General features: G+C 35.2%; 1 protein-coding gene across 3 annotated transcripts; it reads right to left on the bottom strand.

Moving 5' to 3' along the window:
- Positions 1–12,934: 12,934 nt before the first annotated feature.
- LOC101898190 (uncharacterized) lies at positions 12,935–45,068 on the bottom strand. 3 transcript variants are annotated; one of them, XM_011293566.3, is made up of 6 exons: positions 44,768–45,068; positions 24,708–25,118; positions 24,536–24,621; positions 19,556–19,642; positions 13,641–13,891; positions 12,935–13,551 (listed from the first exon to the last, which is right to left on the bottom strand). In XM_011293566.3, exons 2-6 carry the CDS (start codon positions 25,114–25,116, stop codon positions 13,425–13,427), a joined length of 960 nt encoding a protein of 319 aa, XP_011291868.1. In that variant the 5' UTR covers positions 25,117–25,118; positions 44,768–45,068; the 3' UTR covers positions 12,935–13,424. The 3 variants fall into 3 exon arrangements, with proteins under 3 accessions (XP_011291868.1, XP_011291869.1, XP_011291870.1); XM_011293567.3 differs by having other exon boundaries at positions 19,556–19,639; XM_011293568.3 differs by lacking the exon at positions 19,556–19,642.
- Positions 45,069–52,824: the final 7,756 nt, after the last annotated feature.

The following is a 52,824-nucleotide window of genomic DNA, read 5'->3' as shown; positions in this document are numbered from 1 at the left end:
CTACAATAATTGTCTCAGGGGCCAACTATCCCATTTTAGTAGCCTCTAGGATAAGATACTATATCGTAGTGGTCTCTTGGACCAGCGACTCAATTCAAGCAGTATTTAGGGCAAGCTAATCTATAGCAGTGGGCTAGATAGTTCACAGTAATGGACTCTAAGACCAGCTAGTCTAAGAAGTGGTCTCTAAGGCCAGCTAGTCTGCAGTAGAGAGCCCGATTGCAGCTAGTTTACAGCCCTCAAGACATGTCATTGGGATCAACTACCGTACAGAAGTGGCCTTTAAGTCCAGTTAGTCTACAGTAGAGAGCCAGCTAGTCAACTTGGATACTTTCTAGTCTAAACATAACGGCTGGACTCTTGGGCCAGCTTCTCTATAAAAGTTGAATAGGGGCGCAGCTCTGCAGTAGTGAGCTCTGGGGCCACCTATTCTGTAGCAATGACCTCTAGGGCCATCTATTCTATATTAACGGGTTCTGAGGGCAGTTAGGCCACATATGTGGACTTTAAGGCTGGTCTCTGGAACCAGCTACTCTTTAGAAGTGGCCCCTAGGTCCAGTTGGTATACAGTAAAAAGCTCTGAGGCCAGCTAGTCAACTTGAACCACTCCTATTCTAGACATGAAAGCATCACCCTTGGGCCAGCTTCTCTATGGAAATGGCGTCGGGGGGCAGCTCTGGGGCCAGCTACACTGAGATAGTGACCTCTAGGGCCAGATAGTCTACATTAACGGGCTCTGAAGCCAGCTAGTCCACATCAATGGACTTTAAGGCTGGTCTGTGAGGCCAGCTACTTGATAGAAGTGGTCTTTGGGGGCAGCATCTCTATTTTAGCTGCATCTGACGCCAGCTTGCCCAGAGTAGTAGGCTCAGAAGCTAGCTTCTCTGCAGTGGTCTCTGTGGCTATCTACTCTACGCTAGAGGCCTCTAAGGTCAGCTATTCTATAGTAGCGGCCTTTGAGGCCAGCAACTCTACAGTAGTTACCTCTGAGGCCAAGTACTCTATATTGGTGACCACTGAGACCAGCTACTTTCCAGAAGTGTCCACTCAAGCCAGCTACTATCCAGTAGTGCCTACTGAGGCCGGCTACTCTATTGAAGTGGCCTCTGGGTCCAGTATCTCTATTTCAGCTGCCTTTGAATCCAGCTTGTCTAGTGGTAGTGGGCTCTGAAGCCAGACACAGTCTAGTAATGACCTCTGTAACTAGCTACTCTATTTTAGCTACCTCTTCCTTATAGTACTGGCTTGCTGCACTAAAGTAGCGGCATCTAGTACAAGCTACGCTATAGATACTTGGCTATATTACAATAGCGGTCTCTGTGGTAAGCCATGATATAGTAGCGCCCTCTCGGATTATCTACGACATAGTAGAAGCCTCTGGGATCTGCTACGATATAATATGGACCTCTGGGACCAGCTGCGCTTTTGTAGGGCCTTTGGGTGCAGTTACTCTATTTAAGCGGCCTCTGACGCCAGGTAGTCAACAGTAATGCCCTCTGAAGTTTGCCTAAAGTAATGAGCTTTGGGACCAGAAATTCTATTATAGCGACCTCTGAGCCAGCCAGACCCACCAATCTACAGTAGTGAACTCTGGGACCAGCTACTCTATAGTGGTGGCCTCTGGGGACAGCTAGTCTACATCAATAGCAGTATCTATGATCCTCTACGATAAAGTAGCGGCCTCTGGGCCCAGATACGCTATTGTAGCAGACTCCGGGCCAGATTCTACGTTCTAACGACCTCTGTGAGCACTTACTATAGCGACCTCTGGTGTCAGCCACTTCTTATAAGTGGCCTCTGACAAAGATATAAAACTATAAAGACTGGACAAAATGCATATGAGCTTTAATTTTTCTATCAGGTAAAAGATGGCAGGCGACATAACAGAAATGCATTGGAAATTTTAGAAAAATATAATACTCCAAAATCGCCGAAAAATGGCGGAAAAATATCAGATATGATAGACATGGTCTCGAAAATCTATTCCAGAGCATTTCCTTGTACATTGAATCGATAAAATCAACAACAACCCTTAAAAAGTGTCAGCTCTGTTAAATTATAACATAATGCTATGTCACGATATCGTGACATAACATATTTTTCCATAACCAGCGCCATCTATTGAGGAAAAGTGAAAATGTAATGTCGCATCTTATTATATTATATTATATGTCTTTGCCTCTGAGGCCAGATACTCATCAGTAGCGGCTTCTGAGCCTGCTAACCTCTAGCAGTGGCTCCATTGTAGCCAAGTTTGGTGGCTCCTATTATATAATAGGCAGTTTATTTATGGAAGCGACACCTAGAGTCCCCTATTTAGTCATCTACTTAAAGAATCGATTGCGGTATTAAAAGCAAAAAACTTAAAGGCTTTTTTGTTGAAGACTTTGGAGGTTAATTCTGAATTATGTATGCCTTTTAAAATGAAAGCAAAAGGTCTTCATGCGAAATATAAGCTATAACCAACTTAAACCCCGTAGGTCTATTGGAAAAAGAACCAGATATCTTCTCTGGATATCTAGACTTTGAAATCCTCATCTGGAAAATCGTGGAGTCTTCACATCGAAAACCTAAAGGCCGTTGTAAAGTTTTTCACAAACAGATATTTTCTTACCTTTCTTTTAAGAGAGATCTTCTTGTAGAAAACCTGGAGGTCTTCTCATAGAAAACATAGGGCTCCTCTAAAAGCACACCCTGAGATCCGCATAAAAAACCCTATTCCGATGACATTGGAAGCGTCTTAGAGAATTTAGAATTTGTTCTCTACAAGACCCAGAGGCAATGTCTTGAAATGAATAACGGTCTTCTTTGGTAGAATTTAAAGGCCTTTATATAAATGCCTGCGATTTCTTCATCGACTTTCTTGGAGGTTTCCTTATACCATCTGGGTTTTTTTTATTTTCTTTATATGCCTGCGTTTCCCTTTGGAGAAGACAAAGAAGCTTACCTTTAAAAGGCCAATGGGACTCTTCATATCGGAAGATTCCTATTATTTTAAAGCATTTTTTAGAGCACCCTAAGATTTTTCTTGGAGAAGACAAACAAGCTTTCCTCAGAAAGTCCTATAGGTCTTCTTCTAAAGACCAAGTTTGCATCTAATAGGAAGATACCTATTCTTATATGGATATTTTTAGAAAAGACATAGAACCCCTTAGTCCCCTGGAGGCCTTTTTGTAAAGAGCCTAAATTTCGTCATTAAGAACACCGAGTTCTCTTTACAATACTGCAATTCCTCTAAATCTCATAAAATACCAATTGATTTCCTGATAAAAATGATCATGAAATATTATTAGTCTTCCCAGAGAAAGCCTATTTATTTTCTTTAAAAACAACAACATTATCATAATTTTCCCGCATTTCCTTTCCTATGGTTCCTTAAGCCATTTGTCTCCCTTTATTTTAAGGCTTACAACGCTCCCCCATCTTCACTGTTAATCAATGATAATGTCATTTCCTTTCGTTTTCATTTTCGTTCAAGTGTTGTGTTGTTCCATTTAAAAGTACATCAATGAATTAACCAGCTCTGACCTTCTTTGAATGAGCGAATGCTTGAATGCATGCATTAATGTATGTGTAATGCATCACACACATACACACACACGCAGGCACACTCTCGCACACATCATACACAGAACCCCAATTTCATGCTACGACTTCTACCACCATTATGTTGCTCTAACGAACACACAGCTACACACACAATGTTGTCATGAATCTTTGACATCCTGGTTTGCAATTTAATATACGGCCATTTCGTGTCTTCCTCTTCCTTCACTTCACTTCATCGTTGTCCGCATCAGCATCTTCGTTGCTTGTACATGCGGTATGTTTGTGTCTGTGCGCCTTCTGTTTACAAAAGCATTTGACCGTTAATAAGTCCTTTAAGGGATACGATAATCTCAGCATGTACCAAAAACTGAGAGTGAATATTCTGATTGTGTTTGAGTGGATGTGTGTGTGTGTATGTATGAGTATTCGTGTACGTGTATATGTGAGCATGTTGATAATTCTGTAAAATGCAATTTGTCTGCTCAACCAGTATTTGAAGTATACAAGCAAAAGGATTAAGCAGTGCATTTAATTTGCTTAGCAAAGATTTTCGAATGCAAGCCATTTTTGTCGAACTGTGAAGATGACAGGACGACACACACTATTTGCGATCAATGAGTTAGGGTTTTAGAAAACAAAAAAAAAGCATTTAAGTGATTTTGTGGAAGTATTTATATTGGAAATGAAATTAAGAACACTGATGTAGAGTATCAGAACTAAAAGCACATTGCTCTAGAGCAGTTTGTCTCAGAGGTATAACTGGCCCCATAGAACCAGAAAAAGCTAGCCTAAGACCCCATTGTTATCGATTATGTTGTCTATACTGTAGAATGCATAGCCTCAGAGATTTCTAGTGTAGAGTAGCTGGTCCTCTACTGAGATGTAGGTGGCCTCAGATGCTTCTAGTGTAGACCTCAGCTGACCTCAGAGGCCTCTACTGTAGAGTAGCTGACCTCGGAGGCCTCTACTGTAAAAAAAACTGTCCTTTGATGCCTCCATTGTGGAGAAGCTTGCCTTAGAGGCTGCTACTGTAAAGTATATTAGCTGCCATCAGATATAGATTAGCTGGTCTCAGAGATCTATTCTGTAGAATAGCAAGCCTGAGAAGCCACTGCTCTCGATTAGGTGGCCTCTAATGTGATGTAGCTGGATTCAGAGGACTCTACTGTGGAGTTGCCGGCCTCAACCTCTACTGAAGAGTAGCTGACCTCGGAGACATCTTCTGTAGAAAAGCTGGCCTTAGAGGCTGCTACTGTAAATTAGCTTGCGGCTGAGGCCACTTCTATAAAATAGGTGACCAATGCGCTCTCTGCTATAGATTAACTGACCTCAGAGATTTATGCTTTAGAGTAGCCAGCTTAAAAAGCCACTTCCCTGACCTCTACTGTAGAGTAGAGATTTCTACTGTGTAGTAGCTGGTTTCAGAGGCCTCCACTATAGAGTAGCTGGCCTTAGAGGCCTCTGCTGTTCAGTAGCGGTTCTCAGAGGCCTCTACTGCAGAGTAGCTGGCCTCAGAGACCTTTACTTTAGAGTAGCTGGCCTCAGAGACCTCTACTTTAGAGTAGCTGGCCTCAGAGACCTCTACTATAGAGTAACTGTCCTCAGAGGACTCTACTGCAGGATAGCTGGCCTCAGAGACCTCTACTATAAAGTTGCTTACCTAATTAAACTCAGAGAGAGAATAAGCTGGCCTCAAAGCCTTCTACTGTACAGTAGTTGGCCTCTAAAGGGTCTACTGTAGAGTATCTAGCCCCAGAGGCCTCTATTATAGAGTAGCTGGCCTCAGAGGCCTCTTTTATAGATTAGCTGGCCTCAGAAGTCGATGCTATAGAATAGCTGGTCTAAGAAGCCACTGATATCGATTAGTTAGTCCAACGGAACATTGCTGTAAAATAGCTGGTCTCAGATTCCTCTACTGTATAGTAGCTGACCTCAGTGACCTCTAGTGTAGAGTAAGACCTAAGAAGCTTTTACTATAGAGAAGCTGGCCTCAGAGGTCCCCATTGTAGAGTAGATGGCTTCTCAGGCCTCTACTCTATAGTAGCTTACCTCAGAAGCCTCTATTATAGATTAGCTGGCCTCAGAGATCTATGCTGTAGAATTGCTAGCTTAGGAAGCCACTGCTCTCGATTATGTGGCCTCTAATGTAGAGTAGCTGGCTTCAGAGGCCTCTACTGTGAAGTAGCTGGGTTCTCAGGCCTCTACTGTAGAGTAGATTGCCTTTCAAGGCTCTACTGTAGAGTAGCTAAACTCAGAAGCCTCTATTATAGATTAGCTGGACTCAGAGATCCAAGAAGCCACTGCTATCGATGGCGTTAGATTCCCCTTGTCTAGTGGCTGACCTCAGAGAACTCTAGTGTAAATTAGCTGAGCTTAGAGGCCAATGGTATAAACCAGTTGCTCTCAGAGGTCACTGCATATTTTCGTTGCAATAGTTTAGCTCGCCGTAAAGGTCGCTGCCATAATTTAGCTTGTCTCGGTGGCATCCGCTGTAAAGCAGCTGCCTTTAGAGACCGCTGCTTTAAAGTTTATGACCGCAGCGGCCATTGATGGATATAAGTTTGCCTCACAGACCGCTGGTATAGGGTAACTGGCCTCATTGAATAGCTATCCTCAGAGGTCCTTTCCTATAGAGTTAGCTGGTAGAGAGATGTTTTCAAAGGAAGATTATTGGCAAGGAAACACTTTTCTGAAAAAAAATGGAAAGGGTGCGTTTGGACATATTTTCTAAAATTTTTATTTTTTATACCCTCCACCATCCGTTTGTAACACCTCGAAATATACATTTTAGACCCTACAAAGTATATATATTCTTGATCAGCATAAAATCCCTTGTCGATTTATCAATGTCCGTCCGTCTGACCGTCTTTCCGTCTGTGGAAATCACTCTAGCTTCTGAACGAAATGAAGTAGGTTGATAAAATTTTACTCAAATGTATATTATGTCTGCAGGACTTTTGGTATTGGTAAAATGGGCCGTGTAGGTCCACGTCTTCGTATAGCGCCCATATAACGGTACCTCCCGATATTGGGTATTTTGATAATTTTAGCAACGTTGTATACCGGAATTATTTCAAATTTCGCATTTGAAGTTCGTAATGGATACTGCACCCTATGACAGAAAATTGTCTATGCAGGTCCACGTTTTATAACCCCCATGATACCTCCCTATGTTCGGTATTTTGATGATTTTAGCTACATTATAACAGATTGTTTTTTCGGCTCAGCCGAACTTACAGCTTTTTTACTTGTTTCAGTATGGTTTATGGATAATCTGTAGAGATACGGGGAATTGTATTCCATTCTTCGTAGTATAATGGAATATCCCCTGCAATTATCACATAGCGATAATTGCCGTAGTTAATATTTTTCTCCAAGTTTCAAGCCTTTCATGTCGTGTTTACTTAATTTTTTTTTCATCTTTTTGTAAAGTAAATGCTGCTATTGCCTTTGTGACGAACCTTTGAAATGCCAGACACCACCAGTTTATTTTTTCTTAATTAATTTGCAAACAGCCTCTTTGTCTGCCGAGCGTAATGTGCAATTAAAACGGTTAACATATAGCAAAAAAAATTTTAAAATGCAGTAATTAAGCATCATAATATATTATAATATACAAGGCTACCTATATATAGCTTCCCGTAAAAAAAAGAAAAAAAAACGTTTTAGAATCCGTCTTTAACGTCGCAGTAGCAGCTTCTCCGTCTTTTATTCTCGCCATTCTTTTTTCTCCTCGAATGAATTAAATTTTCCGCCTGAAGGCTTAGTTTTGCATGCATGCCGATGAATAAAATTGAAAGCTTGACTGTGGTGGCAGTTTGATAAATAGATTAAGTGGTGGAATAAGAAGAACTAAAAGAATGCAAGCAGATAAATGCGAATAGAATGAAAAGATAATGAATCCATTTGAAGTGTTCTCTAATATAAAAGTAATTGCTTATTACGGTTTCTCTTTCGTTTTTTCTTTTCTTTTTTTTGAAGTGCCATGAAAGTGGTGTTTAATTGAGGGTTTATTGCTATTCAATTTAATTAAGTTAACCAAAAACAATGATCATACGATTATAATGGAATATGTCAGAAAAGGGGAAAATGAATATTTGAGTGAGGTTTCACCATGTCGTATTTGATAACAAGTAAACAACATCGATATTCAAACAGGTGCGCAATATCCTAGATCGAAAGCTCCTCCTATCCCCTATTTCCATACTACACACGTAATTACAAAATATCCATCATATGACTACACCCTATTTTGTTAATTGTTAGAAAAATTATTTATAGTAAAGCTACTCTATCTTGCATATAAATCCGTATTCAACAATTACAAAAGCAACTAAGTTCGACCGGGCTGAACTTTTCGCACCCTTCACCACTTGGAAGAAACTTGAAAAAAATTTAAAACAAATCCGTTGGAAAATACCGCCTAAATAAAAACCATTATATGGGAGCTTTACAAAAACGTGGTCCTCCATAAGTAATTTGTGTCTTAGGCTGTAGTAACTGTTCCGAACTTTATATACGAAATTTGAAACAATTCCGGTGAATAATGTCTCAAAAATCATGAAAGTACCGAATATCTGGGGATACCGTTATATGGGCGCTATACTAAAACGTGGAACTAATTATATAATTCTCTTCGTGAGGGTTAAGTACTCAGATGGTACCCCCTGTGAAGAATTTCAGACAATTCCGTTTGAAAAATGTGGCTAAAATTATAAAAATACCGAATAACGGGAGGAGCCGTTATATGGGGGGATTTTGTGGACCTATATGACCAAATCTATGTCTGGGGGTAAAGTACTCACAAGGAACTCCTTGTGTGGATTTTCAGATAATTCCATTGGGAAATGTGGCTAAAATCATAAAAATCCCGAATATCGGGGGGTACCGTTAAATGGGCGCTATACGATATCGTGGACCGATATAGATAATTCTCTTCCAGTGGATAAAGTATTCATAAGGAACTCCTTGTGTGGATTTTCAGACAATTCCGATGAAAAATGTAACCAAAATCATCAAAATGACGAATATCGGGAGGTGCCGTTATATGGGGGATATACGATATCGTGGACGATATAGCTCATCTTCGAACTTGACCTGCCTGCAGACAAAAAAAAAAACAAAAAACTATCTTACTTCGTTTTGACTCTAGCGTGATTACAATAGACGGACGGACAGGGTTAAATCGTCTTAGAATTTTAAGCTGGTCAAGAACGTAAATATTGTGTTGGGTCTAAAATTATTATTGCGATGAGTTACAAACGGAATGACGAATTTAATATACCCTTCATACTATGTAAGGTGGAGATTTTAACAAGTAAAAAAGCTGTAAGTTCGGCCGGGCCGAACTTTCAATACCCCCCACCATTTGCTACAAAGTTGGCACTTTCCAAAAAAAAAAAAAAAAAAAAAAATCCGTTAAAAATTCTGTTAAAATCTTAAAAATACCGAATGCCTATACGACGATGTAGACCTGCATTGGCAACTCTTGTCATAAGTTATTACAATATTTAAATGCGAAACTTGAAGAAAAATCTGTTTATAATGTAGCTAAAATCATCAAAATACCGAAAATAGGGGGTACCGTTATATGGGGGCTATACGAAGACGTGGACCTGCACAGACAATTTTCTGGCATGGGCTGAAGTATCCATTACGAACTTCACATACGAAATTTGAAACAATCCCGGTAAATAATGCCGCTAAAATTATCAAAATACCGAATATCGGGGGGTACCGTTATATGGGGGCTATATGAAGACGTAGACTTGAACAGATAATTTTCTGTCTGAGGCTGTAGTATCCATTACGAACTTCAAATACCAAATTTGGAACGATTCCGTTAAATAATGTCTCTAAAATCATCAAAATACCGAATATCGGGGGGTACCGTTATATGGGGGCTATATGAAGACGTGAACCTGCACAGATAATTTTCTGTCTTAGGCTGTAGTATCCATTACGAACTTCAAATGCCAAATACCGAATATCGGGGGGTACCGTTATATGATAACTTGGACATACATGGCCCATTTACGAACTTATCCTGCCTACTAGCAAAATATACATGTGTGCAAAATTTTAGCCTTCTATCCTAATTTGTTCGAAATATGGCGTGATTACAACAGACAGACGGACAGACAGAAAGACGGACATGGCTAAATCGTCTTAGAATTTTACGCTGATCAAGAATATATATACTTTGTTGGGTCTGGCATGGGTATTTCGAGGAGTTACAAACGGAATGACGAACTTAATATACCCTTCATACTCTGTAAGGTGAAGGTTATAAAAAATTTTTATATTTTGTCTCAATATTGTTTGGAGCGTCCAAAGTTGTTATAAACAGCTTAAGCAATCGTCAAAATACTCTTTGGGAAACTGTTATAACTTTATTAAAATGGTTGAGTTAACGGACACATGCTTATCGACTGCACACTGTATTACCGACCAACACTAAAATCGAGGTCTACAACCAAACACATCTAAACAATGCCAACTACACCAAACACAATTTGTGTAACAACGGCCGCTGTATTACAGTCTGGTTAGTAAAGACAATGTACTTTGTTAGTGTTGCCAACTTGGGAAATTAAACTTAGTGCTGTAGGAAGGAAGCTAAAATGTAGTTAAAACAGAGGAAAATACAATCAGTTTTAAATACCACATCACCTACCATGCTCTATATAAAGTCATGTGACTAGTATGTAATAATTTTGCCATTTTCATATTTATTGTTCGGTAAAGAGTAGAAAAACAATTTACTTCAAATTTTTGGCAATAAACTTAAAATGCATCAAACTGGAGTCAGAAGGCGGATGTGACGAGAACAAACAAACATCTTAAATCTAGCGGTACAGTTATATGATTATGACCCATTTTTAAGTTCTGCAGACATAATATACATCGTTCGGAATATTTCGAGGTGATGACAAACTTAATATGCCCTCCATAGTATGGTGGAGGGTATAAAATACAGTTTTAAGAAATTTATAGACCTTTTATATCCTCCACCATAGTATGAAGGAAATATTAAGTTTGTCATTCCGTTTGTAACACCTCGATATATACATTTTAGGCCCCACAAAGTATTTATATTCCAGATAAATTTTGTATCGATTTAGCGATGTGCCTCTGTCTGTCCGTCTGTGGATATCACTCTAGCTTCCGAACGAAATGAAGTAGGTTGATAAAATTTTACTCAAATGTATATCATGTCTGCAGGATTTAATATGGGCCATTTGATGATTTTAGCGACATTTTTCACCGGACTTTTTTCAAATTTGGTATTTGAAGTTCGTAATGAGACAAGACAGAAAACTGTCTGTGCCGGCCCACATCTTCGTATAGCCCCCACATAACCTCCGGGTATTCAGTATTTTGATGATTTTAGCTACATTATTATCGATTTTTTTAGTTTCGCATTTGAATATTGTAATGGCTTATGACAAATGTTACCTATGCAGGTCCATGTCGTCGTATAGACCCTAATATAACAGCTACATTCGGTATTTTTAAGATTTTAACAGAATTTTTAACGGATTTTATAGTTCGGCCTGGCCGAACTTATAGCTTTTTTACTTCTTTTTTATACCCTACACCAGAAGGTGGTCAGGGTATTATGTCTTTGTGCATTTGTTTGTAACAGGTAAAAGGAAACGAGATAGGCCCATAGTTCCTCCGATCTGCATAGAATCACATTCTGAGTCGATTTATGCATGTCTGTCCGTCCGTCTGTATTTTTGTGAACAAAGTACAGTTCGCATTTATTACCCGATCCAGATGAAAATTTGCACAAATCATTTGTTAGCCTTTGCCGATTTGCCTTTTATTGTGCACCAAAAGTTTGATATCAGCCCGAATAGTATGGAATTTTGCACATACAACCAAATTAGGCCTGGAAATAAGCATGCCAAATTTGATCAAATCGGTTCAGATATAGCTATAGCTCCAATATATATTGTTCATCCGATTTGTTATTTTAGTTCTCCGCAGCCGTAATTTGCACTCTGTAACAACAATATTTGGGGAAATATATTGGGCACTTACGACCGAATTGGGTCTAGAAGCTAGTATGTCAAATTTGGTGAAGATCGGTTCAGATATAGCTATAGCTCCCATATATATTATTCATCCGATTTGTTATATATGTTACCCAGAGCCGTAATATGCACTCCGTAACAACGATATTCAGGGAAATATATGAAATACAGCTCAGGAATATCTTTGCCAAATTTTATCAAGATCGGTTCAGATTTGGATATAACTCCCATATATCAAATGGGCAATACAAGTCAGAATTTAAAAGATACAAAGGCTTCGGCATAGTCTTTTGAACTTTAAGTTATAGTTATAATCATAGCGTGTATGATTGAATTCTCCCATAAAAACTTTTAATTGTTATGTGGAGCTCTACTAAATTAGCAAAGTTGGCTATCTCCATCTCCATGACAGTAGACATTAACCCTAACGCTACCCCCAGCCAAAAGTTCGTGAGAATAGAACCATAATTACGACCTGTATACAACATCCTTGGTATGATCTGCTTCATATAAATTCCCAATATGAACATTTTTTTGTTACGGGTAGCTCTACTAAATATGAATAGTGGTGTAGAGTATCATATAGTCGGCTAAATGTTAACATTTTTTTGACCCTATGATAGAATTATATTTAATTTCATGAGAAAAAATATACGATTTATGAAAACTAATTTAGCAGGAAATGTTATCTCTGTCTGTGACAAAGATTAATATCTAATATTAAAATCCCGATGCAAGCAGTACAATATTTAGTACTTTTTAGTACATTTTTAGCACAAATTTTCAAAACTCCTTACATGTTGCCTTGCAACAATTCTAGCTCTAAAATTATAACATTTATGTCAAGAAACATTGTTTAAATAACTTTTTAGAACATCTTTTAGTATGAATTCCCAAAAAAACGGAACCACATTAATAGTGACGTCTTTGGGAAATACGGAGATTCTATTGTTTGAAGTATAAAATTTTAGACCGAAAAATTCGTGTTTTATTACTTATTTCCAAAAACCTCACCTTATCACCCATCTACCCACCAACAACTACCTGCATGCCCTTGGCTTTATTTTAGACGTTGAAGAGGTAATAAGTCTCTCATTTTTTACAACTTTATACAACGATGGAATGAAATTTGTTGAAAAGGACATACTTTTTCCAAAGCTTTCGTTAGCTTTATTTATACGGAAAATTTCATGGACTCTCTTTAAAAACCGAATTGCTAAAATATTCTTCTGTTTTCCATATACCAGCCATACTAAACTTTTTGTGCTTTTCCCATAAAATCATATTCAGCTAAAGCTTCGAATATGGATCCCATTCAAAAATAAAATAACAACAACAACAAACATTCAATCATTCGTTTTACATTTATTTCGAAAAATGAGTCTTCAATTGTTGTGACGTTCTTAACACAGCTCTGTTAGATACATTTTTAACATTTTTCGGTTTCGACTTAAATTAGGAAATTTATTTTAAAAGAAAAGATTTTAATTTTTGTCCACATATGTTGACATCATAAATACTTATTTTACTAATAGACATAGACATACTTAGCAGATAGGAAATAAATTAAAGAAAAATACCATAAATAATTGGACATTTCTTAACAATAAGAAAGGTGTTTTTTTTTTTTGTTTGTAATAAATATTTGAAATGAGTTTAATAAATATTTAAATAAATAATTAATTAAATAAATAAATAAATAAATACAGTTGTAAAATATTAAACCAGTCCTAGTATGCGAAAGCTTAGTTGGTAAAAAGGGGGAGGAGACATAGGGGAAAGCTATGGAGAAGAGAGGAGTTATTCGTTAAATGTTATGTGGGTGTGTGTGACTTAAACTTCATTGCACTCCAAATACAATTGTGAACAGTCGAAGCCGGAACGCCCTCTGCGACCAGCATCGTAGATTTGCTCAAAACTGCCATCGCTGGTGCGGTCCAACAAGTAGCTGGTGGCATAGCTAAGGGAAGAGGAACGACATTTTTTTAAATTTTTCCAAAACAATTATTTTTTTGTTCAAATTTGAAAAAAAATATTGTTTCTACTTACGATCCCAATTGACAGAAAATACTGCTGCCGCCAATTTCCCGGGTACACTCGGTATTGGCCTCACACATGTAGCGCTGCAAACACTTGTTGTCGGCATTGCGATAGGTGCGCACATAACCCTTCAGCATGGAGATACTGGCCACAGCGGCATCACTAACGGAATCACGTTTACCCATTGACCTGGCCGACAACGAACGGTGTGAGAACGAAGTCTTCAAGGCATCCAAGAGATTCATAACAATTTGTATAAACTATTCAAATTGAAGATGTAAAGAATGGCAGAGAGAAAAGAAAAGAGAAAAAGAAGAAGAAAAAAACGACAACATTATTTCAAGTACATGCCATAAGTCGCACTTCACTACTCTTCCACTACTTCCACTATTTTTGTTTTTTTTTTTTTTTTTCAAGACGAAGTCAGTAGACGAAACTAATTAACATATTGACAATGGTGAGAGGGGGGAAGTAAGGAAGAAAGAAGAAGAGAAAGAAAATAAATGCGTAAGATAATCAAATTTAAATTTCTAAAGTGTGTGTTGGTTGGTAGTTGTTGTTGTTGGAATATGTGTAAGTGTGTGTGTATGTCTGTGGTGCGTTAGAAGGGCATAAAGTAATAGAACAAAAAAATAAAAAAAAAAATAGAAAGCAAGTGCTGGTGTAAATAGAAATGAAATTGTACAGTGTATTATTTAAAAACTACTTATAAAGTGTATGTGTGTGTGTTTTGTTGTCATTGAGTGTATAATTTTGTAATATATATGTGGCTAGACTGAAAGAAATTATTTTCTCGGCGAATTTTCTGCGATTTTTATACTCTACAACACTATGTATCATAAATTTGATTGGGCCACAAATTTCAATAGCATTCCTATTGGCACCAAAGAATTTCAATTATTTTGAAATTTTTTTTCATATTTTCCAAAGCGATAGAAACATAAATTTCAAAAAAAAAAAAAATATTGGAGGACTTTCACGACTATAATTGTAGATTTTTCAAATAATATTTTAGAAGTAATATCAGGTTCAAACATCGACGATTATGAATATCAAAAATGGTAGATTTAAATAATAATCGTTGAAGCACTATCAGGACCTAAAGTGTGAATTACTAGCTAATATTTTTTGAAGTGCTACAACGGTCTAAATCATGGAGTTCTAAGGATTTTTTGAAGACTATTACGACCTATATCGTGCATACATAAGATTTTTTTAAGGATTACGGCACTGTCAAAGCTTAATATGTAGATTTTTAAATTTTATTTTTGAAGAAGAACTATTAGGGGCTAAATCCTGAATATCTAAAGGACATTTTTTAACAATATTATCTAGGCCCAAAATCTGGATTTCTAAAGAATTAATTTTGATTAATAGGACCTGAATCTTGAAGTATAAAAGCATTTTTTTTTCAGGATTATCAGAGCCTAAATCGTTGATTTCCAAAGTACTATCGGGACATAAATCGTAGCTTTGTAAAGAATATGTTTTAAATAACTATCAAGATTTAAATCGTGGATTTCTATAGGATAATTTCCAAAGGATCATGGCCCATACTGAAGATTTCTAAAGAGGAATCTTTAAGGGACTATCAGGACTTTTTTTCAAAGAATATTTTTAACGACAATCAGCACACTTCAAGCTAAATTTTTGAAAGCATTATAAGCGGCCTAAATCGTGGATTTCTAAAGAATAATTTTCAAAGGACTATTCGGACTTATATCAAGTCTTTCTAAAAAATATTTTATGAAGGACTATAAGCAATTTGAGCAACATTTTTTATCGTGGATTTCTTAATAATAAATTTCAAAGGATTATTCGGACCTATATCAAGTCTTTCTAAAAAAAATTTTGAAGGTCTATGAACAATTTGAGTAACAATTTTTTATCGTGGATTTCTTAAGAATATCTTCTAAAGGATTATCACGGAACAAATCTCTTGAAATTCAACAGAATATTTTTCGAAGGGTCATTGGACCTAAACCGTGGTTTTTTACAGAATATTTTTGAGGAGACATTAGGATCAAAACCATGGCTTTCTTAATAATATTTTTCTAAAGGACTATCATGGCCTAAATTGTGGATTTTTAAAGAATAATTTATGGATTTAAAAAAACAATCAGGGATTTTTAAAAAATCGTTGATTTTTAATGAATAATATATGGATTTAAAAAAATCAGGGCCCAACTTACAATAATTTTTTAAAGCATTATCAGGGCCTAAATCCTAGATTAATATATAATAATTTCTATAGAAATATCAAGACCTTAATATTGGAATTCCTAAAATTAAATTCCAAAGGACTACGAGGACCCCAACCGTGACTTTCTAAAAAATATTTGTAAGGACAATCAGGGCCTAAATCTTGGTTTTCAAAAACTATTTTTAAAAAATTATTAGAACGTAACTCGTTATTTTCGAACATAAAAAACAGCTAAGGCGTGTCTAACCTTTTTTACCCTTCACAATTTGGAATGTTAAAAATATCCCTTAAAAATGTCAGTAAAATTCTACAAATTCCGAATATCGATGTTATGATTAGATGGGGCTATAAGAAAAGGTAAACATGTATAGCCAGTTTTCTTCCATCGAGGGCGATACCGATAACGAACTTAAAATTTAAAGTTGCAGAAAATTCTCTTGAAAAAATTAGCTAACCATCATGAAAATACCGAATATAGAGGGAAACCGAAATCATAGACCTGAAAAAGCCATTTTTTCGTCAGTTGAGTTGGATATCCACAACGAACTGCAAATACGAAATATGATGCAGATCCGGCACAAAATGTGACGCAAATCATCAAAATATGGAATATTGGAATTACAGTTATATGGGAAAAACTGGTATTACACCTACTGGCGGTACAGTTATATGGTAGCTATATGCAAAAATAGACCTATGCGACACATTTAAGAGAGCCTAACTCGCTCCTAAAGTCCAATACAAACAGTTCTATGGCTCTTAAATGCATCTCAACAAAATTTTATCAACTTACTTCGTTTCATTCGGAAGCTAAGGGGCTTTTCACAGACAAACAGACACGCAGAAGGACGGACATGGCTAAATAGGCATATAATTTTAGAATTTGAAGTCTAAAATGCCTATTTTGAGGAGTTACAAACGAAATTACTAACTTAATATACCATTCATATATGGATGGCATAAAAATGTGATGGACTATCGGGGCCAAAATTGGATATTGTCAGCAAAATTGCTTAAAAAATCCAAAAGAGGTAATACTTTTCCCCGATCATCTCAAATTTTGAACATACCGATATTTCTATAAAATTTTGAAGAGCTTCCCTAATGGGATGCATGTTTTTACTACTTCAGATACACCCAGATTTCACGAATTTATCTTAATATGATAGTCTAATTGTCAGATGACAAGATTTTTCAAAAGATGCATATCAAGGACTTCCCGCCAAAAAAAAAAAAAAAAAAAATTAAAATAAAAATATTTTTTTTTATTTTGGCGAATAATCGTGAATGTTCTTCAACTCATTTTTAAACAGATCTTTAATTTTTATACCCTACACCTCAAGGTGGTCAGGGTATTATATCTTTGTGAATTTGTTTGTAACAGGAAAAAGAAAACGAGATAGACTCATACTCCCTTTTGATGATCTGCATAGAATCACATTCTGAGTCGATTTATGCATGTGCGTCCGTCCGTCTGTCCATGTATTTTTGTAAACAAAGTACAGTTCGCATTTATTGCCCGATCCAGCTGAAATTTTGCACAAATCATTTGTCTGACCAAAGGACGAACCCCATTCAAATTGGAGATAATCAGCAAAAATTTATATATAGCTTCTACATATATCTTCGTCCGATTGCATTTTATTGTGCACCAAACATGTAATGTCAGCCCGGATAGTATGGAATTTTGCACATACAACCAACTTAGGCCTGCAAATAAGTATGCCAAATTTGATCGAAATCGGTTCAGATATAACTATAGCTTCCACATATATTGTTTATCCGATTTGTTATTTTTGTCCTCCGCTGCCGTAATATGCACTCTGTAACAACAATATTTGGGGAAATATATCAAATGCAGCTCAGAAATACCTTTGCTAAATTTTATCGAGATCGGTTCATATTTGGATATATCACCCATATATAACTTCGTCCGGTTTACTTTTTATTGTGCACCAAAACGTCTAATATTTGTCCAAATGGGATGGAATTTGGCACTAACGACCGAATTGAGTCTAGAAGCTAGTGTGCAAATTTGGTGAAGATCGGTTCAGATATAGCTATAGCTTCCATATATATTATTTATCCGATTTGTTATATTTGTTACCCACAACCGTAATATGCACTCCGTAACAACGATATTCAGGGAAATATATCAAATACAGCTCAGAAATATCTTTGCCAAATTTAATCGAGATCGGTTCAGATTTGGATATAGCTCCCATATATATCTTTATCCGATTTCAAATTAATTGTGCACCAACTGGGCAATACAATTCCGAATTTAAAAGATACAAATGCTTCGGCATATTTAGTCCTTTGAACTTTAAGTTATAATTATAATCATAGCGTGTATGATTGAATTCTCTCATAAAAACTTTTAATTGTTATGTGGAGCTCTACTAAATTAGCAAAGTGGTGTAGGGTATCATAAAGTCGGCTCCGCCCGACTTTAAGACTTTCTTTACTTGTTTTAAATTTTATTGCAATTTCTAAAGAATATATTTTTGGTACATGCCACAGCTTTCAAAAAAAAAAAAAATAAATAAATAAATAAATAAATAAAATAAAACTAATTCCAATACCCGTAATTTAATTTCAAGTGATCGCCATTGATTCGATACCAGTAAGTTCTAGTTAGTTTTCCCAATAACTCGAACAAATGCTCCCAACATTTGTAAATGCTTTTAATTTTATCCTACTCCTCACGATGATTCAGAATTCGATTTTAGTGGCTAAACTCCACATTTAATAAGGCTTATATATGCCTCATTAAGTATCGATATTAAGAACCTTGAGGAAATCCTTGTTATTCTAGACATGTCCGACTGTCGCTCTGTCTGTCAGGCTTGTTGGTGTGCACTATCTTGGATCAGGTGCGAAAATTAAAAACATTGAACAACTTCTTCTGATACCTCCTCTGATTGTTTTCTAATTACGACATCCAAATATTTCTGCCAAAATTCGATGATGTGTACAAATAGTGACCCACTTTTTCCGCCACAACAAGAGGTGAATATTTTAAAAAATCCAAGACTTAATATTTTTCCCGGATTTCGCGGATTTATCGTAGTATGAGAGTCTAATTTTTGCTAGGTGCCATTTTCAAAGGATGCCTTTTCAGGGACTTCCCGGTAAAAAAAAATTAATTAAACTTTTGGCGAATAATCTTTTTCAACTCAATTTTAAGGAGGTTTTTTAAATTTTTTTACCAGTATTGTTTACAATGTCTTTCCGAACAAAAGTGCATTTTTTCAATGATATTTAATATAATCCATGAATTAAAAAAAATATATATATTTTTATGATTTCTCTGTCTAAGTCCTGATTTTTTTTAAGAGCTTAATTAAAAAAAAAATGATTCTTTAAAAATACTTATTCAATGACTTCTTCAAAAAAAAGTAAGAAAAATAGATTTCATTTAAACCAAATGTGTGGCGTAACATCTTCAAATTTTCATGTGAGATAGAGGATATACTCATTTCTTGGTCAAAATGCCTAATGAAATGCTAAAAAAAATAAAATATGTAATTTTCAATAAATCAAAATATTAACAATTGCCATTTTTTTCTAAACCATAATTTGTTTCAGTGTAGTCGACATATTAAAAAATCAAATTGAATAAATTATAAATAAAATACGAGAATAATTTAAATACATTCATTTGTCTCTGTATATATGTATATTGTATAGAATATTTATAATTTTAATAAATCGTTACCTCTCCAGCTTGTTTGGCCATTGAGTTGACTTGTTCTGGATCTTTTGTACCAAGTACCGTTGATAACACTGCCGCCAAGATGCCCTGCTTTTATTTATTGTTTGTTTTGTTTTAAAGATTTTGTTTTGTTTATTTTGTTTGCAAGCATTTTGCAGCCACCATGTTTATGTATTGTTTTTTTTTTTATAGAATAAATCCAACCATAACCACATTAACCAGTAGTATTGTTTTTTGTTTTGTTTAAATTGTATTTGCAGTATTACATGAATTTGTATGTTTTTTTTAAAGAAAGCGAAAAAATACAAATATATATTATTGTCAATACAGCAACAATATCAACAACATGAAAATAAAAATGAAAAAAAAAGAGAGAAATAAATAGAATTTTTTTCTTAATATCTTTTTGTTTGTTTGTTCGTTTTTTTTTGTTTCTTTTTTAGATTTGGTAAATTAATAATGTTATGTGTTTTATTAAATTGTATATACTATGTTTGTTTGTGTATATATGTGTATATGTGTGGGTGAGTGTGTGTGTATGTTTCGATGTATGAGAGACTATCAAACATATGTGAACTTTCAAATGGTTTTTCATGGGGTTTTGGATGATGTTATATGTTTTGTTTTTTTCTATTGTTGTTCGGTTGGCTGCCATAAAAACAGTATGTCTAGCGCAAAATAATTGGGTAATTGGAAATATATATTTTTTTACGGCCTTGAATATAGGATGGGGGGATACACAATGCTTGTTATCCCGATTGATATATTTTTTTCTTTGTAATAACCACCTCGCATACCATTCTCATGTTTAAAATCTCCATAGGCGGGAGAGGTTATATTTCCATGATAGATACTTATTCTGGATATTTTCTCGGAATGCCGTCTACATGGGATGGTTTAGATAACTTAATTTTGGGAATATTATATCACGTGCCGTACTAGATTCCTTGGAACTCATTTAACTGATTTCAAGACTAAAATGGGGAAAGTTTTCTCATCTTCTTTGGAATCGAATTTTGGTTTATCAAATTTAAGATAATTTAACTCTTGGGATTTCTACAGAATACCAGGATTTAACGAAATATCCTTCAACAGAATGCTAACACATGGGGCAACATAAAACATAATTACAGGAAAAATCCAATAGATTATCAAAATAGAGCTACAAATAGAAGACACGTTTATCGGCGTTTTCGAACTCTTAGCAAAGACTTAAACGATGGGATATTTCATACTCAAAAGTTTGTCAATAGATGGAACTCTGTTGTGTAAATATAATAACATGGTCTGTAGGATGAGTAGGGCTAAAATGGGGTTCGTAATGGTGCGAAGTTATAGATAAGACAGCGTTTTTGGATTTATGCTGAAGCCATGTGTATTTTATGAAAGACATAATTCATGAGAGGACTTGTCCCCTCTGTTTAGGCTATTACACTGAAAAATAGTCTAAACAGAGGGGGCAAGTTCTCCCCTGAATTAGGTCTTGCATAAACCGCTCATGGCTTCAGCATAACTCAAAAAACTCCTCCCTATATATAACTTCGCACCATTATGAACCCCCAAATGGAAGACATGTGTATCCAAAAAAAGGAAGACACGTGTATCGGCATTTTGAATGGAGAGAACTTGTCCCCTCTGTTTAGGCTATTTTTCAGTGGAATAACCTAAACAGAGGGGACAAGTCCTCTCCTGAATTATATCTTTCATAAAATACACATGACTTTAGGATACATCCAAAAACGCTGCCTTATCTATAACTTCTCAACATTAGGAACCCCATTTTAGCCCTACTCATCCTACAGAACATGTTATTATATCGAAACAACAGTACCCCATCTATTGATAAAATTTTGAAATATCCCATCTTTGTATTCGTTTATGTCTTTGCTAAGAATACGATCAAAGACACACAATATAATAAGATGGGGACATAACATTGTTACTTTAATCCAATAGATGGGGTTGATAGTAACATATCATTATGTTATTATGTAACAGGGCTGATATTGATTTTTATCGATAAAATGTACAAGAAAAGGCTGTGGAATAGTTTTTTTTTTAACCATGTCTGCCATATATTTTATTTTTTGAGCGGTATTCTGCCATCTTTTGCGATTATGAAATAATATATTTCTTTAATATTTCAATTGCATTTCCGGCATATCGTCGGCCATCTATTGCCTGATCGAGACATTAAACTGCAATAGTTTTTGTTCTTTGCAATGCTAGACCCCTTTCACTCTTATAATTAATTTTGCTAAGTCTTTTCCCAATAGATGTCGCCCCTGATTCCTTGCAATTTGTTAATTGGTTTGTGTTGTGATATCACTGAAGAGAAGTTATAATTGATTTTTTAATTTGTAGGGAATTTTTAAATCCCTGAACTCCTACAATATTTTTAATTTGTAGGGAATTTTTAAATCCCTGAACTCCTACAATAGATGGCGTGCACACTTATATAATACAAAATCTGAATGTCTAAATTTTAGTGGGGATGATCATTTATAGTGGGACGGGTTCCCAGTATAAATTATTTAATAAATTCCTTGTGATACCCCAGTGGAAACGTCCAAAATGTGATGCCATGCCTATTTCAGTTCACTTGGCTTACAACAGTTTTATGCTGCAATAGGTGGCGCTCGTTGCCGAATATTAAATTTTACAAAATTGAATTGAAATAGATGGCGCTTTTTGGTGATCTACAATTTGGCATAATTGGTGGTGAGATTCGGTATAACTGAAGGAAAGTTTAGATTTACCCAGAAAACATGAATTAACGAAATATATTCCAACGGAATGCAAACACAGTGTGCAGGGCAAAGCATAATTAAAGGAAAAATACAGTAGATTATGAAAATAGAGCTCAAAAGAGAAGACACGAATTTTGAAAGTTCGAATTGCAAAGTAATTTAAATGAGTTCCCCTCTTTTTCAATAATTTTTTGACATTTTTATTTTAAAATCCTTGTACAGATTGAGATGAAAAAAAAATACTGCAACCAACTTCAGACTGCTGTAATTACTAAGCCTATCGTCCGACAGCTGTTAAAATTATAGCAGTGACAGCTCATTATATTGTTTATAAGCGTACAAAAGCATTTTGGTGAGAATTTACCAGAAAAAAAGCTTATCGTGATGGAATTTAAGCGGGATAGTATGATTTCTTTATATTCGGCTGGAAAATCACAAGTGGCTATTGTTAGAACCCTCCAGCATTTAAATGTGAATAAATCGTTTGTGTTTCGTACCATTGCTCGTTAACGTGATACTGGTAGGAAGTGGAAAAGTAAAGAAGCGACTTGATCAGAACCCGCGTCGCAGTCTTTGAAAAATGGCTCATGAGCTGAAAATATCGCAATATTCCATTCGGCAAATTTTAAAAAACGAGCTACCATAGCAGAGAATTGTCGTTCTCCGCTCAAAATAATCGACCGAGGCATAAGAATAAATACCGAATATTATCGCGAAAATATTCTGGAGGGTGTATTAAAGCCTTGGCCACGCAAACATTTTGGCCGCAGACCTTGGACATTCCAACAGAACTCAGAACCATCGCACTCAGCATGCGCCATCCAAGAATGGTTTCAAAATGAGGTTCCTCGCTTCATTTCCAGCGAACAGTGGCCACCGAAATCTCCGGATACCAATCCGTTGGACTATTGTGTCTGGAGTATTTTGGAAAGCAAGATTGGCACTAACAAATACCAAAGTGTCGATCATCTCAAGCAAGCGCTTCGCCGGGAACGGGCCAAAACACCACAGAGCAGCATTCGGGCTGCGTGTCCATAATTCGTGCCAAAGGTGACCAATTCGAACAAATCTAAACTTATTCTTAAATTTGATGCTATTTCCGACATTTTTTGCTTTCATTCAATAAAATTTAAAGAAAAATGTAAAAATTATGGCGTTTGACTTTGTTGCAGTTTTATTATCTCATGTGTTTAAAATGGGTCACTTTGGCCCACTTTTTGGTATATATACCCCTACTTTAAGCCATATTTTCCATGAAATTTTGCCAAGGGTTTTTAGTTGGAATTCCTAAGAAACAAGAAACTAGATTTTTTTTAACAAAATCGATTGAAAAATATTGTCAGTACCCTAGAAATAATTAAAAATAACTGAGATCAGGAGTATCCTGTTTATAGGAGCTACTCCGAAAATGGACCTGGATTTCAATATAACGTATAATAAAGTATTCTACGCCCCTAGAAAACTCGTTAAAGTCTAAACGATTGAAAAAAATAGCCAAAACCTTCGAAATAACCAAATCAGGGCAGAAACAAAACGTAGACCTTTAATAACGTTTTTTACTATAGACTTTTTAAATAAAAAGGACTCAGAATAAATAAAAATGAGCCAATTAAATCGAAAATATGACTAAAAATCGGGGAATACCCTTATATAAGGACTGTGTCTTATATTGGACCGAAATGAATCATTTTTGAATAAGGGACCAAAAATACGCCTTTGGTGACTCCCTTGTGGATTAAAATTTTCAACCAAAATATTCTTCGTATTGGTATCAGCAATATTGCTGAAGACACTATATACCTTAAAGATTTCAAGAAATCCCTGTCCGACAATTTCGAAAAATTTGGAAGAGGGGAGAACTTTCCTCCTCCATTTAGGTAACTTTACGATATAAACTTTCAAAATACCGACACAGATGTGTTCTCTCTTTAGCTATAATTTCATAATTACTGAGTCTTTCCTTCAAATACCTTTATTCCTCACTCTGATATCCCTTAAAAAATGTCCATCCAATTTTCTCCATTCGTTGTAAAACGCATTTGAAAGCACATAGGGAAGTTAGTGTAACCATGGAAAATTGTATGTCTGTATATATGTACGTATTTCAGTTATATACAATAACAGTAAAAGGAAAGTGCAGTCTACTTAAAGAACACAAATAAAAAAATAGAAGCAAGTTTTCTCTTTTGGAATAGAACAACAAAAGATACCAAAACAACTAAACGAATATTACCTGCATTGGTGAACCGCCATTGTCAACTTTGTCAATGCCATCGCTGGGAGCACCACCGCCCAACAAAGTGTTGATGATTTTCAAACCTGTGGAAAAACAAATAAACAAAAAAAAAAAAAACGCAAATTTAATTAAAATCCCACCCAAAGCATCTGCCACAAAAAATACCAACCCATTGAGATGACATTAGCCCAGGGTGAAGCACCAAAACCACCATCAACATCATCCGATTTGGTGGGAGCATTGGCACCGCCATTGAAGAACATTGTCAAAACCGTGGACAACATATTGGACCATGAGAAACCGTTGGGTGCTTCCTGGATTTGATTGCCTTCGATTTCATCTTCAACATTGTCCAAAGCCACCTTCTTGGAGGCATTTGGTTTAACAGCATATTTGCGGGCACTTTCCACAGCTGGATTGTAGACAGGCGATTGGTATTGTTGCTGTTGCTGTGTTCGGCTGGTGATCAAACGTCTTTGGTATACCTCATTTTGTGGATAGGCATAGGTCAATAGTAGGCAATTTGTGGCTACTATTGCCAATAATATGAAGGCATTTATTCTGCTGTGTTGGGCCATGGCTGGAAGTAAAGAGAGAGAGAGAGAGAGAGAGAGAGAAAATAAAACGTTTGTTACTTAAGTCTTTCGTTTTGTAGAAAAAAAATATTTTTTTATGAACTATTTATTAAAATCTGATAGAGTAATCAAAGCTCTGTTGTTGTCTTTCTTCCTCAATTTTCGAAATTTTTTAGAACCAACAAATATTCTAGAATATTTTATAGATCTTTATATTTATTTTTGTCTTGGCTTGAAGAAAACTCAGAGGGAGAGAAGAAAAACAAAAACGTTTGTTTCTTGAGTCTTTCGTTTTGCAAAGAAAATTATTTAATTTTTTCTAGAATATTTTATGGAAAAGTAATAAACTAATCAATGCTTTATTGTTGCCTTTCTTTTTGTTCATCCACTTTTGAAATGCCTTGTGTTCGGTTGTGGCACACAACAAGTTCATTATCATGACTTTATTTCCCATTTCTTTAACATGCCACAAATAAATGGCATTCGTTCTTTACGTCGATTACAAATTCCAAATAATAAACATATATTTTAGTCGCATACAGGGTGTGTCGAATTTAAATACACATTTTGTTACCTTACGAACTACTATTCACTGAATACATTCAGGTGGTATTATATACATAGATGAAATTGAGTGGGATCGTCTAGAAACAGGTCGCCTAGAAACAGAAGACTTCGGGAAGGCATAAGACACATCCAGAAGTTTCTAGACCATCTTCCTGTTATATAAAACACCTAATGGCGCCCCACTTTTGGAAAACCCCCTATAAAGTATTCCTGGTTCAGAAAACCACCAGAAATTTTTCTGGGTATAGAAGATCTCCGGAACATCTTTAAGTACTTTTAAGAAGATCCCCTTGACGTAGAAGGTCAAAAATACCTTATAAATACCAAAAAACCCCCCGGAAATACTTCTAATATAAAGTACCTCTAGAAAGTCTTATAGATACAAAAGGCTTGCAGAAGTTCTTTCAGGAATGGAAGACCTTCAGATGTTAAATCGGCACAGAAGGCAAGGAAAATCTATAATAAGTCGTCTAGACACAAAAGTCATCGAGAAGGCATAAGACACGTGCAGAAGGTTCTAGATTTACTTTTCGATATAAACTATGCCTAGACGGCCTTCCAGGTTTGGAAGACCCCTATGAAGCATTCTTGCTCTATAATTTCCAAAATTGTCCAAAATATTATATAGTCCGAGAAAGAGAGATAGAGAGAGAGAGCGTTGAAGGACGTCCGACAACCTTCAGAAGTCATAGAATACACCTAGAAGACAGAAGAAGACCTACTTGAGATTTATCAGGTACAGAATGCCTTTTGAAGTTCTTCTAGGTATAGAAGATCTCCAAAAGACTATATAACCACAGAGGGCCTTCATATGGGTTTTTAGGCGCCTGAGGACTCTAGATGGACGTCTAGGTTCAGAAGACCCTCAGAAGATCTTCTAAATACTGAAGGCCTTTTGAAGGTCTTTCTGGTACCAAAAGCCTGCATCAGATTTGAAAGGGATATTTTAGATTTTTAAGATTCGGAAGATCTTTTTGGTACAGAATGCCTTTCGACGATCTTCCATGCATAAAAGATTTCCGGAGGACTGTAAAGGCACATAGGACTTCCATAAGGTCCTTCAGGTTCCTAAAGTCTCTAGAAAGGCGCTAGCTTCAGCTAAAAGGGCATGAAATACACCAGAAGACCTTTCCATGGTTTCCAGGGTATGAATGGCATCCCGAAGATTATATAGGCACAGAGAAGATTTTCCTTCCTTCTTTTAGTAAAAAAATGTCTTTCGATGGTCTACTAGTTACAGAAGACCTCCAGAGGGCGTAACACACACAGTAGGTATTTGGATACATAAGACCCTCGAAGATATTCTAGGTACTGAAGGACTTCTTTAAAATTATATAGACACTGAAAGCCTCCAGAAGGTCTTTTAAGCACAGAGGTCTAGAGACTAGGTTCAGAAGACCATCGGAAAACCTTTTTGGTTCAGACTGCCTTATAAGTATATTGTAGGTGAGGAAGACTTCCACAAGTTTCTCCAGGTTAAGAGGACCTAAAAATGTCTTTAAGGTGAAGAAGACCTCCAGTACGCCTCCTATTAGTAGAAGACTTTCAGAAAGAAGTCTTTCTTCTGAAGGTTTTGTTGGGCTATGAGACTTCCAGAAGATTATGTAGATACTAAGGGCCCCAGAAGATCTTTTAAGCATTGTCTATGTACAAAATACCTTCAGACAACCTTTTTGGCTAAGACGATATACAGAGTATCTTATAGGTGCAACCTCCAAAGTGTTTTTCAGGTGGGGAATACTTCCAAAATGTCTTCAGGATGTAGAAGACCTCCTGTGCGGCTCCTTTAAATTGTTGACCTTCCGAAGTTATTCTATGTTTCGAAAAATTTTACAAGTAGGATTTGGATATTAACTATCCTAAAAGGTCTTTTAGGTGTAAAAGTTCTCCTGAAAGAGTTCTAGGTTTAAAATAGATCAAAAATTATTTTTTGAAGAAAAGCCTGGAAGTAGCCTTCTTTATTAAAAAGGTTTCCAAAAAATGCTATGTATAGAAGATCTCCATGTAGTTAATTATATTCCGCAGTCCACCAAGTTATCTTCTTTGCTTAGAAAACCTCTAAAAGGCCTTATGTGAAGATAAGACCTACAAATAGAATTCTATGTTTGTAAGACTTGCAAATAAACTTCTATGCATCTCAGACTTCTAAATAGTCCTCCATAAAAGAGCTCCAAAAATATTCTAAGTTTAGAGGAACTCTCAACGGTTCTGCATAAAGAGAGGACCTCCAAATTCAATTTTTGGAGGACCTCCGAATGCATATGTTTATGAGACCCGTATTAGGAAGAATTTCAGATGATCCTCCAAAATATTATCAATAAAGAGAGGGCCTCAACACGATATTCCTTGTTTTGAAATCCAACAAGAAGTTTTCTATGTTTAGAAGACCTCTAAATAATCTCTTATGTTTAAAGAATGTCCATATGACCTCTTATGTTCAGAATACCGCCAAGTGTTTTCTTTGAAGAGAATACTCCAAAAAAAGTTTTTCTTTTTTTGTTTTGAAGACCTTCAAAATTATTTTTTTTTATCATTAGGAGGTCCCACAATGGCTTGGAACTGCATTTAAATAATTTTCAACACTCTTTTTTGCCACACCCTGTCAACAACAACTCGTTTATATAATACCGTTGAATTTAACAATTTTGTAGCATTTTGTCTATGGGTTTTATTCCCCCCTTTTGTCTTTCTGTATAATATTGCTGGTGTTGTTGTTCTTTTCGGTCGCTCAATGCAAGTCGCAAATTTGTGGAACACTTATGAGTGTTACCTCGACTGGCATGTATTCGTTTATACGCTCTATTATGGTCATATATAAAACAAAAAACAAAAACAAAGCAAAAGAACAGCAACAACCACAGCCAAGTATACGAAATGGTTAACTGTTTTTAGCGGAAATTGCACAGAGCGCACACACCAAAGAAGAAAATTATTTGTTTTTATTTTTTCCAACCACATTCTAAATTGAGGTAAAGTTTGCCTCAAGCAGAAGCTAGCCAACTGGCTAGGTAACAACAATCTAGCAAATAGAATCATCAATGTGCTAGACTTACAATAACAACATATTTTCTACACTTGCTACCAAGCTGGTGTTACCTGTTGGCTGTGTTGTCTTTGAAACCTGTCAAACATGTTCGAATGTTGGCTGGCTGGTTGGTTGGTTGCAACGATTATTCTTCTTTAGCACCAACACAAAATGTGTGACACAATTTACATTTCATGACTTAGCCACCACTGCTTGTCAAAGACTTGTCTAAAACGCAAGACATTTTAATTATGGAGGCTATGTAAATTTAGAAAGCCGTTCCGAAAAAAGAAGACTGTCTTCATTCTTGTGGTGTGTGTGTGTGTGGAAGAGAAATATTTTGTGGGAAATGGCTATTTAATTGCAAGCACCTGCTAAAGTGATTTCGGTTAGATTTCTAAGGCCATAACAAAGAAAAATCTATGCCATTAAGAAAGTCGTTAATAAAATCATTGATATAATTTATGAGAGACAATATTGGAAATATAAAAAATTTAAACAGTTAAAACAACAAATGCTTGCATAAAATTGGGAATTAAATTAACTTCCCGGAGAATTAAAATATAAGGACTACAATGCAAGGTTTTCTAGATACATTAATGAAATCCAGTAAATGTATTGGGCATAAAAGACCACCAAGGGAGTTTCAGGGCACAGAGGTCTTCCATGAGGTTTTCTGGGTACAGAAGACTTCCAAAAGATTTTCTACATTCAGGAAATCCCCAAAAGGTCGTCAATATAGAGAAGGACTTCAACAGAAGACTTTCTAGAAATTGAGTTTCAAGGTACGAATGACCTACCTCTCATAAGGTTTTGTAAGAATAGAAGACCACCAGAAAGTCTTCTTCAACAGAAAGCTTTCTAGATATTGCAGACCTCTAGAGGGTGTCATGGGTATAGAAGACTCACAGAAGGTTCAGTGTTTATGAAATACCTCTAAAATATCTTCTATTAACAGAAGACACAAAAAGCTCTACTACGTTCAGAAGATATCCAACAGACTTCCAAAATATGGTATAGGTGTATAATACCCCACGAAGGTCTTCTAAGTATAAAAGGCTTGCAAAAATCGTCCTTATAGGTCTTCTAGATATTGCAGGCATCTAGAGGATGTATGGGTGTAGAAGACGCACAGAAGATTCTGTATTTATGAAAGACCTCTAAAAACTTTCAAAATACGACCAAAAAACCTATAAAAATCGTCCAGGTATAGGATACCCAACAAAGGTCTTCTAGGTATAAAAGACCACCAAAATTTCTGTCTTCTTGGTATAGAAGGTATTTTAAGAATAGAAGGTCTTCTTAGAATAGAAAGTCTTCTAAGTATAGAAAATCTCCAGAAAGCCTTTCAAAAAAAGTGTTCACTACCAATTAATTCATTTTCCAATCATTTTTTGCCGAACTTAACAACTCAGCAGACTAAAACGTAAATTTTAGAAGCCCATATTTACCAAAATAACCAGAAAAGTATTTGTTTTAATTTCTACTTTTCCATTTTTATACCCTACATCACTACAGGGTGAGATGAAAAAACTGCAACCAACTTCAGACTGCTGTCATTTCTAAGCCACTCGTCTGACAGCTGTTAAAATTATTCCATTGAGAGTTCAATTTACTTTTACGTGATACTGGTAGGTTACCTCGACGTCAAGGGAGTGGATGGAAGAAAACAGCAACATCAGCAGAAATGGTTCGAAATGTAAATAAGCGACTTGATCGAAACCCGCGTCGCAGTGGCCGACAAATGGCTTGTGAGCTGAACATATCGCAATATTCCATTCGGCAAATATTGAAAAATGAGCTCGGGGTAAAGCCATTGAAATTCCAAAAAGTGCAAGAACTTACACCGCAACAGAAAGAAAATATATTCAGAAGAGGCAAAGAGTTGTTTCGCTTGGCCAAAAGTGGTGAACTGCCGAATTTGGTTTTCTCCGCTGGGAAAACTTTTGTTGTCCAGAAGTTTGTAAACAAACAAAATGATCGTGTTTACTTCCCAAAGAGGTCAGCTGAAAATGTGCACCTTCGGTTGGCAACCGGAACTCAAGCGCCGTCCATGGTGAAATTGTGGGCCACAATAACAGCCGATAGTCGCTCTCCGCTCGTATTAATCGACCGTGGCATAAAAATGAATATTATCGCGAAAATATTCTGGAGGGTGTATTAAATTCTTGGGCACCCAAACATTTTGGCCGCAAACAGTGCTCGGGACCGTCGCACTCAGCACGCGCCCCCAAGAATGGTTACAAAATGAGGTTCCTCGCTTTATTTCCAGCGCACAATGGCCACCAAAATCTCTGGATACCAATTCGTTGGACAATTGTATCTGGAGTATTTTGGAAAGCAAGGTTGGCACTAAAAAATACCAAAGTGTCGATCACCTCAAGCAAGCTCTTCGCCGGAAATGGGCCAACATACAGATTTCATTGGCCGTTTGAAGGCCATAATTTATGCCAAAGGTAACCAATTCGAACAAATCTAAACTTATTCTAAAACTTGATTTTATTTCCGACATGTTTTGCTTTCATTCAATAAAATTTAAAAAAAAAAATGTAAAAATTATGGTGTTTGACTTTGTTGCAGTTTTTTTATCTCACCGTCACCTTGTCTCATCATCATCCTGTTAAATGAAACAAGTAAAAAAGCTGTAAGTTCGGCAGGGCCGAAATTTGAATACCCTCCACCATTTGGCAATTTTAAAAAAAATAAATTCCTTTCAAAATTCTTTTTAAGTCTTAAGAATTCCGAATGTAGCATTTATAATGGGTTCTATACCATGACGAGGTTGAAATTCACAGGTAACTTTTGTCATAAGCATTACAATATTTAATTGCGAAACTTGAAAAAAAATTATTTAAATAATGTAGCTAAAATCGTCAAAATACCGAATATAGGGAGGTAGTATTATATGGGGGCTATGTCAAAACCTTGACCAGCACAGACAACTTACTGTCATAGGCTGTAGCATCCATTTTTAAATTCAAATACCAAATTTGAAATAATTCCGTTGAATAATATCGCTAAAATCATCAAAATACCGAATATCGGGAGGTACCGTTATATAGGGGCTATACGAAGACGTGCACCTGCACAGACAATTTTCTGTCCTAGGCTGTATTATCTATTACGAACTTCAAATACCAAATTTGAAACTATTCCGGTGAATAATGTCGCTAAAATTATCAAAATACCGAATATGGGGAGGTACCGTTATATGGGGGGTATATGTAAGGATTTTGTAAGGGTTTTATTTTTTGAAAATTTCCAAATTCGTTCCAAATGGTGGAGGGTATTCAAAGTTCGGGCCGGCCGAACTTACTGCTTTTTATCTTGTTTTTGATTTTCAGATTTTTTTTAAAATATGAAAAATTAATTGATTTTCGGAACTTGTTTTAACCCACACATCTATTAAGTTTATTGATCTTAGGCGAAAATTTCGAGCAATTTCCATATTACACGTCAGGGCTATTGCCAAGTGAATTCCATCGATTACATAAACATCGAACACATGTAATGTGCAAAATAGCCTCTTCCAAGCCATGTGTAGTGCAAACCCCCAGAAAAAAAGTGCAACTGTCAAATGAAATGTTTGATTTTATAATCAAAGGCAAGTGCAAAAGAAGGCCAACAGATTGCATCATTTTTCGAAAAAAAATCAATATTTAGTATGCCCAAAACGTACATTCATAGTGACAAAAAACACCACGCACATTGACAGCCATGATTTACAAAATAATTAAAAAAGAAATTTGCAACAACTGGATTTTAAAGCTATGGTAATAAGTAAATGCAAATGAATTCATTTGGCTGGCAATTTGTCGCCACAGGTCTTTGACCACATAATTCAAAGAAAACGACTAAGCGTCTTTTTTATGCATAATTACAAATCCAAAGGAAATAAATGGGTCGTCAGCAAAATATATGCAGCCATTTGCATTTATTTTTTTTCTGAGTAGCAAAGGAAAGTGAAATTAATTTAACATTTTTTTGGGAAAAAACACTCATCTCTCACATCATGAAATAATAATCAAATGAATCACTGCCCACAGTTTAAGATGAATGTTTTGTATTTTTCACTTTTAGTTTTATTTCAAGTTATTTTTGTAACAAAAATTTCACTATCATTTCATGAGAATTCATTAAGTCAATCTCATGACGTTTCATTAACCCTAAATTAGTCATACCGAAAAATTTAAATTTATTCAATTTTGTTGTTAATCTGTGTGCCGACTTGGCTGGCAGGCAACTCTTGTGGCGGTAGGTGGCATGTGTTGTGGTATTTTTGTTTTTGTTGTTAACGATTTTCTCTTTCATGCCATAATACTATTTCTTCTACAGAGGGGGAGAGAGAGAGAGAGAGTGCTGGTAGTATTGTAACTGATATTAGCTGTTAACTACAGCCAATGAAGTTACATCCAGTGATTACCCCAGAGAAAGAGAGGGAGAGAGCGTAAGAGAGTCGTATAACGACTGAATGAAAACAATAACAACCACAACAAATTTCCAAAATTGCTTTTTAATGAATTTAATTATTTTTCCAAGTTTGTTTTCTTTCTTTTCATTCCTACACTTCACTTCATTTCATTTGAAAGTGAGAGTTTTTAAAAAATAAAATCAGAAGGCAATAAAAGAAAATAAAATGAAATAAAACAAAAAAAAAACATAACAACAATGGACGAAAGTTTCATTCATAAGAAAAGAAATTTTATTGATGTATTTTTCTTGTGGTTTTATTCAAGTATAGCAGGTTTTTTTCGTTAACTGTTTAAAGGTACTTAACAATGATGATGACGGCGACGGCGACGACGATTGCCTGGTTAGATAGGGAAAAACGAAAGACTTAAGACACAAACTTGCCAGAGTGGTTATCTCCGTCTCAGTCTCGTCGAGAAAAAATAATGTTGCGTGAGCTTTTCAATGAAATGTACTGCTGTGAAAAAAAGTAAATACCTTAACGAAAGCAATTATTTCCAGATGATTTAACAATGGTACAATTTTGCTGGCTACCCAAGCTTATTAACTTTTGAAAATGCTTTCAAGTTCATTGTGAAATGTGAGAGTCATGGTGAAAGATTTTTGCCAATTTATTGTTGTGAATGAAATTGCAATTACGATTTTTTTACTAATATATTCCTGAGATTGGAATGTAGAAGTGGGAAAAGGAATTAGGGGCTGTACATAAAACAGTGGTTCATAATATTTTTTTTTTTTTGTTAATTTTGGAATATTTAGAGATAATATTTTTTTTTCAGAAAAATCGGTTCAGTGATTATGTTGAGGAATTTACGATAATACTGGAATTTTTCCATAAATTGAATTTTTCTTATTTTTCATTTAAGTATTTTTCATTAAGTATTTATTATACCCTCCAATGTCGTATTGTGATAGGAAGGTAGAAGAGGTGGAAAGAATTAGGGGCTCTACGTAACACTGAGGTTCATAATATTTTTTATTTAACTTTGGAATATTTTGAGATAAGATTTTAGGCTTTCTTCCAATTTTCTTTTTTAGAAAAATCGGTTCAGTGATGATGTTGAGGAATTTACGAAAATACTGGAATTTTTCCATAAATTTAATTTTTCCTATTTTTCATTTCAGTATTTTTCATTAAGCATTTATTATATCCTCCACCATAGTATGGAGGGTATATTAAGTTTGTCATTTCATTTGTAACACCTCGAAATATACATTTTATACTCCACAAAGTATATATATTTTCTTGATCAGCATAAAATTCTATTTCGATTTAGCGATGTCCGACCGTTTATCCGTCTGTGGAAATCACTCTAGCTTCCGAACGAAATGAAGTAGGTTGATAAAATTTTACTGAAATATGTCTGGAGGACTTTTGGTATTAAAAATGGGTCATGTAGGTCCACCTTTTTGGTATAGTCCTATATAATGGTACTTTAGGTATTTTGGTGGTTTAAACGACATTATACACCGGAAATATTACACATTTGGTATTAGAAGTTCGCAATGGCTTCTATAGCCTATGACAGAAAATTGTCCGTGCATGTCCACGCCTGCGTATACATTACTGCCTCCACATTACTGCACCTCGGCATTTAAGTAATTTTAGCGACATTATTCACCGGAATTGTCTCAAATTTGTTATTTGACAGAAAATTGTATGTACAGGTCCGCACCTTTCTATAGCTCTCATAAAACGGTACCTCCCGCTGTTCGGCATTTTGATGATTTTAGAAACATTATTCTCCGCAATTGCTTCAAATTTGGTATTTAAGTTCGTAACGGATACATAATGGTACTTTAGGTGTTTTGGTGGTTTAAACGACATTATTCACCGGAAATATTACAAATTTGGTATTAGAAGTTCGCAATGGCTTCTATAGCCTACGACAGAAAATTGTCTGTGCATGTCAACGTCTTCGTATAGCCCTGATATAACGGTACCTCCCAATTTTCGGTATTGTTTCAAATGGTTCAAATTTATTGTCTGTGCAGGTCAACGTCTTCCTATAGGCAACATATAACGGTACCTCCCGATATTCGGTATTTTGATGATTTTAGCCACATTATTCACCGGAATTGTTTCAAATCTGGTATTTGAAGTTCGTAATGGATACTACAGTCTTTGACAGAACCTTGTCTGTGCAGGTCCCCGCTTTTGTATAGCCCCCATATGATGGTATCTCTCTATATTCGGTATTTTGATGGTTTTAGCCACATTATTCACCGAATTTTTGTTTTTCAAATTTCGCAGGCCCACGTCGTCGTATAGACCCTAATATAATGGCTACATTCTGATTTTTTAAGATTGTAACAGAATTTTAAGGGTTTTTTTTTTTTTTGAAAATTGCCGTTTTGTTCTATAAAGGCGAAGAATTTCCTCCGGTTTTCTAAATTACGTCCAAAAAAATAGCACAACAAAATTAGGGTATATAAATTAAATTAACACATCTAATTCCATCACTCCCACTTCAATATTCCCTAGAATAATTTCAAATTAGACTAAAAAATTGATTCAATTTATGGTATCTTTTGGACCCCATTTTAACTTTTTCAGAAGCAATGTTTGGATATCTTGTTTTCGACTATTGGGCGCCATTTAAATTTTATCTGAAAATTTCTTTAATGTTTGAGATTTCAGCCTGAGATTTCATTAGGCGCCACTGGCGAGGTCATTACCCATCATTTTCTGTATAGATTGATTCCTATTTACAAAATTTCGATTCGTAATACCAAATCATTATTTTCATTTTCCTTACTCACCACTTAAGGAATTTAATCGTCAACACAAAATATCTACACAAAAAACTTTAATTTCTATATTTTAAGCAACCCCCTTAATGTAACTGCCTGCTCTCAAACATCCCTCCCTCAAATTTACATACTCCTACTGGCAAAGCTATGCCTTTGCCTAATCAAACGAAACCTTTACAACTTCTTCTATCAATTAAATCCCAGTTTTCACTGGGATTTTCCAAAGTGAAATTTTTAATTGATGCTGCACGTGTTGTTCACCAGCTGTGCAGCGTCTTTTGATTCACTTGCCAAACACTTCATAAACCGAAACACTTTAGGTGAGCGCATTTTGTTGCCACTCTGTTTTGTTTCGCGTCTTTTTGGTTCCTTTTTTTGCGCTTCATCCAAAGCGGTATTTCAATGACCTGTTCAGACAATTTTAAAAACCCTTTTAGCTCTTATGTTATTTTCAATTATTTTTCTAGTCTGTTTCTTTTTTTCTGTTTTGTCTATCTGCCAGTTGTCTTGTAATGCTGGCAATGCATTTTTCTCGGTCTGTAGTCTTTTCTGGATGGATATTGTTTTTTTCCATGATTTTCAATGAACACTAGAAATGTTGTGTTTTTCTTTGGTTCGTTTTCATTCAATTTCGGTGTCTTTTTGGTTGTACGTAGTTTTTTTTTTTCTTTTTGTTGTCTCTCATCTACTACAAATCGTGACTTTCATTCATATCGTTAGCTGACATTTGTACAAACCAACTCAATAGTTTTCGGTTGATTTTGTAGTATTTGTCTGGTTTCATTATTATTATATGTATATATATACGTTTGTCTCTCTGTCTCCATTGTCTACAATTTACTCGCATTTTCTATTGCTTTGTAACAAACAGCAAGAGTAGCAACACCAGCAGCATTGCTTTTGATGGAGAAAGTTTTTGTGTGGTGCTTCTTAATATGTCGTGGTGTGTCAGTGCTTGTGTGCGTTTAAAGTGTACTTTATTTATTAGATTTTTTCCACAGCTTTTTGTAAATGGTATTCCATTAATGCAGAGTTTATTTGTTTATTTATTAATTTTTGGCGATTATTTTTTTGCGGTAAAAATAATTGGATGGTATGGTGAAATTCAAAATATTTGTTAGCAAATTGTTAGCTATCGTATTTGAAATTCTGGAAAATGTTAAAAGGAAATTTTCTCGATATCAAATGCTCGAATTTATTCCAGAAATCTATCAATATTTTACTGATTTTAAGCATTATGAGACTAAGATTTTGAATCCAAGCAATACCCCTAACCATTTACCCAATGGCTCTTATTTAGTCGTGGAATTATATAAATTTTGTAAATGGCGCCCAATGATAATAAACCTGTTATTTTATAAACTAATACCAGTTGTGACGCCCAATCACAGTACTTATATACAGCTGAGAAAATATCAATATCTTTCGGAATTAAAATTCCCTTTGGGAATGATAGATCTAGGTGAGTAAATCAAGTATACTGAACCTCGAAATTGGGGGTTATGACGAGTTGAACAAGTAGCTGGTGCTTCAATGCAGCAATTATTGCTCTAACTTTAGAAGACTTCTTTCAGACTAGCTGTAGCACCCAATCACAGTACTAATACACGGCTGAAAAAATAACTATACAAAAATATTTTTTTTTTTAATTTGAAAATCTTTTTTGGGAATGTTAGATCTTAGTGAACACATCAATAATTCTGAATTCCGAAATGTTGGGTGATGTCGAGGTGAAATTTTTGCTGTTGGTCCAACGCCGCGTCTATTGCTCATGCTTTAGATGACTTCTTTTAGACAAATCGCATGTGGATATTTAATACTTTGTTGTACTATTTGGATTATTTCTTCATTATTTGTTCATTGAAAAACATAAAATTGAATGATATCGACACCACACTCAACTTTGCAAATCCTAATATTTGCATCAGTGCTAGGTCAAGTGCGAAAATGGCCAATATCGGTCTATTCCATTAAGTACCTACCACACAAGGGGTAAAAATTTTGAAAAATTATAAATCTTATAAAATATGATGTAAGAGTCCGATTGTCTTCAAATTACACGCATCACAATATTTTTATTAACCCAAGATGTGAAATAGGGATATATCGGTTCACTCCTTCTGGTATCTCCCCCACAAAGGATCAAAATTTTGAATATTAATGAGGCTCATAAAAAGCGAAATAAACATACGATTTCATTTAGATTTGGCGCATCCGAATATTTCTTTCAACACAGTTTCTGTTATAAAGGTAGTAGAGATTCAATCGATCATAACTTGCGATTTTTTACAATTTGCTATATATAATTATTTATCTCAACCAGAAACTTGGGATTAATATGGTTTTATGATGAAGTTACCAATATAGACCAAACCAGTGAGATCGCAACATTTATATCGTATTTTTTTAGAACCGATATGAAGTGGACAATATTGGTCCATTCCTTCAGAACCCACTCCATAGAAGGTCAAGAGTTTGAATAGTCATAACAGAAGTCAAAATATATTTAAATAATCGAACATTGGCTGGGGATATACGTCTGTCGGCAGAACCGACTGATACTTTATAACTTGCTTTAATTCCTGTCAGCACGACGTAGAGCGTAGATGTAGGACAAATTCTACCGATCAAAAATCAAAAGCAATATTTTTCAGGACTCTATGGCGTTATTTCAAAAACGCAATTGAACAAATGAGTTTGAGGGGTTTTCCCAATTAATTAAAGTGTTGTAGGGTATTATTTGATCGGCCCCGTATGCGGATTTTGCTTTACTTGTTTATTATGAATTCTTGTTATTTAGGTAAGATTTAGACTTTTGATATATTCTGAGACCTGTGGTAGAAAATTATGACAAATAATTTTGTGGAATTTCCAACAATTCCGTTTCAAGGAAAATTTTAACAATATTTTGAAAAAAACCAAACAGATTTGGTGCCTCGACTGAAGGTTACAATTCTCTAATCATCGAATTGTGAGTAGTAATTTTGGAAAAGCTTATATATACCTAAAATACAAAGATTCCAAAATAATCTTAATTCGAAAATTTAATAATAAAAGGTGGAAGAAGCGAAAATTGACCCATCTATTTAGGTTACTTTGTGATGTAAACTTTAAACCGATATACACGGCTATCGGTGTTTGGAAAGATTCTGTTTTTAGCCATATTTTCATAATCTGCTGAATTTTTCCTTTAATTATTAATTTATTCATTTATATTTATATATGTTTTTTGTTGCACCCTGTTAAAGTGATATAGGGTCTCGTAGGGTCGATTTCGCTGAACTACAGTCATTTATTGATTACTTCTCAAAAAGATTTTGTTTTCAATTTAAATGGAACATTTTATCTGAAATATTTCCACTCTTAGTCCGATTTGGAGAAAGTGTATTAGAAAATATTTATAAAAAAAAAAACAAATTATTATTCCCATTAGAAACGCATTTCCCCGACCAATATGATCTTCTTCTAATAATTATCATCGTTATGATAATTAATTTAATTTACATTCTTGTTTATACAACGGTCATGTTCTGATCGATTTCACTTGCGCTCTATATAGCTCATGTGTCAACAATGTCTGCAAATGCATACAAAAGCAAAAAAAAAAAGAGATATTAAATGAAAGAGAAAGTTAAGAATTCACAATGAAGCACGACAAAACCTTAACACCTGATATTATCGCAAATGGGTCAAGAGAGAGGGAGAGAGAGAGACTGACAAGAATAACAACAGCCAGCCAGCCATTTAAGGTTGCTTAAGAAGAGCAAACATACTCTAAGTGAATGCATAAACATTGACAACGACAATGTCACATTGTTGTTGAAGCAATAACACCGTGATTGTGACATTAACTAACCAAGAAATCATAAAGCATAAATGAAAGAAAAATTACAAACGGCTGAAAGGCATGCTATGCAGTTTGATGTGCCCGGAACAAAATAAAATAAAAAATGACAAAACGAACCCCATTCGCTCTACAACAACCATAAGAGTCATTGCAATGGGTGACACTTTTCTGTTAAACCTCAATTGCCAGGTGAAGTGAAGCGGCAAACAACAAATCATCCAACCAACAACAACCCGACAACAAGAAAAAAAGCAAAAAATCCAACTTCAAAAGAGTGTGTGACAAGCATATCAAAAAAAGTTATGGCTTATGGCCTGTAACTGTAACTGGGGTTTTATACAACAAAAAAGAAGACACGCTCACACATACGACCATACACACCATACTTCCCAGACAAACTACCACCACAACAATCTCAGTGTAAATTTATTCAATTAACAAATTTGTATAAATAAATATTTTTATTTTCTTTTATTTATGTTTTTTTTTTATGAATACTAACAGCTAACCCAATTCTTTATGAATGAGGCACCCACCGGAATGCTGTTGGTGTTGTTGCTGTTAACAACAACAAGCAACACCGTTTCAACAAAGTTTCGAAAAAAAAAACTCACAACACCTATCATGTGGTAACTTGGAATGTGTGTCACCACAACTCTCTTTTGACAATTGATTTGTAAACAAAATGGATATTGAGTATTGAGTCGATATTGTCAGCTCTGTGCTGTGGTATTGCGTCGGTTCTTGTCTGATGGAATTTTTAGTATGGCCTAAAATGAAATTTCATTTTCGTTGAAGGTATGATGGTCCACAAAAAGTTGTGTTGTTGTTCTTCTGGTGTTTGGGTGATTTTTAACGTGTAAGGTCAGGATTCTTATATGGAGAATTTTGAATGAAAATAGAAAGTGATTTGAGACGATGAACGGTAAAAGTGTTTTGTTAATTTATGGAGCTTGTTTTTTTAATTAAATAATTAATGATGCAGTATAGCGATCGGTTGGAAGAATATATTATAACCGATAAGGAAGATAAATCTGAGGGAGATTTTTGGAATATTATTTTGCTCTACAACACTATGTGTTGTGGGTATTCTATGTTTGATTGGGCCAAAAATTATGTAACACCTCGAAATATTGGTCCCCGACATAAGAAACTATATATGGATCTGGTATCTGGGATCTGGAACCTGTCCATGTTTATTTGTGATCACACTATGTGTTGTAATTATGGTCCGATCCTTACGAAATGGGAAATGGTGGAGGGGATAGGGTCAGGAATATATCAAAATAGAGTACTGTTTTTGGAGATGATCGAAAAATATTTAAGGATTGAAATGGGCCAAAAACAAAACAATTTCCTGATTTAGCTGTTGCGCTCTACAGACCACAATTATAAACCAATAAACGCGAAATTTTACATGGAGATAGAGATTAGAGTTGGACAGAAGTCTACCAATTCGGATCGTCATCGGATAAAATAAACCATAACTTTTATGTCAAAACCGTGAATATTTTTAATCCCATTCGAATCTTGGGATGCTAATAGCCAAGAAAAGATATAGATCTTTCTAATTCTGCTTATAAGTCAAAAAACCGCTGGTCTGATTTTCACAATTCTCATCAATTCGGAATGGTTTCTTGACAAAAAAAGGATAAAATGTTAGAAAACCCGGAAAAATATGACAATAAAAAAGTGATTATTCTTGTTAATTTTTTCAATTTTTGTAAAAATTTGTTATCGCAAGCGATTTTTTAAATTTTATACCCTCACCATACTATGGAGGGTATATTAACCTCCTGTAACCTGTAACTCCTCGAAATATTCATATCAGACCCAACAAAGTAGATATATTTTTGATCAGCGTAAAATTCTAAGGCGATTTAGCGATGTCCATCTGTCTGACTGTCTGTCCGTCTGTCTGTTTTCTGTTGTAATCACGCTATCTTTCGAACGAATTGAGATAGAAGGCGAAAATTTTGCACACATGTTTATTTTTCCAATAAGTCCACGTTTTCATATAGCCCGCATATAGCGGTACCTCCCGGTATTCGGTATTTTGATGAATTTAGCGACATTATTCAACGGAATTGTTTCAAATTTGGTATTTGAAGTTCGAAATGGATACTACAGCCTATGACAGAAAATTGTCTATGCAGGTCCAGGTCTTCGTATAGGCCCCATATATCAGTACCTCCCTATATTCGGTATTTTGACGTTTTTAGGTACAATACCCACCGAAATTGTTTGAGACGTCGTATTTCGCATCCATTACGAAGCTAACATTTTAACAGATTTTTTTTAAGGATTTTATTTTTTTAAATTTCCAAATTCGTTGCTAATGGTGGATGGTATTCGAAGTTCGGTTAGGCCGAACTTACTGCTTTTTAAATTGTTTCAATTTGACTTGTAGAATTTTGAATTGTACATTTTCTAAAGTTTTTCTGCAACCTGCGACACTATGTGTTTATGTCGTTATATACAGGTGGCAATTATCGTCCGATCCCCACGAAATTTTGCATGGGGTAGGGTTAGGGTCAGAATTAAAGTCTATTGACCACAAAAATTAAAAATTTCCTGATTTTGCTGTCGTTCTAGAGGTTATTATTGAAAACCATTATGTATATATTTTCTTGATCAGCATAAAATTCTATGTAGATTTAGCGATGTCTGTCCATCCGTCTGTCTGTGAAAATTTCTCTTGCTTCCGAACGAAATGGATTAGATTGATAAAATGTTACTCTGTTAGGATTGCAGAATTTTTGGTATTGAAAATGGGCCATATGGGTCCACGTTTTGGTAAGCCATTGTAGCGACAGATTTAATTTTTTTTTTTTGGTTGCTTATTCACAATTTTAGACTGAATTTGCTGTAAATTGCCAGTTTGTGTTCCCAATATGCATTAAACTGCGTACAAGTTTTGGTATCTGCAAATGTCTCCAGATTTTTGGTATTTTGATGATTTGTGTCACAATTTTCACTGGAACTGTTTCAAATTGTTTATTTGGAGTTCGTTATTTGTATTAGCTTCTATGACAGAAAATTACCTGTATAACGTCTTCGGTATTTTGGAGATGTAGCTGGATTTTTCAACAGAATTATCTAAAGTTTAGTATTTGGAGTTTGTAATGGATAGGTAGGTACCAACCTTCCTGGCAAATAATTGGCTTAGAGGTCCACGTTTTCGTATAGCCCCATTATATTTTAAAACTTGATATTCGGAGTTTTTTGAAATTTTCAGGGTTCTTATTTTTGGAATACTCATTAACATGTCAGAGTTTATTTTATTTTAGGATAGGTCAGTATTATTACTGGCCCTTAAAAAATGGTAAAAAGAATCATCGTCATAGGCAATAATCATACTGATCTATCGTAAAAGAAAATAAACTCTTTATATATATTAGTTTCCGAACAGTGTTGGCTTGTTTGTTCGGGATACCGTAGTATTTTGTTGTTGCAAAATGGTCAGGCGTTGTCCCTTTATTGTTGTTTTTATAAAAACAACGTTTGTTTATTAGTGGAGAACGATGGTAATGTTTACCAGGGGGTAAGGCAGGGAATACCTAGGTTTCGGAAAGAGTCACCAATCCTCATCAGTTCCCATGTTTTTTGTCTGGGATATTCTCCCCAGAAGTTATTTTAAAAATAACTTCTATGACAGAAAACATTTTTCACCCAAGTGACGAGATCGTAAGCTCAATAGAAGAGGAACCAAAGAATTAAATAAAACTAAAATTCTTTTCGAAAGTCTTCTAAATCTTGGTTTTGTCTGTTACAACAAAAACCCCTTCGAGAAACGGCTATTCGCTTCTCTAGAAAATAACAAGGAAATGTTATTCTTTCCACAAAACCCATATCCTTACTTTCCAGTATCAAATTCTAATAAATAATATAATAAAGAGAGACGACCAAAATTGGTGAAAATTGAATTTTGCAACTTCGTGCTACCAAAATGCTACCCAATATTTTAAAAATTGCAAATTTTATTTAATAGCAACCAAAAATGCCAGAACACATTCAGTTCGATCATAATTTGGGACTTTAAACTTTAAACTATTCCGAAAAAATTGACCTCGTTTGAGGTCACGATGTGTTCGAACTACCAAGTTTTCAAAATTTCAATTGTATTTTTCCTCGGAAACGATAAGAGGGAAGGAAACAGATGCGAAAGGCGTTCAATTCTATGTGGGCTTTTCAAGTTTATTAGTTTTCTTCTCAAGTTTATTTTATTTTTTTTTTTTTTCAAAAAAAAAATGAATTAAATTATGAATTTTAAAAAACATATGAAGAATTGGAGTCTTTTGGTATAAGAAAATAATTCTTTCCACACACATATTTAGGTCCTACAAACTACTGAAAGTCCGCAAAACATCTGATGACGAAATTTGCAGTGATTTTTGATTTTTTTTTTACTAAAATAGTTAAATCATTACCAAAAGATATTCCTTTAATAAAGACCATACAAAATAATAATAACAAATTTTAATGAAAATTAAAAATTAAGCATTAAGCTACAATTTGACATTGAAATTTTCAGAAATTATTGGAAATCTGTTTTATGGAATATATACATATTTATTTTTTCATTTTTTATTATTTTTTATACATTTTTTAATTTTTTAAAAAATTATAATTTAATTTCAAAAAGAAAAAAAAAATATTCTCCGAATGTTGCTATTTCATCAATTAAAAAATAATAATTTCATCTTCTCCAATATAAATTATTTGGTCACAATCACTAGTGACGTTTGTGTCTTAAGTCTTTTGTTTTCTTTGCAACACTCAAAGCTCATTCACACATAACTCAATTAAGAACACACACACAAACACTAAAATATGTATAAAATTCCAAAATAATATTTTCAACAAACAAAAAAGGCCATAGCACATTCAAGCTAAATAAAGATGGCCAAGACAAAAAAAAAACTTTCTCTTTTAACCGTTAGCCTTGTGCATTGATTTTCATAATTTAACTAAAACAACTCAAAACCTACCTGATATTTTAGTAATTTTTTTGGCGTTTAGGTTTCTAATTCAAGTCTGCAATTCTAGGCAGAACACTTAATTACACTTTTCCGGGGGCAAATTTTCGCCACACGACACTTCCAAAAAACGAGATTAAGACCAGTATTAACTGGCTACATAAATGTCACTCTTTTTTGTATTTTATTCCACTGCACAGTTTTAATTTTTCTGCCTTGTTGAAAAGTTCACAATTTGTTCGTTATTTTCTATGAGATATTTTCTTGGGGATGTCTTTACACGCTTAACAATTTCTTGTAACTGAAATTGTTATCGCCTTGAACTTGGCTTTATATATGCTGACCTATTTTTCCGACCGCCACTAGAGTTGGTATGATAAACCGGCTCGAAGAAATGCAGACACAACCAACATTGCCATGGCTAGCTTGGTAGCTAAAGCATGGCTTAAACATAAAAGAAGCCCAACAAACAAGAAAAGCCAACGTTTAAAGGCAACATGTCTTACAACATGTTTGAGTTGTAAGAAAGCCCAATCAGTGATTACCACAAAAGAACGAAGAAAAGCAAAAAAAAAAGTTTAACCACCAGCCAGTTGTTTGTCTTATGCCCGCGATCATGAGTGATTTATTTATGTGTGGCTTGAATGAAGGGACCTTGAGCGCAGACAACAAAGCCTTTGTTGCAATGCGCTGATGAAAGTGTTGTTACTTTACCTTCCGTCCGATGCGTGATGTGTAGGGCCTATCCTCGGGTAATGATCGTCATATTCATTATCTTAACACTGAACAATTTGTATTCTTTGTACTGTTACAGTTGCGCGTGAGCAATTACTGCTAATGTGTTTATTTGTGTTGTTAATGTGAAGCGCGTTGAGATTCTTTTGTTAAATTATGTATTTGTTATTGGTGCATCATACGCATGCCATGGATGCCACCTAGTTTTCTATGGACCAAATGCGGTATGAATGTAATTAGTTGTTTAATAAAGTCTATTTTTTCTAGCTATTCAACTAATTTAAAATTTAGGTTTTGGGAAGTTTATATTAAAACAAGTAAGCAAAGGCTATAGTCGCGCGGGGCCGACCATTTGATACCCTACAACACTATGTTCGAAGTCCCCTTATATTCAAATCCATTTTGAAAGATTTCGTTTTTGAAATAATGCCAGAGAGCCCTGCCCAGAGGTTACCCTTAGATTTTTGACCCGGAGAGTTTGGCCAATATTTACGAACTCCGTAGTGTTGTTAAATATTAAAAATAATTGCACACGAAAGTTGTGGTCCATTTTACAGCTAAATATAATCCAATTGTCGTCCAAAATGCTAGAATTCTTTCCTGTCCTCAACTCTCTTCTGATGCAAAATTCAGTGTCGATTAGTTTTCAATTGTGGGCCATAGAACGACTACAAAATTAGAAAAATTTAAATTTTTTAGCCATTTTAACCTCTAAATGTACATCCTAAGAAGAGTAGGCTTCAATTCCGACCCAACCCCCATGCAAAATTTCGTGTGGATCGGACGATAATTACGATATGCATATAATACCCTCAAAACGTAGTGTTGGGGGGTGTACAATTTTTGAAAATTTACAATTCAAAATTGTAAGTCAAATTGAAACAAGTAAAAAAGCAGTAAGTTCAGCCGGGCCGAACTTTGAATACCCTCCACCATTTGGAACGAATTATAAAATTTTCAAAAAAATAAAATCCATTAAAAATTCTTTTAAAATCTTTAAATTATCTAATATAGGAAGGTGCCGATATATGGGGGGATATACGATATTGTAAACCTATAAAGACAAATCTATGTCTGCGTGTAAAGTACTCACAAGGAACTCCTTATGTGGATTTTCAGATAATTCCATTGGAAAAGTGGCTAAAATCATCAAAATACCGAATATAGGGGAGTACCGTTATATGGGGGATATACGATATTGTGGACCTATATAGACAAGTTCGTTTCAGGGGTAAAGTGCTCACAAAGAACTCCGTGTGTGGATTTTCAGACAATACGATTGGAAAATGGGGCTAAAATCATCAAAATACCGAATATCGCGGTGTACCGTTATATGGGAGCTATAAGTTATCGTTAGCCTATATAGAGAATTCTCTGTCGGGGGGTAAAGTGCTCACAAAGAACCCCTTGTGTACAAAGAACCCCTTGTGACCATTCCGTTAAAAAATATGGCTAAAAACATCAAAATACCGAATATCGGGGGTACCGTTATATGAGGGCTATACGATATCGTGGACCTATATAGATAATTCTCTGCCGAGGTATAAAGTACCCACAAGAAACTCCTTGTGTGGATTTTCAGACAATTCCGATGAAAAATGTGGGTAAAATCATAAAAATACCGAATATCGGGGGATACCGTTATATGGGGGATATACGATATCGTGGGCCTGTATAGAAAATTCTCCCTCAGGGGGTGAAGTACTCACAAGGAACTACTTGTGTGGATTTTAAGACAATTCCATTGAAAAATGTGGCTAACATCATCAAAATACCGAATATCGGGGGTACCGTTATATGGGGGCTATACGATATCGTGGACCGATATAGCCCATAGAATAGAACTTGACCTGCCTGCAGACAAAAGAGAGATCTGTGCAAAATTTTAGCTTCCTATCTTAATTCGTTTAGACTGTAGCGTGATTACAACAGACGGACAGACAGACGGACGGACAAGGCTAAATCGTCTTAGAATTTTACGCTGATCTCAAATATATATTCTTTATTGGGTCTTAAATGATTCTTTCGATGAGTTACAAGCGGAATGACAAACTTAATATACCCTCCACACTTTTTTTGGTGGAGGGTATAATAATCGCATGCGATAAAAAATATGACAAAAATTTAAAAAATTTTTCCGCGATTTTCTTAGATTTTATCGTTTTCTGGCAAGAGGCCATTTGGAGTTGATGGGAATTATGAAAATCGGCCCAGCGGTTCTTGATTTATAAGCAGAATAAATAAGATTAAATCTTTTACATATATATTGCACCTATTTTACTATATATCCGATTTCTTGGCTATTAGCATCACTTTAATGATCAGAATTGATCTTTTAATGTATTTGTGAAACAATAGGGTTCTATTCTGACCCTAACCCCACCTCCATTTTCAATTTCGTGAGGATCGGTTCACAATTGCGACCTGTAGCTTGATTACAAATTAACATGGACAGGCGGACGGACGGACATACATAGCTAGATCGACTCAGCTCGGCGAGATAGGAAGATCTATATATACTTTCCTATGTGGGAAACCAATACTTCGAGGTGCTACATAATTTTTGGCCCAATCAAACTTATAATATCCCCAACACATAGTGTTGTAGGGTATAACAAGTAGACTTTAGACATGCGGAGCCGACCATTTGATACCCTGACTTGATTTTTTTTTTCAGAATTGACCAGTCCAGCCGTTCTTGAGTTATAAATGTAGAAACAAAGACCACTTTTGTACCCTCAGCCATATGGCTTCCTTCAGCAGCATCGAAATAATGGTTGAAATTAAATGGACATTAGGTATCAATGGACCGACCGTCTGTCCATGTTATTTTTTGTAAGCAAGATATTGATCGATTGCGTTGAAATATGCCATCGTTTATTTGTTTGGTCCAATGAAGAACCCTTTTGAAATTGTTGATAATCGGATCCGATTTAGTCATAGCTCCCATATATATTTCCGCCCGATGGTGTAGGGTAGCATCTAGTAGGTGCACCAAACGTTTAATATTTCTTTACTGTTTTTCAAACCCTACACCACATAGAGGTAAGGGTATTTTGTCTTTGTGGATTTCTTTGTAACATGGACAAGAAACCGAAATACACCCATAGCTATTTTAAAGGATCTTCGTAAAATCACTTTCTGAGTCGATTTATCCGTCCGTCTTTCCATATAACAATGTGAACAAAATGCAGGTCGCATTTATAATCAGATTGACATGAAAATTTCCAAAAAGTATTTGTTTGGCCCAAGGACAAACCCTATTGATATTGGTGATAATCGGATTAGATTTAGATATAGCTCCCATATTTGGATATACAGGGTAAGATGAAAAAACGGCAACCAACTTCAGACTGCTGTCATTTCTAAGCCACTCGTCCGACAGCTGTTAAAATTATTCCAGTGACAGCTCATTATATTGTTTACAAGAGTACAAAAGAATTTTGGTGAGAATTTTCCAGATTTGGTTGGAATTCTCTATATTTGGCTGGAAAACCACAAGTGGTTATCGTTAGAGCACTCCAGCATTTAAATGTGAATAATTTTTTGTGTCTCGTACCATCGCTCGTTACCATGATAGTGGTAGCGTAGCCCGACGTCAAGGTAGTGGACGGAAGAAAACAATAACATCAGCAGAAATGGTTCGAAAGTAAAGAAGCAACTTGATCGAAATCCGCGTCGAAATGGCCGAAAAATAACTCGTGAGCTGAACATATCGCAATATGGTCGCTCCCCGCTCGTATTAATCGACCGTTGCATCAGAATAAATGCCAATTATTATGGCGAAAATATTCTGGAGGGTGTATTAAAGCCTTGGGCATCCAAACATTTTGGCCGCAGACCTTGGACATTCTTATCACTTATCACCATCGCACTCAGCACTCAGCACGCTCCATCTAAGAATGGTTACAAAATAAGGTTCCTGGCTTCATTTACACCGCACAATGGCCACGAAAATCTCCGGATACCAATCAGTTGGACTAGTGTGTCTGGAGTATTTTGGAAAGCAAGTTTGGCACTAAAAAATACCGCTTCACCGGTAATGGGCCAAAATACCGCAGAGCAATATTGGCCGTTTGAAGGACATAATTCGTGCCAAAGGTGAAAAATTCGAACAAGTCTACACTTTTTCAAAAATTTGATGCTATGTCCGTCCGTCTATCCGTCGTTCGTCTGTCCGTCTGTGGAAATCACTCTATCTTCTGCACGAAATGAAGTAAGTTGACAAAAATTTACTCAAATGTTTATTATATCTGCAGGACTTTTGGTATTAAAAATGGTCCACGTCTTCCTATAGCCCCCATATAACGGTTCCTCCCGATATTGGATATTTTAATGATTTTAGAGACATTATTTACCGGAACTCTTTTAAATTTGGTACTTGAAGTTCGTAAAAAATACTTCAGCCTCTGACAAAAAATTGTCTCTTCAGGTCCACGTCTACGTATAGCCCCGGTATAACGGTACCCCCTATATTCGGTATTTTGATGATTTTAGCGACATTATTCACCGGAATTGTTTCATATTTGGCATTTGAAGTTCCAAATGAATACTACAACCTGAGACAGAAAATCGTCTGTTCAAGTCCACGTCTTCGTATAGCCCTCATATAATGGAACCCCAGATACTCGGTATTTTGATGATTTTAGCAACATTATTTACCGGAATTGTTTCAAATTCAGCCAGAAAATTACATACGGTATTTTTTAAAATTTTAATAGGATTTTAAACGGATTTTATTGCTTTGAATATTGTCAAATTTGTACCAAATGGTGGAGGGTATACAAAGTTTGGGCCGGCCGAACTTACAGCTTTTTTACTTGTTTTGATTTCATTCAATAAAATTAAAAAAAAAAATTAAAAATTATGGCGTTTGACTTTGTGGCAGTTTTTTATCTCTCCCAGTATTTCCGCCATACATGCCGGATTTAAAGATTTTATGAAATCCCTTGGGAAAATCGATCTTTCCATACTGGTGTGTTATGCATTTGAAAGTTTATGAATAAAAAATTTCCTTTAAACTTAATTTTCATTCGATGTAGTTTTTAATCCCTCCCACCATTTACTTTTCTCCTGTAACTTTCCCAACGACCCCCCCTCACATCCTATACCAATTATCAATGTAGTGGCAAACTTACAAACCCAACAGCAATTGATTGCCTTATTTGACTTCGAATCATTAAAGTGTAAATAATTCTGACTAACATTTTGATGATATTCACTTTCTTGTCATTATCTGTTACAGTTATTACATGTTGCATGCAACATGTGGCTGCCAAGGTGGAATAGCTATCATTCATTCATTTATAATTTCAATGTTCAATTCGTACATTTCTTTTGTTGCTGTGGCAATTTAAAGCCAGAGCAATTTCGGAGTTTAAAGTTGAAATTATTGCATTTTATAATCTATGGTGCATAGCTAAACAAATTTGTATGAGATTTTTCTTTTATTGTTAATAATTACAATGAGTTTTTCTTTTATTCGACGGATAACCGCAAAAGACATCATCATCATCATCATCAAAATAGAAAGTGTTCACAAAGAATTTATCAAATGTGGGTTACTATTTTTAGGTTAAACTCTCCGAGACGAACAAAAAAAAAAAAAAAAAAAACAAATCGTGTTTTGTTAATAAAGATATCTGTGGCGGTGGCTATTCGGATGTTGTGAATTATTTTTCACACATTAGAGGAGCGGTGTGTGTGTGTAGATTGGGTATGTCTTCTTTTTCAGAGAGGAAAAAAAATTAATTCCGTAAGAAGGGCAGTTTGTATTTATTGTACCTCCAACAAATATTAGGGTCAAACGTTTGTCGTATGGTATTTTAATATTTAAATATTACATAATTTAAAAAGGTTTTTCAAAAGTCAATTTTTTTGAGCAAAAATAACCCGCTTCATAAACATACAAAGGCACATGCCACCTTAAACTAAAAATAATTTAATATTTAAAACGAGCCATATTTGCAAAAGCAAAACTTAATTCCAAACACATGAACTGCTTAACATACAAACATATACTCTTCGTGTTGTTGCCGGGGAAACATATGAACATTTTTGAGATATTATGAGGTGTTTAGATATATGAACCAAAAAAACGCGAGTAAATAAAAGGACGCCATAATCGGTTAATTTGACAACAATTTACCTCAGTTCTCCATTAAATTTTTATTGAAACTAAAAATGTTGAAAAAAGATAGAGGTTAAAGGCTAAAGCCCGAAAATCTCAAAATGTCCATTTAAAATATTTAACGGGGTTGGCTCTTCTATTAAGGAGGGTATTGGAGGGTATATTACTTTTGTCATTCCGTTTGTAAATCCTTGAAATAAACCTTCGAGACCCCACAAAGTATGTCCATATTCTTGACCTGTATTCAATTCATGGGGGTTATTATGACTTTGAAGTACCTCCAAATGTTCTCGTCAATTTAGATCTCTGGCGATCTGTCTGCTTAATATAAAAAAACAATCTAAATCAGTATGGAAAAGGAAAAAAAAGCCGGGTTGGCCGAATATATGATACCCTACACCACTACGCATATTTAGTAGAGCTTCCGTAACAAAATAATTTATTTGAAGCCGATCATTACACCTATCAACATTTACCTTTAGAGCAGCTATAATTTGGTTTCGGAGGGAACTAATATATGGGAGGCATATCCAATTCTGAATCGATTTTCACTAAATTTGACGAAGGCATTTTTATTTTTTATAACATTGCTATAGAGTGCATGAAGGATTATGTTAAATAAAAATATATATCGCAGCCGAATTCCACAAAATGGGAACGTACGTCCCAAATCGATAGCATATATCGATAAAATTTGGTAAAAGTATTTCGAGCTCTATAAGATATCTGGTACCAAATATCACTGTTGTCGAATGCATATTACGAATGTGTCGGACTTAAGCACCAAATCGGATGAAGCACATATATATTGGAGCAATAGCTATATCCGAACAGATTTTCTCCGAATTCGATGTACATGCTTCTAGGCTGATTTCGGTCGGACTTTTGGATTGATATGGTGCACAATTAATCCGAAATCGGTTAAAGATATATATGGGAGCTATATCCAAATCTGCACCGGTCTTGATAAAAGTTGGAGGAGGTATTTCTGGGCTATATTTGATATCTTTTATCTTTGTCGCATGCATATTACGAACGTGAGGGATTTTAACACCAAATCGGTAAAACATGTACAGGGTGAGACTGCAACCAATTTTAGACTGCTGTCATTTTGAAGCCACTCGTCCAACAGTTGTTAAAATAATGCCAGTGACAGCTTATTATATTGTTTATAAGCGTACAAAAGCACTTTGGTGAGAATTTT

This window comes from Musca domestica, unplaced genomic scaffold (genome assembly GCF_030504385.1).
Source record: "Musca domestica strain aabys unplaced genomic scaffold, Musca_domestica.polishedcontigs.V.1.1 59, whole genome shotgun sequence".
Lineage (NCBI taxonomy): Eukaryota > Metazoa > Arthropoda > Insecta > Diptera > Muscidae > Musca > Musca domestica.
The sequence above is the reverse complement of the archived record's forward strand: the minus strand, read 5'-3'. Positions and strand labels throughout refer to the sequence as shown.

Bases quoted from the DNA above. Each gene is read 5' to 3' on its own strand.
- LOC101898190 (XM_011293566.3), bottom strand. From the start codon at position 25,116: ATGGCCCAACACAGCAGAATAAATGCCTTCATATTATTGGCAATAGTA. The intron at 24,622-24,707 runs GTTGGTATTTTT...GTTTTTCCACAG, and splicing joins GGCTAATGTCATCTCAATGG to GTTTGAAAATCATCAACACT. The intron at 13,552-13,640 runs GTAAGTAGAAAC...CTCTTCCCTTAG, and splicing joins ATTTTCTGTCAATTGGGATC to CTATGCCACCAGCTACTTGT.